At 45.4% G+C, this 70,275-nt stretch overlaps 2 protein-coding genes across 7 annotated transcripts; one reads left to right on the top strand and one right to left on the bottom strand.

The window, feature by feature from the left end:
- Nucleotides 1–1,126: 1,126 nt before the first annotated feature.
- Rab19 (RAB19, member RAS oncogene family) lies at nucleotides 1,127–12,246 on the bottom strand. Of its 2 annotated transcripts, none has more exons than XM_085839731.1 (4): nucleotides 11,938–12,246; nucleotides 9,090–9,302; nucleotides 4,892–5,069; nucleotides 1,127–2,903 (listed from the first exon to the last, which is right to left on the bottom strand). In XM_085839731.1, exons 2-4 carry the CDS (start codon nucleotides 9,288–9,290, stop codon nucleotides 2,635–2,637), a joined length of 648 nt encoding a protein of 215 aa, XP_085695857.1. In that variant the 5' UTR covers nucleotides 9,291–9,302; nucleotides 11,938–12,246; the 3' UTR covers nucleotides 1,127–2,634. The 2 variants fall into 2 exon arrangements, with proteins under 2 accessions (XP_085695857.1, XP_021021380.1); XM_021165721.3 differs by having other exon boundaries at nucleotides 4,892–5,075.
- A 3,827-nt stretch (nucleotides 12,247–16,073) lies between these two features.
- Slc37a3 (solute carrier family 37 member 3) lies at nucleotides 16,074–56,299 on the top strand. Of its 5 annotated transcripts, XM_085840684.1 has the most exons (18): nucleotides 16,074–16,150; nucleotides 18,661–18,856; nucleotides 20,908–20,990; nucleotides 21,682–21,740; nucleotides 27,415–27,571; nucleotides 29,636–29,744; nucleotides 32,602–32,694; nucleotides 34,900–34,983; nucleotides 37,281–37,426; nucleotides 39,647–39,743; nucleotides 42,344–42,428; nucleotides 42,965–43,143; nucleotides 44,954–45,095; nucleotides 46,438–46,539; nucleotides 47,082–47,129; nucleotides 48,011–48,162; nucleotides 53,517–53,582; nucleotides 55,003–56,299. In XM_085840684.1, exons 5-18 carry the CDS (start codon nucleotides 27,483–27,485, stop codon nucleotides 55,093–55,095), a joined length of 1,485 nt encoding a protein of 494 aa, XP_085696810.1. In that variant the 5' UTR covers nucleotides 16,074–16,150; nucleotides 18,661–18,856; nucleotides 20,908–20,990; nucleotides 21,682–21,740; nucleotides 27,415–27,482; the 3' UTR covers nucleotides 55,096–56,299. The 5 variants fall into 5 exon arrangements, with proteins under 5 accessions (XP_085696810.1, XP_085696808.1, XP_085696811.1 ...); XM_085840682.1 differs by lacking the exon at nucleotides 21,682–21,740; XM_085840685.1 differs by lacking the exons at nucleotides 20,908–20,990; nucleotides 21,682–21,740.
- Nucleotides 56,300–70,275: the final 13,976 nt, after the last annotated feature.

Here is a 70,275-nt window from a genome sequence, read left to right on the forward strand (position 1 = left end):
GGGTTTCTCTGTATAGCCCTGGCTGTCCTGGAACTCACTCTGTAGACCAGGCTGGCCGCGAACTCAGAGATCTGTCTGCCTCTGCCTCCCAAGTGCTGGGATTAAAAAGGCATGCGCCACCATGCCCGGCACCACCTCCCAGATTTTAAATGTTTATTTTGTTTTTGTTTTGAGTTGTTTTTTTCAGGATGGGGTCTCACTATGTTGCTCTGACTGTCTTGGAACTTACTCTGTAGACCAGACTGGACTTGAGCTCACAGAGATCCACCCGCTTCTGCCTCCTGAGTGCTGAGATTAAAGGCATGCTATGACTAGATATGGCTAAATTGTTTAATGCTTCAGATGTGTCTTTTTATTTTATTTATTTTTTATTTTTTCTAGACAGGGTTTCTCTGTGTAGCCCTGGCTGTCCTGGAACTCACTCTGTAGACCAGGCTGGCCTCGAACTCAGAAATCTGCCTGCCTCTGCCTCCCGAGTGCTGGGATTAAAGGCGTGCACCACCACTGCCGGACTTCAGATGTCTTTAGTTTTATGTGTGTGTGTGTGCAGTGAGTATGTACATGTGTGGGTGGGTAGTTATGGCGACCAGGAGATGTCAGATCTGAAGCTAGACTGCTTGGGAGCCACCTAATTCCACAATGAGCTCAGGTTCTCTGGAGGAGCAACACACATTCTTAATCTCCAAGTCATTGACCCAGCCCAGAGAGCAGGTTTTTGAGTTAGTGATAGTGTAGCACTGTAATTCCAGCACTTGGTAGATAGAAGCTAGAGGGTTAGTACTAAAAGGCCCTTTTTGGCTACACAGTGACTTCAAGGCCAGCCTGGGTTACATGAGACTATCTTTACATTTTTAACTTTTTTTTGTTTGTTTGTTTTTTGTTTTTTTGTTTTTTTGAGACAGGGTTTCTCTGTATAGTCCTGGCTGTCCTAGAACTCACTTTGTAGACCAGGCTGGCATCGAACTTAGAAATCCGCCTGCCTCTGCCTCCCGAGTGCTGGGATTAAAGGCGTGGGCCACCACGCCTGGCCATTTTTAACTTTTTACCCTATTTAACTTTTCTTTCATTCATTTGGAACGTTGGCACTTAAATTCAGAGTCTAATGCATGTCAGGCGAGTGCTTTACCACCAAGCCATCCACCACCCATTCACTTCCCCTAGTTTGTTTGTTTCTTTGGTTTGGTTTGGTTTTGTAAATCTGGTGCTTTCAGACTTTTATCTTTAGAGTAAGAGGGTCTCAGATCTGCATAGTACTGCAGCCAAAGCCCAGGCTGGCCTTGAACTCAGAAATCCGCCTGCCTCTGCCCCCCAAGTGCTGGGTTTATAGGCGTGCGCCACCACACCCGGCATGAAAAGTTCCTTAACATTGTTTATAAACTGTGGAACAGCAGATCTGAAATCAGAAGCATAGTCCATCTCTGCAATGACAGTTCTGAAAATGAAGCATCTCCTACCCAGGAGACGCGCTACCTGGCCTCATGCCACAGCGAGTCCCTAGGACCCCCAAGTCATGGTCCTGACACCAATCATCCACTGTATACCCAACCTTCAGCAGACCGCATCAGTAGTCCACTCATATTGCTGTAATGAAATACTTGAGGCTAGGTAACTTACACAAGGAAAGTGGCTTACTTAGCTCAGGGGTCAAAAGTCATGGTGCCGGCCCTACTGAGAGATGCATTTACAATATAACATCATGGTGCATGGTATCACGATGCCATGCATTTGTGGGAGAGGGAGAGATCACATAGTGGGCCAGAAAGAGTGAGGGATTGAGACCAAACTGGCTCTTTTTGTTACAGTTCTCTGGAGAGAAGTAACTCACGGCTCCGTGTTAAAGGATCAAGCCTTTGTATGTGACACTATGGGCAGGACATGAATCCTTCAGGGAGTCTGCCCAGTAGAAGCAACTGGCTTGAAGGCATGGCTTGAAGAATATTATATATGCTCTAGCACTGAGCTACACCCTAGCCCTCTATTTATAGTTCTGAAAGTGTGGACTACTCCACTGCAAGAAGGCATCAGCTGCTCTGACCACATCTTATGGGAGGTGACACAACACTGGTTTGTTAATAATATAAGGACAGTTTAATTTCAACTTAGGTCTGACTTCTGTATAAGAGATAATTTGATGTTTTAAGAATTCATAGTAGGTATTTCTTCCACCCTGTGGACAGAGGGCAAGCCAGTTCCATCTGCCTCCTGGTTCCTGACCATTTGGCAAGAAAGCATTTCTGGCCCCTGGGTAACAGGCCTGGCTGTGACTGTTGGAAGGAGGCTGGCTTTTCATTTCAGGCCTTCCCCAATAGTGCCTGGGCTGACTCCAAGTCTAGAATGTTCCAAATACCCTCTTTGCATCTTCCTGCTCCCCACTTTACTACCGTCTTTGTACGACAGAGACGCAAACTCCACTATAAAACAGCTGGATGTTGGGGAGACAGAGACCAGTATGAGGAAAATCCATCCTAGCCCTCTTCCTCCAGGGCCTGAAGTCCTCACTTCAATGGAGTCCTTGAGGGCAGTGGTGTCCCCTTTCCTTAAGAGTCTGTACTGCTCATCAGGTTCAGCTGGCAACGCTACTGGAGACACTGGTGTCTGAATACCCTGGCTTTTGTGCTGGCCTCCCACACATGTTCAACAAGTACAGCGGGTGCTCTCATTGGGGACCTGGGCCACAAGAACTGGGCGGGAATCCTGGGAAAGACCTTGCTGGGCACTCTCCCCGTACAGGTGCAGGCTGTTGCGGGCAATTAACTCCTTCGCCATGAGCACAAAGACTTCATCTATGTTCCTGGACTCCTTGGCAGATGTCTCCAAGACAGCCAGGAGGCCATGCTTCTCAGCCAGTGTGCAGGCATCCTCAAACAGGACATGCCGCTTCTCCCACAGGTCTGATTTGTTCCCTGCGGGTGAAAGATGTATAAATGTGACACTAATGAGTAACAGAACCTGTCTTTATCCAAAGTGAACCTTCTTCCCCCTACACTTCCCTTTTCTGTCTTTGTACTTTTTTTTTTTTTTTTTTTTTTTGGTTTTTTTGAGACAGGGTTTCTCTGTGTAGCCCTGGCTGTCCTGGCACTCACTTTGTAGACCAGGCTGGCCTCGAACTCAGAAATCCGCCTGCCTCTGCCTCCCGAGTGCTGGGATTAAAGGCGTGCGCCACCACGCCTGGCCTGTCTTTGTACTTTTAAAGAAAAGTGTTTTTGTTTGTTTTTTTAAATTGCAATTCTAGCTGGGCGAGGTTATGCACACTTTTAATCCCAGCACTCGGGAGGCAGAGGCAGAGGCAGGTAGATTTCTGCATTCTAGGCCAGCCTGGTCTACAAAATGAGTTCCAGGACAGCCAGGGCTATACAGAGAAACCCTGTCTCAAAAATAAATAAACAAACAAACAAATAAATTGCATTTATTTCCTGTGTTGAACTATGGTACACTCACAAGCCACAGTTCCTACGGACATAGGACAACTTTCAAGAGTTATTTTTCTTGGGGGGTTGAACGCAAAAGTCTTTTTTTGTTTGTTTTTTGTTTTTGTTTTTTCGAGACAGGGTTTCTCTGTATAGCCCTGGCTGTCCTGGAACTCACTCTGTAGACCAGGCTGGCCTAGAACTCAGAAATCCGCCTACCTCTGCCTCCCAAGTGCTGGGATTAAAGGCGTGCGCCACCATACCCGCCTGAACTCAAAAGTCTTAAGCCTTAGTGGCAGGTGCCCTTATCACTTAGCCATCTTGCCCACCCACTCTGCATTCTTTGAGACAGGTTCTCATGTTGCCCAGGCTAGTCTGAACCTTGTTATACAGTCACAGGCCCAGAGCCCTACTATGCTCTACAGAACACCAAATGTACCAGACTTGAATCTGGCAAATCCTGAACTCTGAAATATCTAACTCTAACCACCATGCCCAACCCTTTGACATTTTAAGAAGAGGACTTCCTATGCCAAAGACCTTTCTTTATAAGGCAGACATCAGTATAACCTACCACAAGAACGTTGCCTCCGAAACTCTTTTTTTTTTCTTTCTTTTTTTTTTTTTTAAAAGATTTATTTATCTATTATATGTAAGTACACTGTAGCTGTCTTCAGACACTCCAGAAGAGGGCGCCAGATCTCGTTACGGATGGTTGTGAGCCACCATGTGGTTGCTGGGATTTGAACTCTGGACCTTTGGAAGAGCAGTCGGGTGCTCTTACCCACTGAGCCATCTCACCAGCCCCTTATAATTCTCTTTTTTTATTTTTTTATTTTTTTATTTTTTAGTAAGCTCACTTCTTTTTTTTTTTTTAAAGATTTATTTATTTATTATATGTAAGTACACTGTAGCTGTCTTCAGACACTCCAGAAAAGGGCGCCAGATCTTGTTACGGATGGTTGTGAGCCACCATGTGGTTGCTGGGATTTGAACTCTGGACCTTCGGAAGAGCAGTCGGGTGCTCTTACCCACTGAGCCATCTCACCAGCCCCCTGAAACTCTTTACTCTTCGTTTTGGAGACAAAGTCTCAATGAATGTGGACCTCACTGAGATAGAATGGCTGGCCAATGAACTCTGTGAATCCTCCTGTTTCTCTTCCCCAGCGCTCGGTTACAGATGTGTGCCCCAGCACCAGCCTTGGACCTTGGTTCTGATGATCTGAGCTGATGTCCTCAGGCTTTTACAACAAGTACTTTGTTGACTGAACTATCTCCACCCCCTTTAAAAAAAAAAAAAAGTTTCACTATCTCTTCCTCATGCCACCCTTGAACTCTCTCTTTCCCTGCCTCACCATCCAGAGACCTGGGGTTACAGGACCACGCTCTCAGACACTCAGAATCTCATAATCCACTACTGAGGAATGCAAGCTGAGCCCCGGCAGAGCCGGGTCCGGAAGCTAACTGCTTGGGAAGCGTCCTACCGATCAGCATGATGACCAAGTTGGCAGCTCCATATTTTTCTATCTCGTGGATCCAGTGAGGGACAGATTCGAATGTGGACCGCCGTGTGAGATCATAAGCGATGATAGCTGCGTGGGCACTCCGGTAGTAGCTTTGGGTGATGGTACGGAAGCGCTCCTGGCCTGCCGTGTCCCACACCTGCATCTGCAGAAGGACAGAGGCCATGACAGGAGCTCTAGCAACATGGACATTCCTTCATTTAAGTCATCGTACACACAGTTTCCTGTGGGCTGCTGAGATGGCTCAGTGGCTAAAGGTGCTACTGCCAAGTCTGATGACCCGAGTTCAATCGCTATTGAAGGGAAAGCGCCAACTCTGGCAGGTTGTCCTTCCATCTTTTAGGAAAACACAGTGGCAGGCGTGCTGGGCACAGCCAGAGGCACGTACAGCAAATAAACAACTTAAGTTTTTGAAAAGAACAAATGGATTCTCCGGTCTTATTTCAACCCATTCAGATTCAGTAGGGACCGGCAAGGCCAAAATGGGCTCTCCAGTTTAGCAGATGCCCAGAAGGTCTTCTCCACTGATGGAGGAGCTACCTATTCCTGAATCTTTTCTTGACTGTTGACCTCAAACATCCCTTGGCATAGATTTTTGGATTCATATTTTAAGTTTACCCATTGGGAAGAACTCTGGCAAAGGGGATGGCATAGGCTGAACGGCTGGCTTTAAAGGATCACTCAGAATGTTCACACTCAGCGGCATCCGTACACAATACTTTCCAGGTGACTGAGACATCAGTCACATCACCACCAACTCACACACCTTCCAATAAAGAAAAAAATAATTTAGAACCTTTTTATGTGCATTTTGCAAGCGTGTGTGTGTGTGTGTGTATGCACGTGCACCTAACCACATGTGTGCCTGGGGTTCACAGAGAATAGAAGAGGGTACCAGATACCCTGGAACTGGGGGTCAGATAGCCTGAAACTAGAGGTTGTGAGCTAGAATAGAGGGGTGTGAACATGCGGGTGTTGGGAATCAAACCTGGGCCTTTATAAGAGAAGCAAGTGCTGTTAACTACTGAGCTGTCTCTCTATCCCTGTGTATAATTTTTGTCTTTAAGATAAGGTCTCATATGGTCCAGACTGGCCTTGAACTCAGTGTGCAGCTGAGGTTGGCCTGAAACTCATGATCTTCCTGCTTCTACCGTCAAAACGCTGTTATCATAGGCATGTGTCTATGCCTGGCAGTGCTCACCTCATCTGTCATACAGTTTATGTAAAAACTGGTCTTCAGCCTGGCTCGGTATCTGTAACCCTAGCTACTCATAAGGCCAGGGCAAGAGGATCACAAGGTCAAAGCCTGCCTGTGCTACAAAGCAAGTTCAGTACCAGCCTGATTTAGTCAAAAGTAAAATATTAAAAAAGGGCCAAGATGTAACTCAGTAGTATAGTGTTTGCTTAACATGTACATCAGAAAAAAAAAAAATGGTGTGCCTAGGAGTTGGGGGTCATGTGCATGTGTGGAGGTCAGAAGATGTAGAATCTCTTGTGAACTGTATGGAATCACCACCTGTCAATAAAAAACCCCTATGGCCAATGAGCTGAAGCAGGAAATAGGAGGTGGGAGTTCCGGAAGAGATGAGAACAAAATCTGGGAGAGTCAGGTTCAAGGGAGATCTACCTCGGACTCTGAGGAAGACTGTATCATGAAACTGCAGACCAGGCAACCAACAATGTTAGTTGACATAGAATGATTTAAACTTTAAATGGGTTATATAAGTAATTAGCTAGTCAGGGGGCCAAGCCCATTGGCCTAGGCATTTATTAATAAATAATTAGTCTCAGAGTTGTTATTTCTGAGAACAAAGTGGCTGGGTGGAAAGCCTACAAGTACAAGAATACAACTTGTGTCTAGGTCCTCAGGATTGGTGGCAAGTACCTTTATCTGCTGGGCCATCTTGCCAATTCCTCTCCCCTTTTATCTGTTAACGAAAAATTACTAACAGGCCAACAAACAGGAGAGAATAGAAAAAGTGAGTCTTCCTACACTGAGATTCAATAACTATTAAGATTTTCCTTTTTTTTTTTGGATCCCCTTGTGCTGTTCTTTGATAGCCAATCCCTTCAGCTGAACTTACATTAATACACAGTAGCTGGTCTCATTAGGTAACCCTGGATGGGTTGGGACTCACTAAGCAAACCAGCTGCTACCTGTCTGTCACATTTGCTGTCATCCTCCTGCCTCTGCCTTTTGAATTCTGGACTTACTGCTTCTCCAAGCTAGAAACAGACGTTCATTTACATAATCACAATGCCAGCATCACTGCCAACAATTTTCTGGTGTCTTCTAATATTGATACCATATTAAAATTTTTCCAATGATCCTAAAAGTTGTCTTCATAAATGTTATTTATCTGTCTGTTTGTTTAACTATTTATTTAAAGTCAAGGTTTCTCTCTGTGTAGCCCGGGCTGGCTCATACTTGTGATCCTCCTGCTTCGGCCTCTTTAGTACCAGAATTACAGGGATGTGACAGCTTGCCCCACTATCTTTTAGTTCTCTGACAGTAACAATGGGCGTTTATCCTTATTATTTATTGCATTTTATTTATGGTTTGTGTGTATGTGTATATGGTACACATGTGCTTATGCTTCTCTGTAAGCAGCACAGTCAGCAAAGAAACGATTCAGGTGAGGTAAGAATGAAGCTTGGTCCAGCTGGACTCAGTTGGCTGGTGCTGAGCCAAACTTCTGGAGTCTGATAGATGCCAGGTTGCTTATTTTAGCCAATATTTAAGCACAGTACAATTTTGGATAAGTTTTCTGATGACAATTAACTCAGTCCTGTGTGTGCAACAGAGCTTAAGGCTCTGTTTACTTTGAGAGTTTTTACAAAGTACAAATGGACTTCCTCCATAAAGGTGGGCTTTGTTGACTTGCAAGCATCATTCAAGGTTTATGTTAGGGGTTGGTTTAGGGAGAATGACAAAGGTAGACATAATGCCTGTGTAAGTCAGGGTTGGTCTGGTCTAAGACATCACAGAGGTTGCCAGGCAGGTGTACACCTTTAATCTCAGCTCTCAAGAGGCAGAGGCAGAGGAGACAGAGATGGAGGCAGAGGCAGAGAGGCAGAGGCAGAGGCAGAGATGCAGATGCAGAGGCAGAGGCAGAGGCAGAGGCAGAGGCAGAGGCAGAGGCAGAGGCAGAGGCAGAGGCAGAGGCAGAGGCAGAGGCAGAGGCAGAGGCAGAGGCAGGCAGATGTTTGAGTTTGAGTCCAGCTTGGTCTACAGTGAAACCTTGCCATGAAAATTAAATTAATTTAAAAAGTCGAGTAGGCCACTGTAAAGTACAGATGACATCTCTCGGAAGGATGGGTTTCATGGCCTTAGAAGCAATGCTGAGGATTTAGGGGGAAAGAGTCTGGGATAAGCAAATATAAATACTGGGGTGTATTCCACAGATAGCAAAGGGTCACCAAGTTGCCAGCTCTATCTCTTCTTAGCATCCCAGGAGGAAGACAGGTAAACATCTCCTTCTTTTGAAGAGATGAGCCTGTGTGTATAATTTTCCAGGATTCTCCAGTGCTTATCTGTGTGCACAAGGACCTCCTGCCCTCTACACGTGTATAGGTGAGAGCAGACGTTCTTCTGAGGAAGGCTCAGAGAAGGAGCTCAGGTCACCAGACTAGGTAGCAAGCTGTCATGCTGGGACTGACTTTGTTCTTATAAAATTGGTGAAGCAGGTTTTTGGTTTTTTTTCTGGTCTGTGGCCACATTTTATGTTTGCTCATTGTTTTTTTGTTTGTTTGTTCTGTTTATTTTTTATTTTATGTTTTTGTTTTTGTTTTTGTTTTTTTGAAACAGGGTTTCTCTGTAGTCCTGGCTGTCCTGGAACTCACTTTGTAGACCAGGCTGGCCTCGAACTCAGAAATCCACCTGCCTCTGCCTCCCAAGTGCTGGGATTAAAGGTGTGGGCCACTACTCCCGGTGCTGGTCTTTTTCTTACACATTTATCTACATTTTTTTTTTCATATTAAGGAATCTAGTCCTTTCTCATATTGCAAATATTTCTAGTTCCTCAATCTTCTTTTGACTGTTTATCCTATTTTTAGACTGCAGAAATTATGACCTTTAGGTAGACTTAACAATATACTCTTTAATGCTTCTGACTCTGGCCTACTAAAGCAATGACACTACCCCCGTGTCTCCTCTCACCTTCACTTTCTTGCCATCTATCTCGAGGGAGCGCACGGTGAAGTCCACCCCAATGGTGTTCTGCTGGGACTCACTGTAGACTCCAGATTTGAAATGTTGAACCACACATGTCTTCCCCACGTTGGAGTCCCCAATGAGGATGACCTTGAACAAATAGTCCACATTCTCATCCGATGTCCTGGATGAGCTGGAGAACTGCATAGCTCTGGCTTCCTGGAACAGACCCAGGGAAGAAAGACAGCATTTTGCTTTTTGTTTTCTAAGAAGCACCTACCAGGATCCAGGACTGAGATCACCTTCATTTTCTTGCTATAGAAGAAGAAAAGCTATGGTAGTTGTGGCTTTCACAGGGCAAATATTCTAATGGTTGCCAGCAACTGGTCAGCAGTAGGGAGTTGCCCCATAAATCCACACCCCAGGTATAGGTGGACACCAAAAGCCATTCTTTGATGAGAATAGCATTTAGTCAACTCTACCCAATTATAGAACCGAGGACATCCCTGTCTTAGAGATGAGGTGCCCAAAGACTGGGATAGAGGAGGTAATGCCTCCAGGAATCACTTTCTAGCCATCAATCAGGAGGAAGATGTGCTCCAGCCACTAAAAGACTGCTTACTCAGTCAACGCACCACAACTGGCACGATCTGGCTGAGAGGCCAGTCTAAGGAGGACTCCCATGTCTGTGAGTATACATGAGTACAATGGCTGAAGGGGCTACTAGAGGGATTGGGTGCCCTGGAAGCAGAGCGACAGGCCGTTGTGAGCTTGATGTGCATGCTGGGGATTGAACTGAGGTGCTTTTAGCCTCAGAACCATCACTCCATCACCTACGTGGTCTTTTTATTCTGGGCAGTACTCCATTTTTCTAAACCAGGAAATTAGAATTTTGAGGATATTCAAAATTAAAAATGTAATTAGAATGATAAGGCAAGGCCAAGTGCGGTGACATACAACTTTAATCCCAGCACTCAGGAAGCAGAGGTAGGCGGATCTTTATGAGTTCAAGGCTAGCCTGGTATACATAGCAAGCTCCATGATAGCTAAGGCTACATAATGAAACTCATGGTGGTTGTGTGTGTGTGTGTGAAAGAATGCTATGGGAAATTTGTTTTTTGTTTTTGTTTTTTTGTTTTTTGTTTTTTCAAGACAGGGTTTCTCTGTGTAGCCCTGGCTGTCCTGGAACTCACTCTGTAGACCAGGCTGGCCTCGAACTCAGAAATCTGCCTGCCTCTGCTGGGATTAAAGGTGTGTGCCACCACTGCCTGGCTCGCTATGGGAAATTTGAGTGTGGGAAAGAAAATAACTCATTAAAGATTTCTAGTGATGGTATTTGCCAAACTTTATGAGAATTACCTATTGCAGACCTGTGTGTATGTGTGTGTGTGTATATACATATATATTCAATGCTGTCTTCCAGCCTCTGTGGGCACTACATGCATGCAGAACACAGACATATATATTCAGACCAAACACCCAGACACATAAGATAAAAAAAAAAATTAGAAAACATTATATATATATGTATATATATATATATCATGTGTTCAAGGTGAATGGCAGCTGAGGATGACACATGAGGTTGGCCTCTGGCTGCCAGGTGATGTATACACATATGAACACACACAATTAAAAATTAAAACAACAGATACACATGTGCATGTTTCCCAGGAGAATATGATGAGGTTTGAGACCCAACAGTCAATACATCAATCACTGGAAACAACTGCATCCCGACTTTCAGCATCTTTCGATAGTCCCCTGTGCTTACATAGCTTCAATCAAGGAACTCCATTTCTCTTCAATACAGTTGTGCACAGGGACAGCTCTACATTCCATGATCTGAAACCCATCTCCCCATGGGATTCCTTTTTTTTTTTTTTTATAAATTCTTTTTTTTTAAAAAGCTTTATTTATTTATTATATGTAAGTACACTGTAGCTGTCTTCAGACACTCCAGAAGAGGGCGGCAGATCTCGTTACGGATGGTTGTGAGCCACCATGTGGTTGCTGGGATTTGAACTCTGGACCTTCGGAAGAGCAGTCGGGTGCTCTTACCCACTGAGCCATCTCACCAGCCCCCCATGGGATTCCTATCTGTCAATCTCAGAGCACCCCCCCACCTCCCAAGCCCCCACTCCCTCCTCTCCGGCTTTGCAGCACGTCGGAATTCCTAGTCCATATAACAACTCAGCAGACAGTTGAAGCAGAAAGCATATTCCTGTAAGGGCAGGTACTTAGGCATTTAAACCGTCCTTCACATATTTAGTTAGGTCTCTCCACCAACTATCTCATGAGACCAAAACACCCCCTTTGATGATTGGATTTAAGGTTGAGTAAATTGCTCCTACCTTGTGACACCTTCATTTCTCCCTGATTTATTCTTTGGGTTTTTTTCTAATGACATAAAAAAAGGCCATGTCTATATTGACAGACAAATAAAAAATGCACACAAATATCCAGTCTATATGTAGAAACCAAAGGCTTTAAGGAGGTAAGGGATGGTCTAGTATTTCTGTTTTTGGATGCCCCTGGAATCGCACAAAAAACTGATCCAGCAGACAAGAGACACAATCAAACCAGTTTTTTTTTTTTTTTCCCCCTTCCGCATGCATCTTTTCAACTGAAGAAAGCCATTCTACTTCCGGCAGGCATGTTATCACCGTAACTTGAGCCGAAACCTTGTTTCCAAGTCCCCTTTCTCTTCCTCCCTGCAAAGTGCCCGGGACTCTATAAAAGCCCCCTTTAAGCAAGCATATAAGCCCTGCAAGGAGAAGCCAGCAGAGTTCTCCCAGACAAAACCATCCCACAACCCCGCACCCTTCACCTCCTGGGTCCACCTGTTGCTTACCTGGGCACTCTTTCACCTCGCTGGTGAGCAGGTAGTTTTTGCTTTTTCTTCTGCTTTCCTCTGCAGCCCTCTGTTGTCTCCTTCGTCCTCTTGTCTTACCGCGCAGTGGGAACTCAAGTTCCGGCCCCTGGAGTCAAGTTCGGTGGACAGAGAAAGCGAAAGGGAAACAAGGGCAATCCCTCCCACTTGCAAGGAGCCTGAAGCCCCAGGTGAAGTGCTGGCCAGGTACAGGGCCCAGCGCAGACAGCTAGCTTTCCTGCCAGTGTTTATCAGATCAGGAGAAAGCACAGAGAATTGCCTTTCACTCAACTGACACCCGCTAAGCTACCCTATTCCTTCTTTTGCTCTGCATCCTTCATGAACATCCTTCCTGATCCGCTTGTTTGGCTGGGCTGAGCGGCTGTTAACTGAGATGACCGCGACTTAAAGGAGGATACTGATTAGGGTCTTGAGTGACTTGTTTTGAGTAGTCCCTGGAAGAAAGGAGGCGCTCAAGCAACTTAAAGTAAAGCGAGGGTCCACAAGATATCTCCATAGGTAAAGGCTGCCAAGCTAGAAGACCTAAGCTCTAGCTCCAGGACCCAGCTAGTGGCAAGTTGTTCTCTGACCACACATACATGCACGAAGACAGGTACACATGCCAAATAGATACAAGCAAAAGAAAAAAAAAAAAAAATCCCAAACCAACCAAACAAAAAGGCCCCAAATTAAAAGAATGTAGTGCAGTTGGGGATTTAGATTAATGGTAGAATATTTGCCTAGGAAGTGCAAGGCCCTGGGTTCTGTTTCTAGCACTAAAATAAAATAATAAATAAAATAAAGGTGCTTTACTGCATGTGGGGGTGTTGGGAGAGAGTGTTACGTAGAACTTTTACCACACAGCAGAGGCTAATTTTTTTTTTTTTTTGGTTTTTCGAGACAGGGTTTCTCTTTGTAGCCCTGGCTGTCCTGGCACTCACTTTGTAGACCAGGCTGGCCTGGAACTCAGAAATCCGACTGCCTCTGCCTCCCGAGTGCTGGGATTAAAGGCGTGTGCCACCACACCCGGCACAGAGGCTAATTTTTTTTTTTTTTTTTTTTTTTTTTGGTTTTTTCGAGACAGGGTTTCTCTGTGTAGCCCTGGCTGTCCTGGCACTCACTTTGTAGACCAGGCTGGCCTCGAACTCAGAAATCCGCCTGCCTCTGCCTCCCAAGTGCTGGGATTAAAGGCGTGGAGGCTAATTTTTAAGTGTGAGAAAATTTAGAGCCAATTAGTCCTTGATGCTGGCAGTAAGAGCAAAGATCTGAGGTAAATTTCCTATTTCTACCCAAAGACTCTATCAATTCTAGACTTTGATAATTAACTACCTTCAGAGCCTATCATAAGAACTAGATTTTCAAGCTGGAAAGCTGGTTCCATGGATAAGAAGGCTTCCAGAGGACTTGAGTTCAGTTCCCAGCGCTCATGTCATGCAGGCCTGAAATGGGAGATGATTGTTCCTCATTCAAGAACATCACATCAAGCCGGGCGTGGTGGCTCACACCTTTAATCCCAGCACTTGGGAGGCAGAGGCAGGTCGATTTCTGAGTTCAAGGTCAGCCTGGTCTATAGAGTGAATTCCAGGACAGCCAGGGCTACACAGAGAAACCCTGTTTTGAAAAAAAAAAAAAAAATCTTGTCTCTGATGCCTTCAAATAACCTTTAAGTTGTGACTCATCTTAACCCATCCACACGATGTTTTCAAGACTCTCTCTTTTAAGCAAGGTAACCCAACATTATGTTAGTTTCTCACCCTGTCCAGAGAAAAGGACACTGTCACATGCTGCTGCTGGCTGTGGCTTTCAGAGCCGCTGTCACATGTATAACTTGGAAACTGGTTGTAGGTCAAGATCCACCGCAAATGTGTGGGCTGGGGCAGGAAACGAAGACCTGCAATGTCAGTGTCAGAGAGGGGAGCTGCAAACGGTTTCTTGTTTTGCTTTTGATTGCTGTTTAAGGTAACTGTCTCAGACCCAGCCCGCACCACACACTGGGAGAGCACCTAGAGGTGGAAATCAAAGGCCCGTTCGAGGCCTTTCTACTTCATTTTTATTTTTTTCAATCAATTAATTAATTCTTACTTATGTGAATGAGTGTATTAATCTGTGTGTGCCTGCTATACGTTCGGGTGCCCAAGGAGACCAGGAAGAGGCATAGGATCCCTTGGAACTAGAGTTATGGCAGGTTGTGAGCTGCCTGGTATGGGTGCTGGGGACTGAGCTCAGGTTCTTTAGAAGAACAGCAGCTGCTCTTAATCACTGAATCATCCCCAGCACCTTCATCTCCGCTTCAACTTCCCTTTAAATCTACAAGAGGAAGGCTGAACCGCATACAATCTGGAAATCTACTTACTAGGTTTTGCTTTTTGCCCACATCCTCTTCTACCCCAGGCACTTCCTTGGCAACCTAGGTGGGTGTGTCCCTCCCTTACCTGACTCTCCCTACTTTCTTCTTCTTCTTCTTCTTCTTCTTCTTCTTCTTCTTCTTCTTCTTCTTCTTCTTCTTCTTCTTCTTCTTCTTCTTCTTCTTCTTCTTCTTCTTTCTTCTTCTTCTTCTTCTCCTCCTCCTCCTCCTCCTCCTCCTCCTCCTCCTTCTTCTTCTTCTTCTTCTTCTTCTTTTTGCAGTGTAAGGTATTTGGCTTGCACATATGTCTGTGCACCACCATGTGCGTGTCCTGTGCTGGAGGAGGTCAGACCAGGGCATCAGATCCCCTGGAGTTACAGACAGATGTGAGGTACCATGTAGGTGCTGGTGATTTAACTCAGGTTCTCTGGAAGAGCAACCAGCTCTCCAGCCCACCCCACCCCCTTACGGTGTGCACCTAAGCTGTAAAACAAACAAATAATAAACTGTGTTGGGGTTTGGGACTACTGAGTTACTTTTAGGTGACCCTAAGACTTTCTGCATTAGCTCATTACTCCAGCGTCTCCTCTGCTGGGGGATCTTGGGTCTATTGTTGTGGCTTCAGTTTTCCTAACCAGAACCCTTCAGGGTTTTAGTAAAGTTTAGCTAAAAGCTGGTCTGTAAGTCAAGAAAAGTTTGGTGGATGTCACCGAAGACATAAGAGTAACTATGAAATGAACCCAGGTCCAGGAGTGCCCCCAGAAATCGACATTTATCATGTTTGACCGCATGGAGGTGTGTTCTGGAGTGCACTTCTGTGCATGTTTTGTGTTCATCGTGGCCTTTGGAATCTTGCTCTGAGTGTTGGAGGTATAAGGAAGCATTCTTATTACCTGGTCTTGGATGCCCTGAAAGAGGAAACTGGGTGCTAGCATGGGAATCTTCCTTCTCTCCTCTTCTTTCTCCTCCTCCACGTCTTCCTCTCCCTCTTTCTATTTGTATTTATGTGTTTTTGTATGTCTCTGTGTGTGTCATGTTCATGGAGGCCATAAGAGGGTGTCAGGTCCTCTGGAACTAGAGTGTGAGTCACCATGGAACCAAATCTAAGTCTCCTAGATGAGCAGTCACTGCTCTTAACTGCTGAGCTGTCTCTCCAGTTCCATTTTTTAAAAAAAAGATTTATTTATTTTTATTATATGTAATTACACTGTAGCTGTCTTCAGACACTCCAAAAGAGGGAGTCAGATCTCATTACGGATGGTTGCGAGCCACCATGTGGTTGCTGGGATTTGAACTTCGGACCTTCAGAACAGCAGTTCTTACCCACTGAGCCCTCTTCAGTTCCATTTTAAAAAATGCACATATGTATGTATGTACGTACATATGTATGTATTTAATCATCTCTCCAGCTACGCTGCTGGGGATCTTAATACGCACTATTTATTTTGGTGCAATGGCAATGGGGTGCAGAGCTGTGAATACAAACAGGTGAATGACTATTCCTACCTACATGGACTTCATTTAATTAAACAAGAGTCTAAAACAGAATAAAGCCTCCTCTTGAAAAAATGGTCAGCCTATCAGTTCTTCTCAAATGATATCTCTCACTCGTTGCTTTTCTCCGCTAACATTTCTGTACCTAGTCCCCTCCTGCAGGAGCTCAGTTAAACCCAACCAGTGGACTTCACAGCTCGAAGGTAAAGCGGCACTGGCGGACTACAGCTCCCGGCATGCACCTGTCCGCGAGGTCACGTGAGCGTCCGGAAGCTCTGGCCACATCCCGCTGGGTGAGGTGGCGGCGGGGGCGGCGAGAGCGGAGTCTAGCGGCGCGGGTTCTTCGGCGGGTCTCAGGTGCGAGCCTGCGTGCGCTCGGGTGCTTGCGGTGGGCTTCGGACGTGGGAGGCGCAGGGCAGCTGGTGGGTGTGGCGGCTCGGGCGCCGCTGGCAGCTGGCCCCCACCAGACCCCAACCGGGACCCCACCGGAGCTCCTGGTGCTGCAGCTGTGCAGTCCCGAGGCTGTGTGCACCGCAGAGGGAGGAGGACACCAGACACCAGAAAGGGAAGGTGGCCCAGCCCAGCCCACGCAGACCTCCCGGGTAGGGGGTACTTGTTCCCCTCGGCCCACCGATCTTGGCTCATGGGACGTTTGAACGGAAGAAAATGACACCCAAGGAAAGGGTTCATGGTTTAGCAAGAGGAGGGCCACGTTTCAGGTAGGGTGGGAGGCGTTTGGATAGGATGCACCGAGGTCAAAGGGAGAATGGACTTCGTGGAAAAACTAGGGGTTTGTTTTCAAGTAACTACCACGATCTCAGTTAGGGAATTCGGCTCTGCTTCTTATTCGAATGTCAGACTTTGATTGTTCTTATTTGCAGAGTGTGGCCTGTTCTTAATTTTGATAAGACAATGGGGGATGTGTCCACTTTTAACATTTTCTGCAATATAGTAAGCGATGCCATGATAATTTACTGAAATGTTTAGAGGATGCCAGGGCGAGCCTCTTTAGCCATTGCTTGATGTCTTCACACACATTTCTGTTTACAAAAACAATCACTGAGGAAGAGAACGCCTTGACTACTGTGATAGTTGAATTATCCTTTTGCCACTTGCCAGCTGTTTCCTGTAAGTAAAACAGAGTCTGCCCTAAACACCCAGTAAATCCTTTCATGTAATCCTTAAGTGAGGAAAGAAGTGAAGTAAATAAATGGTCTTGACCTTTAGTGTCAGAGTTCTCTGTTTTTCAGGAGCAGTTCAGTGCTCATGGTTTAAGGTTTTAGATGAGTGCCTGGTCCCCAAGTGAGGATGACCTGCTGTTGTTGCAGTGATAACTGGCACGATTAGGGCTTTGTCTGAAGGGCGGAGGAGAAAGGAGTTGTCTTTGAAAGAAAACAGGGAGAAGTTGCCTTAGGAACCCTGGTATAAATGGATGTGGTTTTAGGAACCCTGAAACAGCTAGCTAAGTCCTTAACATCTGTGGTAATGAGGCAGTTTTAAGAAAAAGTGTGTGTGTGTGAGAGAGAGAGAGAGAGAGAGACAGAGAGAGAGAGAGAGAGAGAGAGAGAGACAGAGACAGACAGAGAGAGAGAGAGAGAGCGCGAGTGAGCGCACGGACAAGTGTCGAATAGTCCAGGTAACCACTATCTCCCTGTGTAACTGAAGATGTCCTTGACCTTCTAATCTTCCTGTCTCTGGAGTGCTAGGGTTGGTAGTCAGGTGCCATGGGTGCTGGTCAAGCACTAGTTCCACCACTGAACTAGATCATGCTTTTTTTGTTGTTTTGTTTTTGTTTTGTTTTGCTTTGTTTTTGAGACAGGGTTTCTCTATATAGCCCTGGCTGTTCTGAAACTCACTCTGTAGACCAGGCTGGTCTTGAACTCAGAAATCCACCTGCCTCTGCTTCCCAAGTGCTGGGCTTAAAGGCATGCACCACCACTGCCCGGCTAGACCATGCTTTTAAGGCAGGCTCTCAAATGAATGTGTGCTTTGCAGCTCTGTAATCCAGGCTGGCCTCATATTCTCTCACACTTGGAATCTCCCTGCTGGAATTATAGGAGTATCCACCTGGGAAGACTCGAGTCTTGGAAAGAGAAAAAGATGTATCTGGTACCAGTGAATAGCTTCTAGTTAGATGATGAGAGATCAGAAAGATACTGTGTATGTGTGAGCATTGGTTGGCACACAAGTGATAGCCAGCGTATGCAGAACTGTGAAAGGGCGAGACTCACCCAGCCGTTGAGTGCTTGCCTACAGACCAGCACTCTGAGTACACGTAATCTTTTTACTTCGTACATGTAAAAATCAGACCCTTGGGAGCCAGATGATTGCCAGCTCTGTACATTTGAGGATGTTAGGGAGCCACATTTGTTTATAAGTTGGACTTTTCCCATCCCAAACTACATACCAGAGAGATTAAGCTGTAATTCAAGAGGTAATTGTAATTATCAGGTTTTACGAAGCCTGAGGTGTTTTCTCTTTTCCATTTACACATCTGAAAAATATGCAGAGAGCTGACTATGATTATATTTGCAAAGAACCTATCAGTTTCCTGGTGCCTTATAGGCATTCAACTAAATAAATCATTGACAAAGGTGTTTTTTTTTTTTTTTTTTTTTTCCTCTGTCTAAGTGCTCTGGGGACACTGTGAACTTAGAACAGAGAAAGCCACTGTTTTTGAAAATGGGGTTTATAGATGAACAATAAACATGCAAATCGTTAAAGAAACAGAAATGGGGAATGGAATTTATTTATTTATTTATTTGTACTGGGACTTGAAACCAGGGCTTTTGCATGTGTATGCTAGGCAAATGCTCTCTCTCTATCTGGGTGCTCAAAGTGTCTTCTTCTTCTTCTTTTTTTTTAAGATTTATTTATTTATTATATGTAAGTACACTGTAGCTGTCTTCAGACACACCAGAAGAAGGCGTCAGATCTCATTACGAGTGGTTGTGAGTCACCATGTGGTTGCTGGGATTTGAACTCAGGACCTTCTGAAGAGCAGTCGGTGCTCTTACCGGCTGAGCCATCTCGCCAGCCCTCAAACAGTCTTCTTACTTCCAGGTGGGTCAGTGTGACACAGTATCCTGTTAATGGAACATTCTGTCTGTCTGTCTGTCTGTCTGTCTATCTAAGAAAGGGTCTCACTGTGAAGCCTTGACAGGCCTATAACTTGCTTTGTAGAACAGGCTGACCTTGTCAAATACACTCAGTTCTGCTCACTCTTGTGGGATTAAAATGTTCATCACCACACACCTGGCCCCAAGGGGAACTATTTTTGATGAGTTGTCTGGGTAGCTACTTAGGGAGGTGACATCTGAGGGGAGGAGCAAGCTATTGCAAAGAACCAAGAGGAGATGCACACAGGCCTAGAGGAGAAGGCTTGGCAGGCTCAGGGATTGGAGATGGGGGTAGGTAGAGGGAGGGGGTGGAGGGAAGGGGACAAAGAGTAGATTATGGCCTGACAGAGGACTGGGAACTCAGCTGCCCAGGATGGGACTGGTGGCATAATGTTCACATAATGGGAACTGCACATGCCTAGAAGCAGCAGGTGGGCAGGTGCCGAGAAAGTGCCTCTGAAGAAGCAGAGGTGGGTGAATCAGCACACTGCCGCAGTGAAGAAGAAAAAGTACCACATTGTGTGTTCTGTGCTCGGAAGTATGTTTGTGTGAAGGGGCTCTGCCTGTGGTGGATGAGGAGATGCAGAAGAATCCCCAAGACAGGAAAGGAACTGCTCAGACAAGGTATCTGGAGACAGAGGGAGGCTTTGTCCTCACTGCTGTTCTATACCTTCTGATCTTCTGCTGTGTAGTTTGGATGTGGGCGTCATCCTGCAAAGTTCATTTTGCTGTTGTGTGTGATTGGATCACTAGAATGCTAACTTCATCAGTGGGCGAAGCTACTGATGAGTTCATACTACACAGGCTGTTAGGAGGTGACGGGCCTGCCTTTGCCTGCACTTTGTTGCTCTCTTTGTGAGCATCTTTCCCCACCATGCCCTTTCATCCAGAACATGTGCCGGTCATAGGCCCAGAGTCCATAGAACCAAGTATGGACTGATGTCTCTGAAGCTGTGAGCCAATATATATTCTTCTCTTAGTTCATTTGCATCAGGCATTTGTCACATGATGGGACAGCTAACACAGCTGCCTGGCTTGTTTATTACCAACCCTCAACCTTTCCAGCTCAGTCATCCACTCAGGCAGACCCCTACCATTCCCAGCTGTTTCCTATCCCTGAATCAGACTCATTGCCTTCAAGGGACAAAGACAGAGAAGGCTCTGCAAAGAGTTTGGGTCTTAATGTCTCTTGGAAGCCATCACAGGTTTTAAACAGAGGTTGATTTATCACCCATCTTTTTTAGGGAGGAGTGGGTGCTAAAGATAAATGGGGGTGCGTGTCACTGGGTCAGCACACTACCATTATGTTGGATTCTAGCCCTTGATTTATGTGTTTTGGGGATAAGAGTCCTTTTGTGTATTTCAGGCTGATCTTAAAATCAATAATCTTGCCTCAGGCTCCTAAGTGCTGTGTTTACATGTGTTCCGCCCTGCCTGATTATGATCGGTGTTGTAAGATGTATTTTTGCTAATGTGTGAGGAATTATTTGTGAGTGGGGTCATATAGGGAGAAGAATCCTGTTACAGCAGACAGGTGGTAGATCAGGGCAGGTCTTCTTAGGGTGGAGACAGGGAGATTAAGTTCAGAGGTAAAAAGGAGTTTAGTAATGGGCTGGATGTGGAAGCTCAGAGAAAGGGGGAAATAAAGAAAATGAAGAATCCTATTCACTTTGTCCACAGGAAGGATGGAGGTGCTGTTTCCGAGGTGGGGAGTCCCAGGGGAGATAGATGTGGAGGAAATGGATCTGTGGAGGGCTAATCATGCAGTCAGTTGGTTAGTGGCATAAACCTGGAAGGCTTTGGTGCAAAGCCACAGGCCTGGGTGACAGCACGGAAAGATACTGGAGTTTAGAAGGGAAGAGAGAAAGCTCTGCTTCCCAGGCTGAGAAGGCAGAGCCGTAAGGGAAGTGTGGGAGGCTTGCCGGGCAGTGGTGCCCTTTGAGGTTTGTGGTTTGAATCTGAAGTCAGCCCGCGTGTGTGATTTTTCTCTGACAGAATTCAGCTGTGAGGATACAGGGAAGGAAGCGGGCCAGGCCTGGGAGAAGAAAAGACTCATTGGGGAGATGGCATGTAATCTGGTAAGGAAGTGTGGGTAAGGGAGGAGCCGGCTGGGGGAAATGAGTGTCGGAGCGGGAAGTATCTAACGCAAGCACTCTGGAAGGCAAGGGTGTTTAGAATGCTGGTGGTGGAAGGCAAGGGTGTTTAGAATGCTGGTGGGAGCCATTCCAGGCCTGAGTTTCACCCATGGAGTGAGTGAGGCTTCTTGGGGACACAGGGAAAAGTCAAGTGAGGAAGACAGGACTGAAGAAGGGTCTTAAGAGGGGACTCTTGCTGGGCGGTGGTGGCGCATGCCTTTAATCCCAGCACTTGGGAGGTAGAGGCAGGCAGATTTCTGAGTTCAAGGCCAGCCTGGTCTACAAAGTGAGTTCCAGGACAGCCAGGGCTACACAGAGAAACCCTGTCTCAACTCAACCCCCCCCCCCAAAAAAAAGAGGGGACTCTTTCCTCTTCTGGTTGGTTGCTCAAAAGTTCTGAAAGCAAAGGGGAAGGGCCTGTGGAACAGCAGCTCTCCAGTGTGGAGGGCCCGTTCTGGTAGTGGGTAGCAAGAGTTTCAGAGGGAAATGGGTGAGAGCTGCCCTGGGTACAAGGTGGGCAGGACCCATTGATTTTTGAAGCAGGTAGGCTGTGATAGGAGTGGTGGCTTCTTGAGAGGCAGGGGGACAGCCAAGTGTCTGTAAGGCTGTGGGTTAGTTAGCTCTCTCTCTCCAGGTTCCCAGAAAGCCTGGTGGGAGAGTGGACTGGATAGTGGTGCGGACCATGCAGGAGTGGTGGGTACTATTTTATGTTTTCTCTCCTTCCAGCCTCTTTTTTTTTTTGTCTGTGGACTTTGATTCAAGCGTTACTAGTACAGAACATTTTCATTTAAAACATATTTATCTACTTATTCACTCACTTATGTGTGTGTATGTGTGTGTGTATGTATTCAGGTAGGCATCTGCCCTATTCTCCCAAGTAAGGCACTGCCTCACCATCTCCAGCACAGGAAACTTTTAAAGGCTTGCTATATTTGGGTTGGAACAAGTTGTAAATCTCTCTCTAGAAATGAAATAGTGGATCACCCATATAACCCCAGCACTCAGGGGAATGCCGCTGAGGCAGAGTTCTTTCAAGTTCCAGACCAGCCTGGGCAACAGAGTGAGACAGTGTTTAAAGTTAAAGTAGAAGTTTAGGAGTAACAATGTAACAATTTAGGGCTCTCCCTCTCCAGATAAGTGGCAGGGTAAAGCCATCTTGTATCAGCATTCATAGTGCACTTCTGTTCTTTTTTGCAGAGTACACACACACACACACACACACACACATGAACGGGTGTGCGTGTGTATAAACACACACATTACAAAAATCACATTACTTAGTGATTATGAACTTGCTTAAAAATGCAGAAAGGTGGGTTTAGTGTTTCTGGATCTGATTGATAGCAGAGGTCTGTGTTTTGTTTTGTTTTTATGCAGTGCTTGGGATTGAACTTAGAAACTGTGAATGCCAGGCATGCCCTCTTCCACTGTGCTATATTCCCCAGTCCTGAGATCTTTTCTTTTTTATTACTTAATGTAGCCTAGGCTGGCCTAGAACTCACTCTATATACCAGAGTGGCCTTGAACTCTCAGAGATCTGCCTGCCTTTGCTTCCTGAGTTTTGAGATCAAAAGTGTAGCCTACCAGCAGGAGCTACTAGCTCCTGCCCAAGACCTTTTTATTTGTGGGTATTTGTTGTTGTTGGGTTTTTGTTTTGTTTTTTTGCGATAGGATCTGTCTGTGCAGCATTGGCTATCCTGAAACTCACTCTCTAGGCCAGTGCTGACCTCCATCTCACAAAAGTCCATCTGCCTCTGCTTCCCAAGTACTGGGATTAAGAGTGAGTGTGCCATCATCTGGCCCAAGACCTCATTCATTCATTCATTCCCCCTCCCTCCCTCCCCTCCCTTGCCCCTCCCTTTCCCTCCCCTCTCCCCCCCCCCCCCTTTCTTTCTTTGAGATAAGATTTCTTTGTGTAGCCCTGGCTGTCCCAGTACTGGCTCTGTAGACCAGGCTGGCCTGGAACTCAGAGATCCACTTGCCTCTGCCTCCCAAGTACTAGGAATAAAGGCCCGTGTGCCTCCACTTGGCCCAAAACCTTATTTTTAACATTTTATTTTATTAGTATTCTTTTTACTTTTAAGGTAACAGTGTGAAAGTTGAGGGTCATTGCTCAAAGGATACAAAATTTACTTCAGAAAGGCCTAAGTTCTAGATCCTATTGTATAGTATGGAAACTGGAGTGATAACAATGTGTTCTTCTAGGTTATAAGTGAGTAATAACAATGTGTCTTCTAGATTCTAAGTGTGTCCCTTCACAGAAAATGATACCTGGTGAAGCAATGCATTTGTTAATTCTCTTTGGAGCCATTCCACAAGTATACTATACATACTCCAAAACATACTGGATATGGGAAGTGCATACTGCATTTTGTGATTTAAAAAATAAGAAAGCCGGGCGTGGTGGCGCACGCCTTTAGTCCCAGCACTCGGGAGGCAGAGGCAGTGGATTTCTGAGTTCGAGGCCAGCCTGGTCTACAAAGTGAGTGCCAGGACAGCCAGGGCTACACAGAGAAACCCTGTCTCGAAAAAAACCAAAAAAAAAAAAAAAAAAAAAAAAAAAAAAGAAAAGAAAAGCCAGACTGGCTACTGGGTAGTAGTGATTGCTTTGTAAGTCTGATGTCCTGGGTTAGAACCCATAATCAGTAGTGAGAGGACATTGGTGGGACAACTTCCAAAAGTGACCTCTATGATGTATCTTAGCATACATACTCAGATTCTCACACTCACACACAATAAGTAAATATATACACAAATAATAAGAAAAGCCAATTCTTAGCACTGTCAACTATTACATGATAGTTATATGTTCAGTATTCACACTGAGAAAGTACTAAAGTTACTGTGACTTCAGAAACATAGAAATTTGACTTTAATAAGTGGGGTGTGATGGTACCTACTTATAATCCTAGTATTTAAGAGGCTAAGGCAGGAGGATTGCTGCAGGTTGGAGAATAGCTTGAACTACATAGTGAATTGGAGGCTAGCCTGGACTACATAGTGAGGCATGTCCTTATAAATATTTTTTTCAGTTTTTGTTTCATGTGTATGAATGTTTTGCCTGCATGTACAGCTACCTAGTAGGTGAGAAGAGGGCATCAGTTTCCCTGGAAATAGAGTACAGAGGGCTGCGAGCTAACCTGTGGACGCCCGTGCTCTTAGCTGCTGAACCATCTCTCAAGCCCTGAGGATGTATCTTTAGGGGAAAATCAGCAAGCTGGACATGGTGGTGGACAGTTTTAATTACAACACTTGAGAGACAGAGGCAAAATGTATCTCTTAGGAGTTCAAGAGCAGCCTGGTCCACATACTGAGTTCAGGTCAGCCAAGGTTATATAGCAAGACTCCATTTTTGTTTTCCTTTTTTTTTTTTTTTTTTTAAAACATAGCTCATTTGGTAGAGTGTTTGCCTAGCGTGTTGGAAGCCCTGGGTTTGATTTCCAACTGGTTATGGTGGTACACACCTGTAATCCTAGCACTCTCGGGTGATGGGCGATGGGTGATGGAAGGAAGCAAGATCAGTTCATCCTTAACTACACCAGATCCTGCTTGATTAGGAAAAGAAGGAAGGAAATGCATAAGTAAAATAAAGAAATAAATTGGGTTTTATTAATTTGTAACAGAGCTGGCTGAATTTGAAAAGCACTAGACAAGAACAGTGTGTGTTCAGAGTGTTGGATGTGGTGAAAGCAGAATATACTGACATCCAGCCTTGGCAGACACTCCTGTGCTCAAGGGCCCCTCGCTCACATCTGGTTGGAAGCTGTCTCTGGGCTGTGCACAGTGTACGTTTTAATTATTCTAATTACATAGGACCAAATGCTATAATAGTATTCATTTCAAATGGCAGTCTGCCAACAGCAGGTGACTATTTAAAACTGTTTTCTCCATGTGTGTTTATTAAAACTTTTATCTTTCATCTCTATGGCTTAGGATAAGGTGGTTTATTTAGAAACTAAATCCACATGGTCTCATACATACATACATACATGCATTCATGTGGCTCTGATTATACAACTATTACTGTTAAAGCAATAGTCATCTCAGTTCCTTGAATTTTAATATAGTTATTCATTATTTTATTACATGTCTTCCTGTGTGGGGGATGGTGCACATTTGGAGGTAAGAGGACAACTTGAGGGAGGGAGTTGGTTCTCTACACCCTGTGTGGGTCCTAGGGATCCAACTTAGGTCATCAGGCTTGGTGGCCTATGTCCTAATGGACTGAGCCATCTTGTTGGCCCTAGCTCTTTTTCTTCTTTTTTAAAGATTTATTTATTTATTTTATGTATATGAGTACACTGTAGCTGTACAGATGGTTGTGAACCATCATGTGATTGCTGGGAATTGAATTCAGGACCTCTGTTTGCTCCGGCCCTGCTCGCTCTGTGTCCCAAAGATTTATTATTATATGTAAGTACACTGTAGCTGGTGGGTACTTATATGTAAGTACCCACCAGAAGAGGGTGTCAGATCTCATTATGGATGGTTGTGAGCCACCATGTGGTTGCTGGGATTTGAACTCAGGACCTTCGGAAGAACAGTCAGTGCTTTTAACTGCTGAGCCATCTCTCCAGCCCTGCCTTAGCTCTTCTTATATTACATTTTGAATTTTATATCTTATGTTCTCTCAGTGATTTGAGGTCGAATGCATTCAGGTAAAAGAACTGATTTCTTGTTTGCTTTTTCTTTGGTTTCGTTTCATGCACAGCCAGCTGGCCTAGGACTCACTGTATACCAAGGATAGCCTTGAATTTCTGATCCTCCTGCCTCCCCCTCTCCAGTGATGGTATTACAGGCGTGCATGATCTTGCCTTGTTTATATGGTGCTGGGGATCAAACTCAGGACTTCCCGTATGCCAGGCAAGCAATCTGCCAAGACCAAGAACTGTAATTTTAGTAGCAACACATGATAGCTCTTGTTTTTGTAACTTCTGGAATGATAAACAGTTTTTATTTTTATTTTGTCAGAATTTTTAGAGTCTTACTGTGCTCATAGATTTGTTAGCATTTTTCAGAAGGAATGCTTTAAAAGTGGAATTAGCTACATTCTATTGATTTGGCGCTAAAACAGTTACTTTTGGGGTATGAGTAGTGACTTTCCCTGTATCTTGAGCTAGTCTTGAATTTTTCATTCTGCCTCCATCTCTTGAATATCAAGATTACAGATGTGTGCTACAATGACCAGTTAAACTAAAATATATACCTTAATACATTAAAACATTTAAAATGTTATTTTATATGTATTTTTTTAGCATGTATGTCTGCACCATATGTGTGCCCAAGAAGCCAAAAGGAGGTTTCGTATTCCCTAGAACTAGCGTGAACGAGCCTCCATGTGGGTGCTGGGAATCACATCTGTCCTCTGAGCTCCTGAGTACAGGTTCCCACGGACGCCAGATGCAGCAGATCCCCTATGCTCTTAGCACTGAGCCACCTCCTCAGCTCTGTGCAGATACCTCCTTATTTTAATCAGTATTTCTAGTATTACCTGGAACTTTTGGTTTAGATTTATTTATTTATTTATTTTTTTTTTTTTGGCTTTTGAGACAGGGTTTCTCTTTATAGCTCTGGCTGTCCTGGAGCTTACTTTGTAGACCAGGCTGGCCTCGAACTCAGAAATCCGCCTGCCTCTGCCTCCCGAGTGCTGGGATTAAAGGCGTGCGCCACCACGCCCGGCCAGTTTGGTTTAGATTTAATAGTTCAGTTCTTCTGCGTTGTTCCTTCCCTTCCTGTGAGCGCCTTTCTTCTCAGTTTGCACCACTCTTCCTTCCGTTGGGGTTACTCATTTGTTGAGGTTCCTTCTCCCACCACAGGACAAGCCAATGACTACAAAACATGATTGTCAATTCAGTTTCCTGTAGCCTAAGAGATGAGGAGTCAATTATTTGTTGCCTGGTCATAAACTACTAATTCAGACTTCACAAAATTTATTTCAGGTACTTTGGATTATCATTCTCTCATCTCTTTTTCTGCCTTCCTGTCTGTCTGTCTGTCTGTCTGTCTCTGTGTGTGTATGTGTTTGAGACAGGTCTTCTGTAGCCCAGGTTAGCCTCAAACTTCCTTTGTAGCTGAGGATGCCTTTGAGCTAACTCTTTTTTTTTTTTTGGTTTTTCAAGACAGGGTTTCTCTGTGTAGCCCTGGCTGTCCTGAAACTTACTTTGTAGACCAAGCTGACCTCGAACTCAGAAATCCGCCTGCCTCTGCCTCCCAAGTGCTGGAATTAAAGGCGTGGGCCACCACCGCCCCCACTCTTGAGCTAACTCTTGATCCTTCTGCCTCAGCTTCCCAAGTGCTGGAATTACAAGTGTCAATAGGTCTGCTTTATGTTTGAGAAAATGTCAATAATGTGTCTTTGTCTTTGTAGAAAGAAGAAACAATGTAACTCAGTCATTGGAGGACTGGGGTCAAGGTGAAGAGGGAGGTGGGAAGAGCATGGCCTGGCCACGGTGTTTGCAGAGAGGAGCTCTCCTCACCAGCTTCAGCCATCACCACGTTGCTGTGTTCCTGCTCACGTTCTTCAGGTAATGGCTGGCTGACACTCTTGTCTTCTGCCTGTGGGGACGATACTGTATCAGTATGTGGGTTGACACAGGCTTCCAGTGAAATAGATGGCTTCGGTTTGTTGTTGTTTTGAGACAAGGTTTCTGTGTGATAGCTTTCTTTTGTATTTTGTTTTGTTTTGGTGCTTGGCATAGAACTCAGGGTTGCAAGCATGTGGAACGTATGCTCTGTCTCTGAGCTACATATCATTCCCCTAAATATTTAATGACACCCTTGTAAGTCAACTTTTTTGAGATAGCATCTTAGTGTGTAACCCTGACTGGTCTGTAACTTGCTATGTAGACCACTCTGGTCTTGTATTCACAGAGATCCACCTACCTCTGCCTCTGGAGTCACGGTGGGCTTAAAGGTGTGCACCACCACCCCAGCCACAGTCCAACCTTTTTTTTTTTTTTTTTTTTAAATATGTGCATAAGTGTTTTTTTTTTTTAAGATTTATTTATTTATTATATGTAAGTACACTGTAGCTGTCTTTAGACACCCCAGAAGAGGGCATCATATCTCATTATAGATGGTTGTAAGCCACCATGTGGTTGCTAGGATTTGAACTCAGAACCTTCAGAAGAGCAGTTGGTGGTGCTCTTACCACTGAGCCATCTTTCCAGCCCGTGTATGAGTGTTTTGAATGCACTGTGTGCGCGAGCATTCACACATTAATTCAGGCTAGCCTTGAAATCATAATCCTGTATCAGCCCTTATATTATAACTATGCATCCAGGTATCCCCATTATACTTAATTTATTGATGACTTTAGGATGATTGTTCTCTAGGTCATTTTGCATTTTGCTTTCTAGGGGTCATTTGACAATTTGCTGCATTTCGATTGTCTTGATGGAGAGTTACTAGTTTCATTTACTGTCAGAGACTTGGGGGTACTGCTAAATGTCTCACCTTGAATCAAGAACTTGTTAACATAAAATGTTGCAGAGGTTAAGAGGCTGAGTCTGATATTAGGTGTTCTTTATGGAAACCGGGGGCTTGTAACAAAAGATGTGTGCATTCAGGAGACGTGCAGAGAATGCCCAGAGCCTCCTAGAGCAGCAAAGATGAGAGAGATGTGTAAGGAATTTTGGTAACTTCTGAGGGTTAGTAGCCCCTGACTAGACAGCATGACTGGAGGAATTGTCTGTGTTTCTGATTCTATAGCCCTAAGTGACTTTCATAGGAACATAATCTGAACTAGTACATTTAGGGGTAGGGACATATACGTAGGCCTCATACTCAACTGGTCTGATATATTATATTATATGGATTTTATTATTAATTTTGTTTGTTTCCTCATTTGCTGTGGGTGTGCTCTCTGCTGTGGTCTGAGTGGAGGTCAGAAGACAGGTTCTTGGAGCTTGTTCTGTCCTTTTACTATGTATGCCCTGGGGATTGAACTCAGGGCAATAGGCGTGGAGTTAGATTCCCTTAGCCACCACCGAGCCATCACCAGCCCCATTAATCTTTATCAAAGGCACTCAAAGTGTTGACTTCCTCCTCTAGTAATAAATTAGGAAAGTGCTTCTGTAGTCTTTCCCGAAGAGGCACCATGCCTTAAATTAGGTGCAGCCCATCATGTTTAGTTTCAGGGTAAACTATGCACAAACAGCAGACAGTGGGTTCACAAAACAGTGCCCCCTACCTGAGTGCTGGGATTAAAGGCAAGTGCTATCATCATCTGGCTAGCAGAGTCCGTCTTTTTAAAGATTTATTTATTTATTATATATAAGTACACTGTAGCTGTCTTCAGACACTCCAGAAGAGGGCGCCAGATCTCGTTGTGGATGGTTGTGAGCCACCATGTGGTTGCTGGGATTTGAACTCTGGACCTTCGGAAGAGCAGTCAGGTGCTCTTACCCACTGAGCCATCTCACCAGCCCCGCAGAGTCCGTCTTAATTAGTAGTTTTTACAAAGCAGCAAATAGTTTTCTTTTTTGTAAAGCTTCCAAACTCAAAGCAAATGCGCACGGGTTTGAATTTTCTTGAGTGCTGTTTTCTTGGCTTCTCATTCAGTTGTCTTTTCTCTCTGTGTTTTGCAGCTATTCATTGCTCCATGCGTCAAGAAAAACGTTTAGCAATGTGAAAGTCAGTATCTCTAAGCAGTGGACCCCAAATGCTTTTAACACATCACTTGACCTGCCTGCAGAGGTACGCAGAATGCTAGGGCGGAGCTAAGGAGGGCTCTCCTGTGCCTGCCCATAAGCTCTTCTTAAGTTCTTTTTCCTGTCATCTGCTCAGACTTTTTTAAAAATTTTAAAAAAATTATTTATTTATTTATTTATTTATTTATTTATTTATTTATTTATTATATGTAAATACACTGTAGCTGTCTTCAGACACTCCAGAAGGGCATCAGATCCCATCACAGATGGTTATAAGCCACCATGTGGTTGCTGGGAATTGAACTCAGGACCTCTGGAAGAACAAAGCCAGTGCTCTTAACCCCTGCCACCTCTCCAGCCCCCTTGGTGGTTTATTTTTGATTTTTAGTTATTACTTAATCTTGTACCCTTTCCTTTTCCTCCCTCCATCTCTCTCTCTTCTCTCTCTCTCTCTCTCTCTCTCTGAGACAAGGTCTTACTATGAAGCCTGGAGCTTGCTTGTAGACAAGGCTGGCTTGACTCCACAGAGCTCTGACGGCTCCTGCATGCTTGGTTAAAGGTGTGAGTCATTACCCAGACACTTACTTCTTTCTTTTTTTTGTTTTCCTTTTCCCCTTCTTTCTTTCCTCCCCTCGCTCTCTCCCTCCTTCCCTCACTCCCCCCTTTCCTTTCTTGACAGGATCTTTCTATGTAGCCCTGGCTGCTCTGGAACTTGTCACCAGCCTGGTCCTGAACTCACAGAGATCTTCCTCTGCCTCCTGAATTTTGGAATTAATGGTGCATGCCACCCAGCATGGCTCGCTCGCTCGCTCTTTCTTTCTTTCTTTCTCTCTCTCTCTTTCTTTCTCTTTCTTTCTTTCTTTCTTTCTTTCTTTCTTTCTTTCTTTCTTTCTTTCTTTCTTTCTTTCTTTCTTTCTTTCTTTCTTTCTTCCTTCCTTCCTTCCTTCCTTCCTTCCTTCCTTCCTTCCTTTCTTTCTTTCTTTCTTTCTTTCTTTCTTTCTTTCTTTCTTTCTTTCTTTCTTCTTTTAATTAATTAATTTATTTTATGTATATGAGTACACACTGTAGCTGTACAGATAGTTGTGAGCCTTCATCTGGTTGTTGGGAATTGAATTTAGGACCTTTGCTCACTCCAGTCAACTCTGCTTGCTTTGGTCAACCCCACTCGCTTAGTCAGCCCCACTCGCTCAGTCCCTGCTTGCTCTGGCCCAAAGATTTATTATTTTATATATATAAGTACACTGTAGTGTACAGACACATCAAAAGAGGATGTCAGATCTCATTACCAGTGGTTGTGAGCCACCATGTGGTTGTGAGCTACAATGTGGTTGCTGGGATTTGAACTCAGGACCTTCAGAAGAGCAGTCAATGCTTTTACTCGCTGAGCCATCTCTCTAGCCCCTGAGTTCAGTTCTTATCGCCCACATCAGGAGCTCACAGTTTCAGTCTCAGGGAATCCAGTGTCTCTGGCCTCTATGGTATCCACACTTCCATGCACACATGTGCAAGACCCCCAAGGGAGGGTAGACATAAAAATAAATCTTAAAATGTTTACATTGCGGGCTGGAGGGATGGCTTAGAGGTTAAGAGCATTGACTGCTCTTCCAGGGGTCCTGAGTTTAATTCCCAGCAACCACATGGTGGCTCACAATCATCTGTAATGGGGTTTGGTGCCCTCTTCTAGTGTGTAGGCATACATGTAAGCAGAACACAGTATACATAATAAATAAATCTTAAAGTTTTTTTTTTAATTTTTCATTTGTTTATTTTGTGTGTATTATTGAGGGCATGTGCATGCCACGGCACTTATGTAGATACGTCAGAGGACAACTTCTGGGGTCTATTTTCTCCTTCCACCATTGGGTCTTGGGGATTGAACTCAGGTGGTCTAGATTATATCTGCTGAGCTACCTTGCAGAATCTAAAAATAAATCTTAGAAAAATAATACTGCGGTAGTAAAATTTCTCTTTAATATTCTGAAGTAGGTGATCTAACCCATGCTGTAAGCCACAAGCAGATAATGTGTGTATCCCCAAACTCTGCTGTGTTCATCTGTAGTCAAGTCTTCCTGCAACTCCAGCTCCAGGCAGTGTCTGCTCTGAGAGGCTGGTTTTATCATATAAATATAAATATATATGAATTTTATTAATTTTAAAAATATTCATGTATGTATGTACCATATGCATGCCTGCTTTCAGTGGAGGCCAGAAGAGGCATCAGGTCTTCTGATCGTGAGTCACATTATGGATGCTGGGAACTGAACCTGGGTCCTCTGAAAGAGCAGCTATGTTTTTAATCACTGACCTATCTCTCCAGCTCAGGGAGGGTTGGTTTGTTTGTTTTTGAGACAGGGCTTCTCTGTGTAGCCCTGGCTGTCCTAGAACTCACTCTGTAGAACAGGCTGGCCTTGAACTCAGAAATCCGCCTGCTTCTGCCTCCCAAGTGCTGGGATTAAAGGCGAGTGCCACCACCGCCCGTCTTCAGAGAGCTATTTTTAAAGTACATAAAACATGGCTTTCCTAGATGGAAGTAGACAGTTTCTCATTCATAGGGTATTTAATTCAGTCAGAAGTTATTTCTTCCAAATGCCTGCATGTGCACACACTGCCGAGTGTCCTTACTGAAGACTAGGTCACCAGCAGCTCAGCATTTTGACTTAAGAGATAGATAGGGTACACTATAAGGTAGCAGCAGGCCCTTGTCAGAGCTGGCGTTTCACACAGGAACCCTGGTCTGGGATCATCCCTTTCCTTGTGTGCCTGTTTTCTTACCAGAGCTCACTGCCTTGCCCTTCACCACCGGGGTCAGGCAATCGTGGTGGTAGGTGCAGGGCATTGGGAGGTGGTTGACTGGTGTGAAGGACTAAGGCCACAGCAGAGTGACTTGTCCTGTCATTCTGCAGATCTGGAGCAGCAACCATCTATTTCCCAGCACAGAGGAAGCCACTCTTTTTCTTGGAACACTAGATACTGTTTTTCTGTTCTCCTATGCTGTGGTAAGTGTTAATATGATGAACTTTGTTTTTGTTTTTTTAAATAACTGCTTAATTTTTTTATATGTTAAAATTATATTAGTTTATATATGATTTTAATGTATAATCTATAAATTTATGTATAAATTATTTTGTTTTTAAAATAACTATTATATAAAATATGTTTAATTAAAATTTTAAATAAAATATTTTATTATATCAATTTAATATGTATTAAAATTATTATTTTACATATAGTTTATATGTAATTATATAAAATTTTAAATACCTACTAAAATTTATAGTTTTTATATATATATATATAATTATATTGTTTTAATTTTTAAGTAACTAATTTATTTTTAAGATTTATTTATTTATTTTATGTATGTGAGTACACTGTAGCTGTCTTCAGACACACCAGAAGAGGGCATTGGATCCCATTACAGAGCCATCGGAGCCACTGTGTGGTTGCTGGGAATTGAACTCAGGGCCTCTGAAAGAATAGTCAGGGCTCTTAACCACTGAGCCATCTCTCCAGACCCCAACTTTCTTTTCTTTCTTTCTTTTTTTTTTTTTATATTGTGGTGGTGAGAATCAAACTCAGGGCTTGTACCTGGACACATGTTCTTCCATGACTGACCTCCCCTACTCCTCATCAGATCTTTTTTAAAAAAAGATTTATTTATTTATTTAATGCATATGAGTACACACTGTAGCTGTACAGGTGGTTGTGAGCCTTCATGTGGTTGTTGGGAATTGAATTTTTAGGACTTCTGCTCACTCCAGTTGGCCCTGCTCTCTCAGTTCCTGCTCACTCTGGCCCAAAGATTTATTGTTATGAATAAGTACACAGTAGCTGTCTTCAGACGCACCAAAAGAGGGAGTCAGATCTCATTACAGGTGGTTGTGAGCCACCATGTGGTTGCTGGGATTTGAACTCAGTACCTTCAGAAGAGCAGTCAGTGCTCTTACCTGTTGAGCCATCTCTCCAGCCCCTCATCAGATCTTTTTTAAAAAATTAATTTTTTTCTTTTTCTTTTTCAATAAGGTCTGTGTTGCCCTGGCTGTCTTAGAGCTTGCTATATAAGTAAACCAGGCTTGTCTCAAACTCACAGAAAATTTCCTGCTTCTGCCTCCCAAGTCCTGGGATTAAAGGCGTGCTCCACCATGTCTGGTAGATTTTTATTTTGTGTATATAGGCGTTTTGCCCACATTTATGTCTGTACACCACTTATGTGCCTGGTATCTGTATCAGATCCCTGGAATCTGACTTGCAGATAGTTTTGAGCCACCATGAGAGTTCTGAGAGTCAGACCCTGAAAGAGCAGCCATTGCTGCTAACTGCTGAGCCATCTTTTTAGCCCCAAATTGTTTCTGTGGATCTGCCTTTCTTCATGTGGCTTCCAGGCATTCTGCTTTCTGGAGCAACACATAACCAGTTGATTTCATCATCTGAGAGAGCTTTTCATTGCCCCCTTATTCACAAGTGGCACAAGGCCTCTCATGGCATTAATAGACCACTGAGCCTACTTTAATGCTTGTGTGCTTGCAGTGTGGAGGAACAAACACTTGTGATATTTGTCATCTAAGGGTTCTGTGTCATTAAGACAGTCAGTGTATTAGAAATAGTTGGTCCTATGTCAACCGAAGTTTGAAGTCAAGACAGTTACTCATTTTATACATTTGTGGCAGATGTGTAAGGTGTATTGCTCTTAAGGTCTGGACTGATCTCAGTGTTCAGTCCCTGCTCTGCACTGGGAAGACAGAGAAGATAGGCCACTTATGCCTCTCATGGGTTATTCCCTCCCAGCCTTCCTATTCTCTGCTTTGTGATGCCCTGAAACCCAAGGGGCACAGACCCGGAGTGCTGGCCTGTGCTTTACAAGTCGCCACAGACTGCGCACATGTGCAGCACTTCTTAACTCTAAATACAGATGCTTCAGAGAGTCCTGCAGAAACGCTGAGGACCACTGCTTAATCCAGCTCACCTAGAAAATGAAACATACTTGGGGGCTTGGTGTTTGTTTTTTATTTTTTCCTGCAGAATGTTTGTAGTGTAATGTTATTTGCTGAAGCACTGACATTCATAGACAGTTAATGTGCACATGTGATTAAGGGCTGACTTTTTTTTTCAGTCACCTCTCTAGTTTGCCTCATGTGTCATGTGCGCTCCCAGCATAGACAGTAACTGTTTTTAGAGCCACCAACTGAAATGCTTTATTTTAGGGCCTCTTCATCAGCGGCATCATAGGGGATCGGCTGAATTTGCGATGGGTTCTGTCTTTTGGCATGTGCTCTTCTGCATTCGTGGTAAGTTGGAAGATTTTATAGTTACTGTAGTTATTACTGGGCTGGCCAGATGGCTTAGTTAAAGGAGCTGATCTCAGCTGATGACCTGAGTTCAATCCTCTGATCATACTGTGGATAGAGACACAGTAGGCCTGAAAGTTGCCCCTTCACCTCCACGAGTGCACCCTGCATGTGTCTACACCCACTCACACTTGTATATCACAAACATAACAATATACGCTAACAATAAATAAAATTAAAAAATAAACAGTTAATGCTCTTTTGACCAGATGTTCTAGAATTTTAGGTAACCCTTCTCTGCCTCCATCTGGAGTGGAGGAGAGAGGCTAATCTTCACGTCACCGTCCTGTGTGTCTTCGGCTTAGGCAGATCTTTTTCTTATTTTTATTTTTGTTTTTATTTTTTGAGACAGGGTCTCTTTGTAAAGCCCTGGCTGTCTTGGAACTCACTCTATAGAACAGGTTGGCTTTGAACTCAAAGATCCTCCTGCCTCTGCCTCCTGAGCACTGGGATTAAAGGCGTACGCCACCACTGCCCGGCTTCAGGTGGCTCTTGTCCTTCCTTGATTCACATAGTCTCCGTAAACAGCAGAATGCTGGGGTCTCAGCGGCCTGCCTTCAGGCTGCATGCCAGTCACACTTGCTTGCCTACCTTTGCTGTAGACTGACTAACTACTTTCTGGTACCCTAACCTGGCCACTCTTTTCTACCCAGTGCTTTTATTTTCCTTACCTCCTATGGCCCTCATGCCATGGCCAGATGACACCCCTAGCTCTGCACTTCTCGGAGTCAATGAGAGAGTCCTGACTTCCTCCCCTGCTCTGGCAGGAACTCTCCGTGGCCTCTTCGGTACCCTCGCTGTCTTCTCCCTCAGCCTGTGCTTATGCATCAGTCTGGCTTTCCAAAGTAGCACCACAGACCCTAGCCTGGGACAGCCGGGAACAGCCTGGGACAGCCTGGGCTTGCCTCTTGCTCCTGTTTTCTGACCCAGATTTTGCAGTGTTTCTCCTTCCTCGTTTACAAAGGGATGTGCAGATCCCTCGTCCCGCTGTTGTAGTGAAGATCGAGTGTGTGTGTGTGTGTGTGTGTGTGTGTGTGTGTGTGTGTCTGAGGGTCATTTGGAACGGCGCCTGACATGTTAGGTGATGTGCAAGGCAGGATCCATATCAGAGTCATCATTATTGCTTACTGCCTGTTAGTAAGGGGTTCTTATTGGTTGATTCAACTTCTAGACTTTAGTTAGATTCTGATTTATTATAGTTTTTCAGTGTCTGACATTTACATTACAGGGGGAAAAAAACCTTTTTCCTTTAAGTTTTAGAAATTAAAGCAGTTTATTCATAAGCTGATAACCTGTACTTATTTATATACATGCTTTTTTAATATTTACACATAAACCCTTATGTAGTGATGTTTCCGCAAACGAGCATGACTGACTGACTGCCTCTCCCTCTTCTCCCAGCTGCTGGCAACCACTGACCATTTTTCTGTTCTTGCAGTTTTGCTTATTTAAGAATTTACAACTGAGATCTGACAGTATTTTACTCACCTACACCAAGACCTCTCAAACAAAGTAGGCTTCACCTGTGAATCAGAAGTCCCTTTGAGCAAAATGCCTGGAAAAAAGCAGCCCCATGGTAGAAACTGCTGACTAATTCAGCAGATGACAGACAGGACTCACTTATGCGAGTGAACTTAGTAGCTGCTGTAGCACCAGCTGGGCTCACCTGGGACTGCCCTGATGCCCAGTTCCTGGATCTGTCCTGAGCAGACATGTGGATTCATGTGGTGCTTCAGAGGGAATGAGGGAACAGATGGAAGAAGATGGAAAATGGGAACTCCGCTTCTAGATTGGAAGACGCAAGTTGAAGGGTGGGAAGCAGAATGTGTGTGTGCGTGTGTGTGTGTGCACGCGTGCGTGCGTTGTGCACATGTGCATGCACTGCTTATGTGCCTGCAGGTGTGCACATACAGAAGCCAATGGAGGATATTGTGGGTTCTGATCTATCTTTCTCCAGCCTTTTCTCTTGAGGCAGGATCTCTCCCTGAACTGGCATCTCTCAAGCCTCAGCAGTCTTTCTGTTTGCATCCCACACAGCTCTGGGGTTACAACGGTTCACATGACCACATTCAGGTTTTTACATGGCTGCAGGGATTTGCACTCGGGTCTTCATACTTACCTACTGAGCCTTCTCCCTAGTCCATGAATGCACTTTTGTGTATCCTGGAAAGCAGTTGGGTGTATTGAAACGTCTGTGTGGATGTCACATGTCCCTTTTCTCTTTCCTTCTCTCGAAGGTGTTTGTCTTTGGTACTCTTACGGAATGGCTGCACTTCTACAACAAGTGGTTCTACTGCGGTCTGTGGATTGTGAACGGCCTGCTGCAGTCCACTGGCTGGCCCTGTGTGGTTGCTGTGATGGGCAACTGGTTTGGGAAAGCTGGGTATGCTGTTTCCTTCCTCTGACTGCATTAATGTCGGGTCACTGGGTCTGGTCACATTCTGCTAACTTGGTGCTTCAGAGTGTGTCTCATCATCTCTCCGAGCAGTTCCAGGATAGAAGGCCCATGGCAGTGTCTTGTGGACTTCAGTGATGGTCTGTAAACATCCAGAGAGGCACATTCTTAAGGCTGTATGTCCCAGTTCCTCCTTCTTCATCTCTTCTTTAGGAACTGTAATAGTCCCACCCCTGTGCCTGCCATCCAGTGTGGGTGTTCTTTTGAGTGTAGTCTTCTTTGTAGTTTGAGACTCCGTGGTTATCTTATCTTTACATTAACAATAAGGAAGCTTAATCCAAAAGTTTTTCATGAAAGTTAGGGGCATAGCCCAGTGGTTGAGCGCTTGTGTAGAAGATACTGTTAGTACACAGGAAGTAAGTTACCTGTGTTCCTAAGGACATGCCTAAGGTCACAAGCAAGGATTCTAATTCAGGTGTTGCCACCTTTGGGGCTTAGACAGAGCATTGCCCTACCTCTCACCCTCCGGGTTAGACTGTGTTGGCCTTGCCATGTGTGGTGTGGGCTGCAGGATAAAGGAAGGTGCCTGCTGATGGATTTTCCCAGCCAGCCTGGAAGAAGGATGCTGAGCCCGAGTCCTAGGAAGTCGAGCGAACTAGAGTTGCTCTGTGGATGATGGCTGTTGGTGATGCTTCTGTTTCAGAAGCAGTGTTGACGTGGCGTTTAGTCATCTCACCTGGGTCAGTGTGTATATGTCTTTAGGGGCTTGCTCACCTCCCATCTGGCTTCTTTGCATGTTTGCTCTTATACATGGCAGCAGTCGTTCCCCTTCCACTGTGGTGTTCAGCGTGTACTTGGCAGGTACTTCACAGCCTCCATCTTCCCCAGTTTCATAACTGGAGCTCCCTCGGTCATGAACAGTCAGTAATGCTGTGACCGTTCACCTGTAAACTGTCTTGTGGAAGGATAAGTAACATTCAAGAGCACTCTGATTATATTGCAGCAGGCCTTATGCTCCGTTCTGCCAGTATATTATTACAATTGCATTGTAAAGGCATTTCCTTTTTTGTTTTGTTTTTTTTAAATGGTGGAATTGGAGCTTGCACAGGTCTTCATTCATACTAGGCAAGTGCTGCACCACGGGATTTTTATCCCCCAGACCGCTTTTTCTTTTTCTCTTTTTCTTTTCCTTTTCCTTTTTCTGACAGCATCTCACTATGTTGCCCTGACTAGTGTAGACCAAGCAGGCTTCACACTCAAAGAGATCCACCTGTTCTGCCTCCCAAGTGTGTGCTCCCAACCCAGCTTAAAATTTCTGGTCTCTCTATGTACCCCTGGCTGTCCTAGAACATGTAGAACAGGTGGTCTCACAGAGATCCACTTGTCTCTGCCCCCTGAGTGCTAGGATTTCAGGGATGTACCACCATCCACCATGCCTGGCATGAAAGCTTTGTGCTTTGGGAGCCACAGTGTGCCATGTTACTGATAGAAGGAAGCTAGCTTGGTGTGCAGGGGCCTTGGGCTGTGGGATGAACATTAACGCTCAAGTTGTAAGCCATGTTGGAGGTCTTTAAAGAATGTCAGGCTAGAGGAAATGATGATAAAACTGCAAGTGAGAGGGGTTGTGTGCCTTGGCATTGTGGGTGTGCCCATTGTGGGCGTGGAAGAGCCTCTGTGGGACCTTCCTTCTCCAGGGTACACTATCTGCATTCTTCTCAGTGGACAGATAAGCCCTGGCTTGCTGACCCACCTCCTCCATGAGTCCTTGGTGGGTTTTAGTATTTTTATACTATTGGAGCTTTTCTTCTTTCGATTTTGTTTTTGTTGAGGTGGGGTCTTGCAGTGTAGTGTTGGGTACCTTGAACTTGCAGTAATCCTGCCCTAGCCTTTTAAGTGTGAGGATTAGCAGAGTAAGCCACCATACCTGGCTTCTTTTCTTCAGTTTTTTTTTCTTTGGTCTGCCCTACAAGGAACCCAGGCCTTCACTACTGTAGTGTCCAACCTCTAAATGAAAATTTAATATCACCACATCTCAGAAGAATCTGGTTTTACCATTGTGGTATATTTTTCAAAATTTTAAATAGAATGTTGATTTTTTTTTTTTTTTTTGTAATGCACATCTTTCCTGTTACAGCCATTTTTTTCATTTTGACCTGCATATAGAATCCCTCTGACACATTGTCTTTGGTTTTCCATTGTTCTCCTTAGCCGAGGAGTTGTCTTTGGTCTCTGGAGTGCCTGTGCTTCAGTGGGCAATATTTTGGGAGCGTTCCTGGCTTCATCGGTTCTCCAGTATGGTTATGAGGTGGGTATTTCTTTCACAGCTTATGTGCACACTCGTTCTTGCTAGTACTCTAACCAATAACTTCTCATCCTCCCCTCTCCTCCTCTCAAGTGCTAGGATTACAGGAATGAACCACCAGGCCTGGCACAAAGGCTTTATGTTTTGGGGACACAGTGTTACTGATAGAAGGAAGCTATCTTGGTGTGCAGGGGCTTGGGTTATGTGATGAACAGCAGTACTCAAGGACTTGATTCATAGCCCAGCATGCAAGAAGGAAAAGAGCAAAAGAGCATAGAGCCATGGGTTCTGAGCAAGAGTGGGTGTGTGGGCAGGCAGCTGCCAGTGTCTGTTGTGGATGTGGAAGAGCCTCCGAAGGGACCTTCCATCTCTAGGTACACTGGCAACTAAAGTCCGTGCCTTTGGGATGGGGCTTGATCATTCTGATGTGCATTTGGCAGAGGCTGAATGGGATGGGGTAGCAGATTCCCGGCTGGCTCAAGTTTACGTAAGCCCATGCTTGTACAAAGAGGGATAAAGACAGGTTATTCTCTTTCTGACCTTTGAGTCTTTGGGGAATATCGCCATGAGATGTTGCCAGTTGTTTGGATTGTTTTAACTGCTTTGAATTCCTGCGGCATCAAATGGCTAAGAAAGCCCAGGCATCCATCCCAAGGATCCCTAGGAGTTGGACTGGTGCTGGAAGTGAAACTCTCCCAGGAAATGGTCCCTAGAGCTGCTGACAGAATGAGAAGCTGGGTGTACCTGCTGTATGTAGTGCTGAGTGTCTGGAGAGCTGGGCAGTCCTTGTTCCGCCTTCCAGTGTTTCTGTGTATGAATGAAGCAAAGGAAGTCTGCCAATTATCTGAAATTCATGGAAAGTACATTTTGAATCTAGTTTTTTTTTTTTAACTGGTAAATTTTTTTTTTTATAGAAAAGTAAATAACTAAGGGAGCCACAGAGAGCCTCTACTGAGTATTTACTAGCTTGGTAAGATTCAGGTTGGTAACCTGACGTGTCCTTGAGGTTCTGAGGCAATGACATGCAGTTATCGGCAATGTCTCAAGTTATAATTGCCCTGACTAAGCTGTTCACCTCCAGGAAGCATTGGTGCCCGTGGATGTGCTTACACAGGCACAAACAAATGTTATCTACAGTTACTTCAGCATAGTTTATAATAGCCAAAGATTGATGCTAAGTGTCAGCTGATGGGGGAGTATTTAAGCTCTGCTGCACCTGTTGGAAGGTGCCATGGAGCTGTGACGTAGAATCAGAAGGCTGGAACTGAAAGAGACCAAGACACGGGGGAAAGTCTCACAGACGGCAAGCAGGCCAAGCACTGTGCCTTGAGACACCATTAGTTTGTAAGGTTCCTAACCACGGTCCGTGGAGAACAATAAAATACAGCAGAATTTACATGTGGGCAGTTGAGAGCTGGGTGGGTTGGGGGGAAGGACTTACTCCACCTCTTAATGCTTATTTTCTTAAGTAGGATGCTCATTCAGAAGCCTAAATAATTAGGTCAGTTGCTCTTTCAGAGAGTAGGTATTATGGTCTAGGTAGAGGCCTGTCACCTTTCACAGTCACTTTTTCTGTCCCAGGCCTTCTCACATCTGTCACAGCTGGATTGTACTAATTGGTGCACGTGTGAAGTTCACGCACCCCAGTGCTGCTCCTCAGGCTGGCTTCTGGAGCAGTGCTTGAATGTTGTCATTCACTTGGTTAAAAATGCTGCCTCGCTGTCCATATCAATCAGCTGGCTGTCCAGCCTGGCCATCGAGTCCTTCCTCCTGACATCTGTCATCCTCCGTGGCAGTTTGCTTCCCTGTAGTCCTGGGCAGAAGCCTCACCTGAGGCTTGTAGAGAGTGCTCCATCTCATCCCCAGCCTGCAGCACCCGTGCTGCTGCTGTGCCTTGAAAGATGATTTTTCTCACTGTTCCCTTAACACCATCTTGCTGTGTCAGTCTCTTTTAGCTGGTGCTTCCTTCTGGATCCTGTGTGCTTCTTTCTTTTCTTTTTAATGTTTATTTATTTATTTTGTGTATGTGGATATACTGTTGCTGTCTTCATGCACACCAGAAGAGGGCATCAGATCCCATCACAGATGGTTGCGAGCCACCATGTGGTTGCTGGGAATTGACCTCAGGACCTCTGGAAGGGCAGTCAGTGCTCTTAACCACTGAGTCATCTCTCCAGCCCCGATCCTGCATGTTTCTTACTAGGTTCTTGTTTATTTAGCTGCATGCCACCTTTTCACACTGTTTTGGGTATTGTTTGATCCCCTTGACTGGTTTTAATGTCTTCAAAGGCAGATACTTTTTGTAGGAGTGTGGATAATGAAAAGAATGAGATTTGGGGGGCTATCCTGATTTTCTAATCCTAACAGTGCCGCTTAGTATCCAGGTGACTCTCGTGGTCATCTGTGAGTCTCACCATGTCCTTAGGAAAATGCAATGAGAAGTCACATGCAGGACACTGGCATAGTGCCCAGCCTGGAAGCCCAAAGTACTGGGGTTCTTCCTGGCTCCCTGTCTCTTCTGTCCCCACCCCTCCCCTTGTGTGTCTATAACAATCATAGCTGTGATGACCACCTCTGTAAAAGCCACTTCTCCTCTCCTCCAGTATGCCTTTCTGGTGACCGCATCTGTGCAGTTTGCTGGTGGGATCGTCATCTTCTTTGGACTTCTAGTGTCACCAGAAGAAATTGGTGAGGAGAAGCCATCTCTTCTATTCTATTCTTCTATGTTACTGGTAGGAGCTGGGAAGTCCAAGGACAGGAAATGAAATTACACTCCTCTTTGGAAGTTAAAGGAGCATTTTGGCCCTGTCCATACTGACCGTTACAGCCCCATCTTATACCACTACAGGGAGTTGAGAGGCGTGCAGCTCACCTTCTCTTGCGTGCAGGAAGAACCAGACATTTGCAGATGGTTTTTATGTCTGAGACACTGGCTAAGAGAGTAACATCTTGAGACTGGATTCTTTTCCTTTATGAAAACGATTCTTATCTCTTTTCTTATGGCTAACTGTGGGGTGTACAAGTGAAGCCTCAGGAGCAGAGAAGTGTGCAGCTCGTCCTGAGTGAACGGGCTTGGTAGCCTCAGTCGGCTATAGTTGGCCTTGGTCTCCTACAAAATGAAAATAAGGACAGTATCAGCCTTGTGAGTGGTGATGTGTGCAGAGCCTCGGAAGGCCAGGCACGCAGGCTGTGTCTGTACACGGTTGCTGTTAATACTCTCCTAGGTCTCCCAAGTATCGAGGCAGAGGAAAGCTCGGAAGAAGATTCACAGAGGCCACTCATCGATGGTGCTGAAAATGAAGATGACTATGAGCCTAACTATTCGATCCAGGAGGACAGGGCTGTCATCCAAGTGAAGGCCATAAGCTTTCACCAGGCTTGCTGCCTTCCTGGGGTCATCCCGGTAAGGACTCCCTTGTCTCCTTCCACAGCTGGCCAGGTGTGGTACCTTCAGTAGTGCTCTGCTGGGTGGGGAGCACGCTGCCTTCTGTTTACTGATGCAGTCAAGATGGTTGTGTAGCATCTGTCCGCTTCCCTGGTAGCCATGGAAACCCTGTCACATATAGAAGCTTCAGACAACAGGGGTTGGGTGGGCATGTCCAGACGTGACTCGTGAACATGCTGATACTGTTCCATCATGCAACTACTAAGGCACAGTTAACAAGTTTTTAAATATTTTGATCTCTCAGATTTACCTGGACCAAGAGGGGTTTTGAATGGTTCATCATCTGCCTATTTGTGAATTCTGATCATTCTGGGGAGTAGGGAGTTGCCCAGTCCTAGGACAAAGTACACAAGGATTTCTTGGTAATTTACCCCAGCATTTCCACAACCTTTGCAGTCCGGGTCAACTCTGTCTGAGCGGAGCCCCTCCTGCTGCTGCAGTCTGTCTGTCTTCATGTTTTGGGGGCCCTATCACTGGAGTGGAAGTTAAGAGGCCTAGGTTGTGTTTGCAGCCCAGTAACTTTCTGTGAGACCTGGATAAGTTTCCCAACCCATCCTTGTGTCTCACTGCCAGGGGATGGAGATGGCACCCATCTTGCCTGGCTCATTGTGTAGTTCACAAAGCATCTGATTTCTTGATGCAAGTCTGCAGCCATCCTACTCTGTCCCGCCCAGCTCTCTTCTGCCCTCTGCCTCTCTGCTCAAAACTAACCCTATGAACAGGTAGTCAGTTAAGTGTAACACTCTCTAATTCTTAGAGATATGGAATAGGGAGATAGAGATAGAGATAGGAAACTCTGGTTCTTTTAGGCCCTTTTAGACCTGTTCTTATGAACATAATGCCTTTCGGTTATTAAAATATTATACCAGCAGTTGTTTTGGTAGAGACAGAACTTGGTTTGTTGTGGCTAAACAAGAAACTTACTTGCTGGCTCCTTTGTACTCCTAAGCCATTGTTCTCTGGCACAGGCAGGGTGGAGAGGAAGTCTAGCTAAGCCTTTGTCTTTGTAGCAGGCTTCTGGGCTGAGAGCTGTGGTGGTCAGGATTTGGCTCTCTGCGGGGTGTCTGCTACCCTGCCTGCCAGGGAAGCGCTTTTAAAACAAGTGGCACCTGGGAAATCACTGGCACTGGGGTGGGGGTGGGGATGTGGGGGTGCAGGAGTTCTAGCCAGACACCCTTTGAAGTCCGCCCTCTTCCTCTGCCTTCCCTTTGATGCTAATAGTCAGGGTTTCCTGGTAATAATGTGTGTGTTGAGTACAGGAGTCTCAGTCATCACCCACTTAAGGCAGCTCTCTTTCAGAAGAGAGCCAGAGGCCAATGGAAACCATAGCTCTTTCTTTTTGGCCCACCAGAAAGGCTCTTTTCTGTGGGATGTGGTCCACAGGTAGATGTCTTTCTGTCTGTGACTGAGTCACTTACTCTCCATAGTTTGCAGGATTAAATTTGCGGGGAGAGAACCAAGAAAGCCTGGCTGCTGACAAGATGAGCTGAGGTTTGCTAGGCCAATTTGCCTGTGGCTGATGGTGGTTGGTAGCATGAACACCAGGGACCTTTTGTCTAAATAAAGAAACTCGGGTACAGTGTGTACTGCTTTCTGGGTTTCAAACACTGCCTTGCTTTTACCAGAGAAATGATAGAAGAAGAAACTGGGGGTAGTTAAGAAAAAGCTGTGCATAATTCCTTCCTTCCTTCCTTCCTTTGGGTGCGGTCAGGGAGGACCCCACACTGTGCTGTATGCTGCTTGTTGACAGTTGTGGTTTCTTCTGCAGTACTCACTGGCCTACGCCTGCCTGAAGCTAGTGAACTACTCCTTCTTCTTCTGGCTGCCCTTTTATCTGAGTAACAACTTCGGGTGGAAGGAAGCCGAAGCTGACAAGCTGTCCATTTGGTACGACGTCGGAGGTATCATAGGTACGCACGTGTGCCTCTCCTTCCGCGTGGTTAGTCGCCTGCCATCTTTCAGAGTTAGGAAATCTCATTTGAAGTTTTATTGCTCGCTCCACAGCCGTCTTTCCCAACCCGTCCTACCAGTAAACACGCAGCTTCTGTGAGAACAAAAAGTCCAAAGGAAGAAGGCCAGCTTGAGACTGACAGGCTGTGGTTTATAGGGGCTGTCTTCTCTTAGTCTGCGGGTGATGGATCAGCTCTTTTGTCCTGGGAACACTTGGAAATCTCTTTAAATGCAGCGCCTTTGTGTGCTTTCAGGGATGGCTTGGCTTTGAAGCTGATTTTGCGAGAGATTGAAGATGGAGTAGGAATGTGTTCATTTTGGCTTCTTCCCACTGTCCCGCTATCTCCAGCCAAGGAAGCAAGCCTAGCGCCGTCGTGTGTCGATTGTCAGGCACCAGAGGAAGGGCAGACAGAGGATTTCCCTTCCCTCTCGTGTCTGTGTCTGCTGGATACAGCAGATTTATTTTATTTTCCAGGCTAGGGATTGAACCCTGGGTTAGGAAATGTACTATAACCCTAGTTCTATAACAGATTTTAACAGTGGCTTTGTGTTGTAGCCAGAAATACAAATGAGGAAATAATAAACAGGCAGGACCAACAGATTATACACTATGGCCTCACCTTAACATCTTTGTCTGTGGTGTTTACACATAGAGTAAAGCCTAAGTTTACACATAGAGTAAAGCTACCCTGAACACACGAATAGCACAGAAGGCTCTTAGGTGTCACACCGCTATTATATTTGAACTTGGCTATTGGTAGTCTTAGGTCTAGAGCCAAAGGTAATGTAGACGCCCTGGGACCTGATCATACTTGTGTATCTTTCACAGTTAAAGGCATCTTGATCTTGGTGCAGAGCGAAAGAAGTGGGTTTGGAGTGGCAGCTCAGGGGCTCTGTTGGTAGCTCACGAGGCCTCTTCCTTAAACTAGCTGTCGAGGTTGAGCCTTACTAGACCACACTAGGCATCCGGGCTGCTTTCAAGCTTGTGATCTTTCTGTTCCAGCCTTCAGGGGGACTGCAAGTGCAGGCTCACTTGATTCAGTTCATCATGCTTTAAGTTCAAATGAGGAAATCCAGGGGAATGAATTTGTTTTTCATTTGATAGGGAAAGTGGTAAATATGACTATTGATGGTTTTGGTAGTTTTCTGTTTTCTTACTTTGTGGGGTCCTGTCCATAGGCAGCCACTGTGGTGGGGACACTTGGGAGAACCAGCTGTATCTTTGGCCCCCGAGGGCCTTGTCTCAGACGGCTGAGCTCAGCCACAGCTGCTTTCCACTGACCGTCTTCTTTGTGCTTGAAGGTGGGACTCTGCAAGGCTTCATCTCTGACGTACTGCAGAAGAGAGCACCTGTGCTGGCCCTCAGCCTCTTCCTGGCCGTTGGGTCCCTTGTTGGGTATAGTCGTGAGTATCCCTTTGTAATTGCCTTGATTCCTGATCTCTTGAAGGTAGGCACTTGCCCAGAGTCGGTGGCCAGCCCTGGAGAGATCTGTGATTAGCTCTGAGTGCCTGGGAACTGTCATCACATGGTTTTATTTGTGTGGGGAGGAAACCGTCATCTCCCTTGCTTTGTGGACCTGTTTAAAAGCTTGCTTGGGAGTGTATTGCTTTGTTTGAGGGGCGGCTCCAGAGGGACAGCATTAGAGCCAATAAAACCATAAAAGGAGGCAAGGTTTCTAAAGCGGGAGGATGGTAATTAGTAGGTCCTGGGGTATGTGTGTGTGTTCTAAAGCTGTAGAGTTGTTCTCTGGCTTTTAGACATCTCATTAGCTTGAGCAGTAGCCAGAGACAGGACAAAAGCTGGAAGGGCGTCTGTCTTTGTTGTCTCTGGAGGGATTGTACTGTGGCTGGGCTGGGGATGGGGATGCAGCCGCTTGCTGTGCACTGTTGATGGAGACACATGCAACTGCTTTTCAAGTCACAGTGGTGTGTCTCTTCTCTCACAGGCTCTCCAAACAATAAGTCCATCAATGCGCTTCTGATGACCATTACAGGTATGGTCGACCCTTCTGTCCACTGCGCTGTCCCTCTGGGATCAGAGAAAGCTGTTTCCCACAGGTGGACTGACACTAAACCTTCGTTATGTAGACCTCAAGTGATAGGAAGATAAATGCCTTCTTTGCCAACTTCTCCTCTCTGACCATGGGTAACTTCCTCAACTCTCTGGGACAGAAGCTGTCCCTGTGGACAAACCTAAAAATTTGGTTTGTTGTTCCAGGTCTGGCTTTGACTTCAGAAGGTGACTTAGTAAGGCCTCACATTGGAATCCCATCCACTAGCTTGTGGAAGTGCAGAATAGCTAGATTTTTTTCTCTCATGCCAAAACTGGGAAATATGTTTACATATACATATATATATATATAAAATTTTAATTCAGCAAGATGTGTGGCTCTGATTCCAGTAACATGACTGAGTTTACCAGAGCCAAGCCACATCCACCAGAGGGCTATGCCTTACAAGAACAAGAGCTGTGGCTTCAAAGGGGACAGCCCTGTTTGTCCCCTTTGAAACAGCACTGTCTCATCCCTCTCTTTCCAGCGTGTTGGTCGACTCGGGTGGATTGGTGTTTGGGGGACATAATTGTGCTGTAATGGACCCTGACAAGCTGCTACTGTTTGTTGATGAGTTCCTGCCTTCTGCATTGAAATGGCTGACTGTTCCACTGGGACGTAGACACTAGAGTGTCATATCACTGGAGAATGGATTTCAGAAGAGCAGATACAATTAGTCTGAAAGTACTATCTAGAAGCACTTCCTTTAGTTTCTGTTTCTCACCAACACGTTGGTTAAGATATTGGGATATTTCATCTATCTGGTCAATGGCTAGAAATGTGGATCATATTTTAACATGAACCTGTTCTCTTTATGGCTTCAGGGTTTTTTATCGGCGGACCATCCAATATGGTTAGCTCTGCTATTTCTGCAGACTTGGGTCGCCAAGAGCTGATCCAAGGGAGCAGCGAGGCTCTGGCGACTGTCACGGGGATCGTCGATGGAACAGGGAGTATTGGTGCTGCTGTAGGCCAGGTGAGAAGAGCATGTGCTTGCTGACTCCCACGGCAGGTGGCGCTCTTGTGCTGTGGACAGGACGCCCTAGGTTTTCAGGCCTCTGAGAGGTGGGACCTGAGATGGAAGGCATCCCGCATGGCCAAGGATTGTGTAGCTAACTCTGAGTACAGTCTGTTTTCTCCATGTCCAGACATTTATGACTGGTCCCAGAGGTTGTCTGTAGGTGTCCTGTAGCAAACTCATCCGGGATACAGGACCCTGGAGGTCTACAGACATGCTGACTTGGAACCTGTGGACCTGTATATTCCCACTCATATGCTGGAGAGCCTCTAGGTTAGACCTGCCCTACTGAAGTAGTCAGGATGACTTAAGTTTACTGGTTTGCTTGATTACTGGGGTGAATCAGTGCTGTGCCTGTGCTTAGTGAGGGAGCAAGCAGTGAGGGGAGCAGCTCACCCAGATGTTCTCCAGCCATGTAGTGGGTGTTTATCAGTGTCTGCTCATTGCAGAAATGCAGGCTCTATGAGGGCAGCATTGTGGCCCCTGTGCCACCTCCCCACATTGCCCCCCATCCCCACCTCGTAGCCCTCCCTCATCACTCTTGGCACATGGGAGACATTCTGGTTCCAAAGCGCTGTACAATAAATGGTTGACATGCTTAGGATATTTGACTGTATAATTAAAGAACAAATATGTGTGTGTGTGTGTGTGTGTGTAGGTATAGGTATATAAAATTTAACAAGGGTAGGAGGATTTCCTCTGCATGCTCTGGGGTGGAAATCAAGCAGGGCTACTGTCACCCATTCAGAAGGCTTCATGTCTGAGGGGAGGTGAACAGTCGTCTTGCTTTATGCATTTATGTGTCTATGTGTGTGTGCATGCCACGTGGCAAATGTGTGGAAGTCAGGACAAGCTGTCGGAATCTGTTTTCTTTCCACTGTGTGGGTCCCGGGGCTTGAACTTAGGACATCAGGCTTGATGACAAGGGTCTTTACCCTCGGCCATCTTTCCAGACCCATCACACTGAGTAGTTTAAATACATTTAACTAGTACACTTGAGAACAGTTTCTCATGTAGTCCAGGATGCCCTTGAGTTCCTGATCCACCTTTCACATGCTGGGATTATAGGCCTGTGTTACCACGCTGTCAGTGTTCAGACCCCAACTGTAAGCCTGGTGGCAAGTGTCCTTGTCCCCTGGGCCAGCTAGGCAGGACTCTTAGTGCGTTTGGACACATATTCCTGGATGAGATTGCATTATCTACTAAGGAGAAACGAGTCCAAGCGTCTAATGTCTACACTGAAACTTAAAACATTTACCCACTTACTGTAGAAATAGCACAAGTGTCCAGCAGCTGCTGAATGCATAAGCAGGATGTGGCAGATCCATACAGTGGAGGATTATTTATCAGTTAGAAGGTGACAAAGGCTTGGAAGATGCCACAGCATAGAGGAACCTCAGAAATATGCCATTGAAAGAAGCCAGTCATGGGAGACACAGTGTGCCTTCATTCATAGGAAATGTCTAAAATTGGTTAAATTTATAAGAAAAAAAAAAAAAAAAGACTGGATCTGGGGTGCCTCAGGAGTGACTGCCAGTGGGCTGGCTGCTTATAGAGTTGGCCATAACATTGCTAAATGGCATTAATGATGGGCTGCATCAATTCAGATCCACTAAAAACTATTGTGCTCTGCCCTTGTAGTGGATGTGTCTTTATGCTATCCAAACTGTACGTTGACAGGATGTTTTTAAAGGACTGGTAAGATAGCTCAGTGGGAAAAGGTATTTGCCACCATATTGTAGAATGAGAGAACTGAATTCTGCAGGTTGTCCTTTGACCTCCACATGTACAGTGTGTGTGTGTGTGTGTGTGTGTGTGCGCGTGTGTGTGCGCGCGCGTGCGAACACACAGGTATACACATAGTGAGTAAGAAAACAGTGTTAGGTGGTGGTGGCTTAGGCCTTTAATCCCACCACTGGGGCTGATCCCTTGAGTTCCAGGACAGCTAGGCTACACAGAGGAACCCTGTCTTGAAAAACAAACAAAAAATATCCATGTGGTTGTTTGAATGATAAATATTTTTTATTTTTTATTTTTTTTTAAAGATTTATTTATTTATTATATGTAAGTACACTGTAGCTGTCTTCAGACACTCCAGAAGAGGGCGCCAGGTCTCGTTGCGGATGGTTGTGAGCCACCATGTGGTTGCTGGGATTTGAACTCTGGACCTTTGGAGGAGCAGTCGCGTGCTCTTACCCACTGAGCCATCTCACCAGCCCCGATAAATTTTTTTTTTTTTTTTTTTTTTTTTTTTTTTTTTTTTTAGGTTTTTTGAGACAGGGTTTCTCTGTATAGCCCTGGCTGTCCTGGCACTCACTTTGTAGACCAGGCTGACCTCGAACTCAGAAATCCGCCTGCCTCTGCCTCCCGAGTGCTGGGATTAAAGGCGTGCGCCACCACGCCCGGCCGATAAATATTTTTTAAAGGTAGAGTTACAGTTACTGTTTAGAAGGCTGCTATGTTCCCGAAGCTGTGATGGGTGGTGAGAGTTTTGTGGCTAGGGAGCATTCTCTGCTGTTCATCTAGGCTGACCTTGATCTTCCTGCCTGTTCTCACCGGTGCCGCCATCCCAGGCGCACTGCTGCACCCAGTTGGACTTGAACTCTGTTTATCTGATAGGACCTAGGCCAGGTCACTAAGTGTTTTTGCTTTCATTTTCCTCAGCACACATTTCAGTAATGGTGTGGTCAAAGGATGTAGCTTATCTCATCTGTGGTCAGGTGATTTTCAGGACCAATGTCAAGACTGTTTAGCAGGGGAAAGTCATCTCTTCAGCAGTGGAATGGAGGGACTAGATATCCCCATGAAAAAGAGTGTAATGAAATCCTTATTTCATACATCAGTGACCTTCAAGTGGATTAAAGATCTAACTTGAAGAGCTAAAATTATGAAATTCTTAGAAGAAAACACAGGTCAAATTTTGATTAGAAAATAGATATAAATGGCTAATATAAATGCATGTAAAGATTCTCAGTGGCCTTAGTAGAGAATAGCCACACTGATATCTGACTTCATTCCTAGTGAGGATCAACTGTAATAAAAAGCAGAACAGAGGGCCTGGAGAGATACTCAATGGGAAAGAGAACTGGGGCTGCTCTTCCAGAGGACACAGGTTCATTCCCAGCACCCACATGATGGCTCACAACTGGCTGTAACTCTAGTTCCAGAGGATCCATTGCCCCTTTTCTGACCTCCATGGGACCAGGCACTCATGTGACTCACATCTGTGTGTTTAGGCAAAGTCAGAGCCGTGCATGGTGATGTGAACATAAACAAAATGGTGCAGAAAATATGGGTTATCCCCCCCCCCCCCGCAATTAAATGTGCAATTATTATGTGACCTGGGTTTACTTTCCCTTCTCCCGACTGAAAACAAGGACTAGCATTTGTATGCTGGTGCTTATTACAGCATTACTCATAGTAGATAAAAGGGAGAAACAGGTTCTCAGCAGATGAATGGATTAAAAATACCGTGCTATATGTGTTCAGTGGAATCCTATTCAGCCATGAAAAGGAGTGAGATGCTAATGCATGCTCACTGTGTGGTTGAATCTTGAAGATTTTTCTTTTTCTTTTTTTTTTTGAAAGATTTATTTATTTTTATTATATATAAGTACACTGTAGCTGTCTTCAGACACTCCAGAAGAGGGAGTCAGATCTCATTACGGATGGTTGTGAGCCACCATGTGGTTGCTGGGATTTGAACTTTGGACCTTCGGAAGAGCAGTCGGGTGCTCTTACCCACTGAGCCATCTCACCAGCCCCTTGAAGATTTTTCTACATGAAAGGTTAGTAAGCCAGCCAGAAAAAAAAAACAAAAAACAAAAAATATTTACATGAAGTATCTACAATAGGCACATTTACAGCTTCAGAAAGTAAATTAGAAGTTGCTAAGTCAGGTGTAATCTCAGCACTTAGAAGACTAGAGCAAGAGGATTGCTACAAATTCAAGGCTGTCCTAGACTACATAATGAGTTCAAGACCAGCCTAGGCTACAGAGTGAGACCCTGACTTTGGGGAAAAGAAAACAAGATAGAACATGCCAGTGGGTAGGGTTGTGGGTACTGTGATTTACAGGGCTTGTGTTATGGGTAAAAAGGTTTGGGAAATAAACAGCTGTTGTGGATATATATCACTGTGAATGTAATTGGGATTGCTGGCCTGTGAGGTTAAAAATGGTTAAAATGGAGGCAGAGCACTCGCTGGGCAATCAAGAGGACTGAATTAGGATCCTCGAGTCTCAGACTTACTGTAACCCCAGCTCTGAGGCAGGCATAGGCAAGAGGATTGCTGGGACCTGGTGGGTTCCAGCCTAGCTGAGAAAACATGGGTCCTATGTCCTCAAAGGGGACCTTAGGAATAGGCAACAAGGTGGAGGAGGACTCCTAATGCCCTCTTCCAGCTTTAGCACTAAAAAAGGGGAGATAAGGCTGGGCCAAGTGCTCTTAGCTTCTTTTCTGTAATTGGAAGTGAAGGGAAAGAGTTAGGTTGTGGAATGTTGGTAACACAGTAACCCGTGAACAGACAGTGTGGTTGAGAGTGAGCATTTGAGGCCACCATCGTTTATATATCAACTTTCAGGCTGATCAGGCCTACATAGTAAGCCTGCACCTCAGAAACACTTGAAAAGGGAGGAAAAGTGAGCATCAGGACGACACAGCATGCTCTGAAAGCGTCAGCTCCAGGATGGAGAGTGAGCAGGAGGGCAGGAGACACTGAAAGCAGACCTCGGAGCACACAGCTTGTGTGCTCACTCACTGATTGTGAGTTCAAGGCCAGCCTGGCCATGCTGCCTCCCTGTGTAGAACTCTACATGACAAGCTGTTATTCGAACCCCAACTCCTGATTTTCCAAAGTAGTCCTGTCTAATCTCCTTTCAGACTACCTTATCTGGTTTATTTATATTTTATGTGCCTGAGTGCTTTGCCTTCATGAATGTGTGTGCACCGAGTGATGTCTGGTGCCCTCAGAGGTCAGAAGAGGGTGTGGGTTCCCCTGACCTGGACTGACAAGTGGTTATGAGTAAGAACAGCTAGTGCTTTAACTACAAGCCCTGTTCGTTTGCTTGCTTGCTTATTTTTGTTTGTTTTGTTGTTTTGACTCAGAGTCTCATTTAGCCTAGGCTGGCCTCAAAGTGCCTGTGCAGTAGGGAATAACCTTGAATCCAAGTGCTAGGTCACAGGCATGCACCGCCATGCTCAGTCTATGTAGTGTTGGGGATGTTAACAAAGCACTCTGTCGGCAGCCATGTCCCCAGCCCTCGTCTGGTTAATGTATAAAGAATGTATTATGATTTCTCTTTCTCCTTTTAGTATCTGGTGTCTTTGATCCAGGACAACTTAGGATGGATGTGGGTTTTCTACTTTTTTATTCTCATGGTAAGTGCATTTTTTTACCTTTAACCATTTTTCTTATTTAATTTAGAACATTTGATTTCATCACTACTTGAAACCAACACAATTGCTGATTGCTTTAAAAGACTAGTGTGAAAAGTAACATTTGATTATGCTGACGAGACTCATTAATCAGTGTGCTGCTCTGCGCTACTGACTGGCTGCTAAACAGGACTTGAGCATTCTGAAGCAAAGAAGAGAGGTTCTAATCACCAGGGTCCCGTGCGTGTCCAAAACGAGCACGCTCTGCAGGGCAAGCCGCTCGGCTAGAGATTCTTGGATGAGATCTTGTGCTTTGTAAGAAAGAGTGAGTTAGGCCCTGTCTTTAAAATGCTGCTTCCTGTCGAGACATGTGACAAACTCTTTTATATTGTTGGTGGGACAATGTTCAAGATAGGTCAACCAAGCTCTCCTGGGGATGGCCTTGCTCTTGAAACTAGGCATCCTAATTGGCCACCATCTAAGTCTGGGCAGTTGTCCTCTAGCCTCTTCCATAGGCCAACAGGAACAAGTTTGGGGGATTCTCTTCTCCAGCTTCTAATGACTCAGATTTGGTGACACACACCTGTGATGCCAGCACTTAAGAGGCAGAGGCAGGAGGATTATGAGTTCAGGGCCAGCCTAAAAGACCTTGTCTTTAACAAAAAGTCCAGTCATTTCCAGGGTCCATTTGTGGGCTAGGAATGCAGCATATTTGAGGACCAGAGTTCAGTCCCCAGCTCTGCAGAACAAAGAGGAGACAGCTCAGTAAAAGTCCGAGCTGCACACACCTGATAACCCGAGCTTGCTATCCAGAACCTCTATAAAGAGCAAGATGTGATGATGCCACACATCTGTGATCCCAGGGCTACTGCAAGAAGGCAAAAACAGGAAAGTCACCCAGAAGCCTACAGATCAGCTAAGCTGTAGGAACAGCAGCAGAAATGAGAGATCCTGCCTCAGCATGGCGGAAGGCAAGCTCTACCTGCCTCATGTGTACCTGTACATGTGTGCACACTCACGCTCTCCCTCCTCCCTCCTCACACATACACATATGCTCGCATGCACATGCACACACAGAGAGTAAATAATAAGAATAAATATAAAAGCTCGTAAAGGCATGCTAAGTAGAACAAAGGGACTATTGCAGCAAAAACCAGATCTGGTGTAAGAACCTTGACCTTCATCTCTAGTGACTTGCTTTGCCTGTGGAAGTGGCACACGAGTTATATTTTCACAGCTGTGTGACATTATGTTTGTTGTTCCAACTATAATTTTCAGAAGTCATTTTCTAATTCCCTGAAGACAGAAAGTTTTAGTTCTGTGAAGTCAAGATGTCTTTGCTCAAATCCACTTGCTAATGCTCAAATCATGACGCTCTAAGAGAAGTAAGTTGTTCATTCTAAAACCTTTTTTCTCTTCACAGACAAGTTGTACAATTCTGTTTATCTCGCCGTTAATAGTGAGGGAAGTATTCTCTCTTGTGCAAAGGAGACAAGCTCACTCACTTAATGAATGAGGGGTTCCCGCAGGAGAGGACGGACTGGGAAGCTTATGAGGGCCCCTAGGCCTTCAGTTCACTCGTGTGGAGTTCTCTAAACACTAATGGAGCCTCGGCTTGTCAGGCATCCTACAACACTGCCAGCTACCCCAGACACAGGCAAGGAAGGGGCGAATTATTTTTGTACACTACAGCAGTTCCTGGAGACTTTTCTTACATTTGTGAATGTACTGAAAGGAAAATGAACCTGCCAGCATCTTTGTTGGGCTTGTCAGCTTATCCCTCTAACATTAAATACCGGTTTTGGTCCTGGACCCTTGTTCATCAGCTAAGTGATCAGGAGGCAGAATCATGTTGTATTGATGAGAAGACGATGGGACGGAGCTCTGATACCACATTTGCAGAGAGTGGATCACCATTAAGGCATCAGAGCCGCGCTGAGTCCAGATGATGCTACAGGCCTGCCGTGGACGAAATGCACCTTTACCAAGGTGGAAAGATCACACTGTGCGATGGCTGGGTCACTCTGTGGCTTCTGGAAGTTCTCGCCCTCTCTAGAATGGCTGTTGGCTTGTTCTCCTCCGACTTCACTCACATTTGACTGACTCCTAGGAGCAGTCTTCTGTTTGTGGACTATTAAGTTATTTCAGACATTCCAGTATGGAGCTTTCAAACCCACGTTCACAGTCTGGGAACGACAAGACCCTCTGAGAAGCTGTTCTATGTAGCCTTATTGTTGGAAGATTGGTCTCTGTCTCAGCTGCAGCCAGGTTCCTGGAGTTCCCTCAGCAGAAGATGGACCACGCTTAGAGAAAAGACAAAGGCTCTTTGTCCTGGGGGTGTGAAGTGTATGTATTGAATCATGTTAGTGGATTCTTAGGGCCTGCCCTTTAGAAGATTGTAGTGTGTATGTCTTCAAGACTATGAATTCTATAAGAATCAATACTTTAAGGTCATCCTGTGCATACATTTTAAATTATGTAAACTAGGAGGAAAATGTACAATTTTGAGGGATACCTAATTCACGTTGGGTTAGGAAATATTCTTCCACCTCTTGCTTTATGCTCCAAAGTATGTATTGATGAACTTGCAGGAATACTACAGATTTCTGACCATTTTCCTGTTCAGTCACTGACATAAAGGGAAAACACAAAACATAGGGAGGTAGGGGAAACAAACCCCCGATTTTGTAATAAACGTCCAGCGGTTGTTTGGTTACTTAGTCCCTGCTTAAGCTTGACATTGCCTCTCACTTTCCCTTTCTGTGGTGCTGGGGTAGACTCTGGGTCCTGCACATGCCCAGTGTGTCTCCCAATGCCCTGCACTCCCAGCCCGGCCCCACAGTTAAGTACAGCGGTGCCTTGAGTTCCCCAGCACTTGTCACTGGAAGCAGACAGCCCACAGCCTTGCCAGGTGGAGTTGCTCCCCTGCCCTAGGTCCTGGGGGGCCTCATTTCCATTAGAGGAAGCACCCTCTCTCTCCCTCTGAGGCAGACTGCTCAGCGGTGCCTGCAGATGGAGCCTCTGTAGGCATGTGGCTCAGAGGCTCATCCTCATCAGTGGATTGCGTCTTCATGTTCTGATAGCAGCCCGTGCCTTCTTTTCCAGTTTCGTCTTGAGCACCTACCCCCTTCTCCGTGGCTCTCCAAGCTCTGCCTGAAATGGAGCTGTAAACACTCAGAACAGGATGAAATGATGTTTTTCTCTCTGAATCTGAATATGTTCTCCATCTACTTCTGCCCACCTGTGAAGGAAGTGACTTTCACAAACGCCTAGGCATTTGCCTCATTTTATTATTAAATGTTTACCTGGAAGAAAGGGTCAGAGCTGGGGAGCTGGCTGAGTGGGTGAAGGGCTTGCTTTGAAAGCATGAATACCTGAGTTTGGATTCTCAGTCGCCGTGTACACATCTGGGTGCAGCAGCACACAATTCCAGTGCTCAGGAGACATTGGAAACAGGTCTAGCTGAACTAGAGTGCTTAGGTTCAGGAGGAGAGCCTGTCTCAGAAGAGAGTGAGGGGCTGGAGAGGTGGCTCGGTGGCTTTAGAGTACTAGCTGCTCTCCCAGAGGACCCAAATTCAGTTCCCAGAACCCACATGACAGTCACAACCATCTGCATACCTCCAGAGTCAAGAGATACAGCACCCCCTTCTGACCTTCACAGGTACTACATGCACACGGTACACTTTAATACTTAGGCAAAACACATGGATAATACTTAAAAGGGGGAGGGGGTGTGATAGAGGAAGATAGCCAGTGTTGACCCCTGGTCTCCATGTGATCATGTACCCACACACCTATGCACACGTGCTAACATATATCAAAAATAGCAGAAAAGGCCACAGTAAAGGCTAGTTTGAAAATGGATTAAAAATTTGGGGAAAAAAATCATAGGAGGCTTTCACACACTGAAATAAAGAATGACTGGATGGGAAACATTTTGCCCTTAAGTGTGTCTGTTCTGGAATTCAACAGTAGTAGTTACATATTCCTTAAATCAGAGCTTAGGAAAAGAAAGAAAACCCCTTCTTGACAGCTAGGTTGAAGGACCAGAGTGTGGCGAGTCATCTTCCTGGTGCTGCAGCTGGTACCCAGGGCCTCTGTGCTTGCTAAACGGGTGCTCTCCTGGTAACCCTGGGTGGTGTGGAATTAACGATGACCCTTCTGCTTTTGCCTCTGAGTGTGGGGTGACTCACACGAGCCACCACGCCTAGCTGCAAAAGCCTTCACTTGTACTGATTAGTTTTTCTGACTAACATCCTGTTTTTCTTTCCTGTTGCCTTCCTGGCTCTACCTGCAACTTTCCCCTCAGCGGCTGAACTAGGTAACCATGCTTGCCAGGACTGGCTTGCTCTGCGCCTGCCACTCTGCCTCAGTCATCAGTGACATCAGCAGCAGCAGCATGCACCTCCTTTTACCAAAGAGGACATCATATCCTCTTACCACCCACAGGAACAGCTTGTGTAGCTTGAGTTTGGGAGCCCCACCCCTTATTTCTTTTTGTTTTTCCACTTGAGGCAGGGTTTCTCTGTGTAGCTCTGGCTGTCTTGGAACACACTCTGTAGTCCAGGCTAGGCTTGAACTCAGAGATCTGGCTACCTCTGCCTCCTGAGTGCTGGGATTAAAGGCATGTACCACCATGGCCTTACTGTTTGGTTTTTAAAATCTTTTTCTTGTATTTGACACTGGTGACTACCTTTTCCCAGGACTTTTTTTTTTTTTTTTTTTTTTTTTTTTGGTTTTTTTCGAGACAGGGTTTTTCTGTATAGTCCTGGCTGTCCTGGAACTCACTTTGTAGACCAGGCTGGCCTCAAACTCAGAAATCCGCCTGCCTCTGCCTCCCAAGTGCTGGGATTAAAGGCATGCGCCACCACGCCCAGCTTTTTTTTTTTTTTTTAAAGATGTATTTATTATATATAAGTACACTGTAGTTGTCTTCAGACACACAAGAAGAGAGCATCAGGTCTCATTACAGGTGGTTGTGAGCCACCATGTGGTTGCTGGGAATTGAACTCAGAACCTCTGGAAGAGCAGGCAGTGCTCTTAACTACTGAGCCATCTCTCTAGCGCAGGTCTTTTTTTAAAAAGCCTTCTTAACATTGTTATAGAGTATTTACGTTTCTTTTTTTTTTTTTTTCTTTTTTTTTCTTTTTTTTTTTTTTTGGTACGTCTGTTCTTGTTTATTGATTTAGTTCTTGTTTTTTTTTCCTCTGCTTAAAGACCAATCTAGATATTATTTTTAACTAGGTATTTTCTTCATTTACATTTCAAATACTATCCCAAACATCCCCTGTACCCTCCCCCCACCCACTCCCCTACCCACCCACTCCCACTTCTTGGCCCTGGCGTTCCCCTGTACTGAGGCATATAAAGTTTGCAAGACCAAGGGGCCTCTCTTCCCAATGATGGCCAACTAGGCCATCTTCTGCTACATATGCAGCTAGAGACATGAGCTCTGGGGGTACTGGTTAGTTCATCATGTTGTTCCACCTATAGGGTTGCAGACCCCTTCAGCTCCTTGGGTACTTTCTCTACCTCCTCCATTGGGAGCCCTGTGATCCATCCAATAGCTGACTGTGAGCATCCCCTTCTGTGTTTTCCAGGCCCCGGCATAGCCTCACAAGAGACTGCTATATCAGGGTCCTTTCAGCAAAATCTTGCTGGTGTATGCAATGGTGTCAGCGTTTGGAAGCTGATTATGGGATGGATCCCTGGGTGTGGCAGTCTCTAGATGGTCCATTACGTTTCTTTTTAATCTTTGGGTTTGTGTGGGTATATTATGCTCATTTGTACATTTAGTGACCGCAGCTCCTAGGTTCATGTGTATATGCACGTGTGTGTGTATGTGTGTGTGTATGTTTATATGCATGTGTGTATGTGTCTGAATGCGTGTGTGTGCACACGTGTTTGTGTGTGTTTATATGCACGTGTGTGTATTTATGTGCATGTGTGTATGTATGTATGCGTGTATATGTGAGAGTGTGTATGTGTTTATGTGTGTGTTTATGTGAGTGTGTGTGTGTGTGCGCGCGCACGCATGTGTGTACGTGCATGGCTGTGTGCAGACCACAGGCTGACATTGCTTTCCTTGCTCATACAGAATTGGACTGTTAGCTCACATCTTGCTGTGATGGCTGTACGCATTCCTTCCTTCTTGTCCTAATTCATTCTTCCCTCTAACAACTCGTTTTGCTCCCAGCTCTTTCCATTTTCAGTTTCCTTCTGAGTTCGGCCAGCAGCATGTATTGAAGAACCCCTGTGGAACCAGTGCTGTAAGCCTCCCACCACCTTTACTTACACTGAGAGTCAAATCCATCTTACTTGTATACTTGGTATCGACGGCCCCTGGGATAGTACGGCCCTCTTCTTCCAGGGCCAAGGCCAGGTGGAGCAGGCCATGCATGGTTCCTGAACCTTGCAGATGGTCCCTGCACTGCTCACAATAGTTCTCCTGCAGTGGCTGCCTACATTGTCAGGCTGCATGGCTTCACACTAGTGTCCGGTCCTCAGCTCTGATTACCTAGCAGCAGGAAGCCTTGGCCACAACAGTGCTCAGGCAGCCTCTTTGGAGCCTGTTATTTTCTGGGCTGTCTCTTCTCCCCAGCCCTTCACAGTCTTCCTCTTGAACACCCCTACCCTGTTTTCTCTGCCTCAGGTGATGGGCCTACCCTGTTGGGGCCTTTCAGGGCCCTTATCTTAGACACTGTCTGCCAGGCCCACTGGCTTTACTGCCTGATGGTATCTTCTGGTACAATAATTCTGGAAATGTTTCTTGCATTTCCTCAGTTAGGTGAGTGTGGGCACCATGGCCAAGGACAAGCAGCTGTTTAGCTGGTACACTGACTGCCAGGTTGGATCCGCCTTCCCACATTGCCCCTTTGAACTTTCGGATACTATCTTACTTACCTCCCACCCAATCTTTTTTTTCTTTCCTTACTGTAGTTCCTGAAGCATTTCTGGCAAGGTAGATAACTCGTTTCAGCACGTATCTTAAGTAAATCAGATTAAATGTGAAGAACTAGTGTTAGTGTAGACATAGATGGTCCAAAGACCTTACCTGGGTATGCATGTGCTAATGTTAAACCTAGCATTTATCTTTAGTTACATGTTACTAATGGCATTTTAGAAGCAAAAATCCACACAGAGGTAGTTTCAGGGAATCCAGTGCCCTCTTCTGGCCTCATTGGGCTAATAATTTTTGGGCAACTTGACACAAACCTAGACATATTTGGGAAGATGGAATCTTAATTGAGAGAATGCCGCCGTCAGAATGTCCATATATGTATACATGGGTCCTGAATTGTAAAAGAGAGGAAGCTGAGCAAGTCATGGGGACCAAGCCAGTAAGCTGCACTCCTCTATGGTCTCTGCTCCAGTTCCTGCCTCCAGGTACCTGCTTTATGATGGACTCTGATCGGGTCGGGTAAGCTAAATTAGCCTTTTCCTCACCAGTTTGTTTGTGGTCATGGTGTTTTATCATAGCAACAGAAACCTTAAGACACAGACAAAAGTCTTCTACTCCTAGAATAAGTTTTTAGAAAACCACTGTCCCGTTTACCGTTCCGTCTGCACCGCAGGCTTTGTGGTTCTGAGGCTTGCAGCTGAGAGCCCAGAGAAGATGACTGTGTTGGCTAGGGTTGCAAAGAGATAGGAGAGAAGCACGCACTCAGTGTTTTTCCATCCCAGCACGTGGCCTGGCCTTCCCTCCAGCCGACTCTGGTTCTAGGCTCCCATCCAAGGTGTGGTGGTACAGTGCATGAGGCTTGTGAGGTGGTGTGTGAAAACTCCCCGTGGCCCCTGCACCTGCCACTGGGCTCAGGACTTTGTAGAGGTAGCCACGTCGCCGTGCAGGTATATGGCATTGCACGATCCTAGCCCCTCTCTGTCGTAGTTTTCTACTTTTAGTGTGGGGTGGGTGTGGTCTCTATGTGCATGTGTGTGCAGGTGCGCTGAACTAGTACGTGAATGTGGAGTCCAGAGTTGTATGCTGAGCGTCTTCTCTTGTCCTCTACCTTAGTACTTAAAACTTTTTTGTGTATGGGTGTTTTGCCTGCATGTAAATCAGTGTACCTTGTGTGTGTGTGTGTGTGTGTGTGTATGTGTGTGTGCTGTATGCTAGGAGGCCAGGACAGGGTGTTGGGTCCTCTGGAGTCGGAGTCACTGGCAGTTGTGAGCCACCACGGTGGTGCTGGGAACTGGTTCTGTGTATGGGAAGGCAGTACTTTTAACTGCGGAGCCACCTCTCCAGCCCCATTACCTTGCTTTTTGAGGTAAGATCTCTGACTGAGCTTACATTTTGGCCAGACCAGCTCACCAGCAAGCCCCTGAGACCCGTCCGTCTCTGATCCTTTCCCCAGTGCTGGGCTCACAGACACATGCTTGTGGCACTAGTTATTTCTTCTTGTTTTGTTTTTGTTTGTTTTAATGAATTCTAGGGTCTGAACTCAGGTAGCTGAGCCATCTCCTCAGTGCTGTTGCTGCTTCGTCTTTTCCTGGTCTCAGCGATCTGCCTGAGTTCTGGGATTCCAGGCGTAAGCGACCACCGCCTGGCTTCCCCTTTGTGTCTGTAAGAAGCACCTCTTCCCTCTCCTTCCAGATCTTTCTCTTTGAGTCTGAGGATGATACTGGTACCCAGGAAACTCTTACACTGAAGTTGTCCCCATCCTCTGTGCTGCTGGGCAGGGTGGTCAGGGAAGGTGGGATTGCTTCCTGAGCATGGCTTACCCAAGTTTGAGTCTCCTCTGCCTTGCCGCTCAGTTACCATTCTCCCTATGAACGTTTCATTGACTTGGGATGAAGCTCCTGCTTCTCTGGTATCGTTAGTCAGCCCTTAACTGCCTGTCTTTGCCCTTGGTTAAAAGGAATGACCTGGAGGCCAGTGAGATGGCTTGCCACCAAGCCTGGAGAGCAGAGGTTGATTCCCCAGGACTTCCTGGTGGAAGGAGAGAATTGGCCTCCGAAAGTTGTCTTCTGACTATAGAGGCACACACATCTACAAACAAAGAAATGTTTTAAATCTTTTAAAATGAAAGAACCTTCCCCCACCTCTGTGCCCTTTCCAACAAAGAGTAGCAAGACCATTTGAAGCTTCAATCATCCCTTTTGTCTATGGGGCCCCAGAAAGTTTTCATCTCAGAATATCAGCATTAGAGAGCTGCCACTGAAGGGCCTCCCTGTTTTCCAGGAGTGCTGTGGATTTCGTGGGATAATTGTACTCGGGTACAATTTCACCAAAGACTTCAAAGGCTTTTGTTTTGGGTAGCAGCTATTTGTCCTGAGCCCCAGAGAGGGACATCAGAAGGCCATATTCCTGGGTGCATTTTGGAGTGTGTTCGTTTGTTTATTTAGCATTTGTTTGTTTATCTGAGCTCATGTACAGTCTCAAACCTAAAACAGCCTTGCAGTTGATAATACCAGAGAACAGCCACACTTCTGACTCTGGGACGAGGAGCACAGGGCTGGGAGGGGAAACTACAGTGTGAGGTTCATGTGGCCTGGAGCCCTTCCCAGCAGTCCTCCGAGTTAAGGGCTCTTACCTTAGTGGGACAGTTTGGGCTCAGACAGGAGGTGATTTTGTAAGCAACCCTTGGAGAGTAGGCTGCCCTGTCCCTAGGTTTGTATTTAATAGAACTTTGAGAAGCAAGCTTGTGGCTTGACTGGGAGAGAAGATCCTTAATTTAGGTGAAGCAGGAGGAGAGCCCAGTCTCTATAGTCGATTAGAGGCCACTGAAGGAGCCTCTGGATGGAGGGTCAGGCTGAGAACAGATTGGCAGTGGTCACCCTAGGAATGCCAGGCTTGCTCCTCCTCGTGCGTCTGCCTCCTGGCCTTGTAGAGACTCGGAACTCACCAGTGGTTGTCCTGATTGTAAAGAGGCTTCATATCGCAGTTTAATGTCTTCATTTCACTTCCTCCCAAGCCAACAGCTCCTTCCCCGATGCAGCCTTGCTGTGCCTCTGGACTCCGCAGGGGAAGACCCAGAGCTCACACCAGAACCTGTTCTGTATTTCATTATTACTCTAGGTCAGTTCAGAGCATCCTGCCTCTTTCTGTTCCCTTCTCACTGCGTGAGTTCTCATTTCCCTCCAATCCTCCTGTTCTGCCGGGGAAGGAGCCTCTCAGGGGATCGCCTCCTCGGATGCTTCCTAGTCAGGGATGGAAGCCCACTCTGACATCAGGTGTATCCCTCTCCTTTCAACCACCATGGAGCCGGAGTTGAGATGAGCAGGAAAGGAGCGTTCCTGGTCTACCCTCTCTCCTCCACCATCCAGGCTCGCTGCTATGCACAGTGAGCGTGTTTTTAAGTGAAGGGTTCCCTCCTCCGGCTTCGCTATTTCTCACCAACTATTCCTTCTGTCCACACAATGTAGAAGGACTTCAGGGCTAAAGTCTAAAGTTCTCCTTGGTGAAACATCAGTTTTAAACTTTTGTTTTATTTCATTGAGGCATACTTTCACTGTGTAGCTTTGGCTGGCCTGGAACTCACTTTGTAAACAGACTGGCTTTGAACTCACAAGGGCCCCACTCCCTCTGCCTCACAAGTGCTGGGATTGAGAGCATGTAACACCACTGCTGCGTCCTTTGTCTTAAAAAAAGCAACAAGCATTTAATTAATTAATTTTGTGTGTAGATGTGCTTGTGTGCATGTACACGGTGTGCGTGCTCTGTGGTGTGTGTGTGAAAGTCAGAACAATTTTTTGGGAGTTCGTTCTTTTCATCTTGTTGGAGCAGGCTTGCTTGCTTGCTTTCTCTCTCTCTTTCTTTCTTTCTTTTTCTTTTCTTTTCTTTTTTTTTTCCCTGATGCATTGGGTAGTCCAGGCTAGTTAGCCCACAAGCTTCTGCCTCCCATATCACTTTAGGGTACTTGGATTGCAGATATACACATGCCCCCACCCCCACCCCACATGGTTGGTATAGGGATCAAACTCAGATTGTCAGGCTAACCCACAAAGCCATTTCCCCAGCTCCTTCTTATTTGGTGTGTGTGAGATTTTGGTACAGGTTCTCATGGTGTAGCCCAGCTGTCTTCAGACTCACAGTCCTCCTGCCTGAGCTTCCAGAGCACTGAGATGACAGGCATGAATCCATGTGCCTGTCATTTCCCCAGTTGGTCACTGAACTGTGCTTGGAACAGAGTGTGCTGTCTCCTGAGAACCCGCTCTCTTGTTGAATAGCTTTAACTATAAGAAAGCTCATTGTTCTGTTGAGTGAAATTGCCTTCTGATTTCTTCCTGTTCTCAATTCTTCTAAAGCGATACAGGTTACTTCCCCCTTCTCCTTCTCTGGGTGAGGTGCTGTATTTTGCTTGTTTCTGACAGTCTTTCTTACATAGCCCCAGCTGGCCTTGAACTCTGAATCTTCTCTCTTCAGAAGTACGGGACTTGAGACATATACTATGGAACCTGGCTGTGTTTAATTGGAAGGCTTGAAACTATTTTTCTTTTCTTTTCTTTTCTTTTCTTTTCTTTTCTTTTCTTTTCTTTTCTTTTCTTTTCTTTTCTTTTCTTTCCTTTCCTTTCCTTTCCTTTCCTTTCCTTTCCTTTCCTTTTCTTTTCTTTTATTTTCTTCCTTCCTTTCTTTTTCTTTTTGGTTTTTCGAGAGAGGGTTTCTCTGCGTAGTCCTGGCTGTCCTGGAACTCTGTAGACCAGGCTGACTTTGAACTCAGAAATTCGCTTGCCTCTGCCTTCCCAAGTGCTGGGATTAAAGGCGTGTGCCATCACGCCCGGCTTGAAACTGTTTCTATGGCTCGTGCTCTCTGAACAGGCCAGGCCCTGTTCTTTGGTTTGAGTTTCTATCTCCCTTCTTACTCTTTACCTGCCTTTACCTTTCTAGTTCAGTTTCTGCCTCTCCTGCTAATCCCAAGAGAATTTGAGATAAAAATCTCCCGTGCTGTGTTGGCACTCTGTTTTCAAACTTGTTTTTTTTTCCATTTGCATAATTAGAAAGTCAGGACCACATCTTGATTTATGTGTGTGCCTGTATACATCGAACCTATGACTTTCTATAGGGCAAGCATCTATAGCTCACCAGCTGCACCCTGGCTCTGTAAAGCATTTTAAAAATTCTTCCTACAGTCGCTGGATAATGGGAGGTAGTTCTTTAGCAAATTGTTTAATTTAGTTTCACATACCCACTTCTTCATTTTTTTTTTCTGTAAATTATTTTTATTATTTTTAATAGTGTGTGTGTGTGTGTGAAAGCTGCAAGAATATTCAGCTACTCTTAATTGCCTGCTACACCATCTCTCTAGCACTTGCCACCTGTTTTGAGACAAAGTCCTGCTGTGTAGCTCTAGCTGGCCTGGAATCTCAGATTCAGAGATCAGCCTGCCTCTGCCTCCCAAGACTAGAGGCATGACTCACCACGCCTTTCATCTTTGCTAAAACATCCACCATTTCACATTTGCTTAAACCTTCACACCAAGTGGCACTTTTTTGTTTGTCTGTTTGTTTTTCAAGACTTGGTTTCTCTGTATGGCCCTGGCTGTCTTGGAACTCACTATATAGACTAAGATGTCCTTGAACTCACAGAGATCCGCCTACCTCAGCTTCCCAAATGCTGGGAGTAGGGCCTGGGCCACAAGGAGCACGTTTTATGTCTAGCCTCAATTTGTTACAAAATTTCCAATTCTTAAGTTGCCTTCAGGGCTGGGTGCAGGGTTTGATGCCCTACACTGCCATTTGTGGGACTGAGGAGTAACCTACAAATCAGTAGGATGTCTGAATATGGGTTAGCAGATGTCCTCAGAACAATCTACACACCCACCTCCCCTACCCTGTCACTAGTGGTCCTCTTTGATTAACCGCTGAACATGTTTTGGCGTGTCCTTGAATGTCAAGGTCTATCTAGGTGTGCCCTGTCACTGGGGACCTCATGCTTACTAGGCAGCTGCTCTGCTACTGATTGCAGCCCTTGTCTAGTTATCAACAAGTGATTGTCATATACCTGTCCTTTACTGTGCCAGGAGGCTCACATGTGCCCAGTCTGCCCGTGCTCGGCTCTCAGAGTAACCAAGTGAGCAGCACTTTTACAGTGATACCCTTCTCAGACACAGAAAGGGACTCTCCTGGTGAGACACCAGTTGTGAACTTTTGCATAAATCTTGTTACCAGAAAACCTTGATACACCCAAGGGCTACATGCCTCTCCCACTGCTGGACCATGTGTAAGGGTACTGAAAACGTTACCTCCTTTTCTAAGAGAGTCACGTGGCAGGTGTAGTGGTATAGGTATATATCTGTGATCCCAATACTCAGGAGGTTGATGCAGGAGGATTCCCACTTGTTTGAAGCCATCCTGAGCTACGTGAAACCCTGTCTCTCTGTCTCAATGTAGGGCGGGCGGGGGGGGGGGGGCGCGAGTTATATAGAACATGATCCTCTGTAACGGACTTCTTCTCTTAGCATGTTTTCAAGATTTATTATGTTACAGTGAACATGGTAGTGCACACCTGTACCCTAACACTAGGAAGTGGGTGTAAGAGGCTGTGGAGATCAAGATTGTTCTTAATTACATTTAAGGTTGAGGCTAGCCAGAGCTACATGAGACCCTGCCTCAAAACAGCAGCAGTAACAAAAAGACTTACCGGTGCTGAACAGTAGTGGTACACATCTTTAATCCCAGCACATGGGAGGCAGAGGCAGGCAGATCTCTGAGTTAAAGGCCAGCCTGGTCTACAGAGCAAGTTCCAGACTATCTAGGGCTACACAGAGAAACCCTGTCTCCAAAGCAACTGAAACAAACTGACTTAACTATATTGAAGAATGTTCCAGCACTTCATTTCTATTGTGCAAGAATTATTTTGTAGCATATGCTATGTTTATTTAGCCATCGTTTGATGGACATTTGGCTTGTGTTTATGTTAATTCATATACTAAAAACTATCTTTATAATAGCAACGGGTTTTTTTTTTTTTTTGGCTTATTCAAAAAGTTATGTAACTATTTGTTTTATTACTTTGAGAGCCACACTGCATCCTCCCCACACCTCTGCTCCTAGTGAATACTGATTGCTGTTCTGTATGTATGGTTTGCGTGTCCTGATGTGTTGTCATATGAGTAGAATCCTCCATATGTGGTCCTTTGTGACTAACCTCTTCACTTGCATTATTTCAGAGCTACTATAGCCTGCATTTGGTGTCTGTTTATTACAGCCAGCTATAACTATAATTAACTATAGATTTTTTTGTTCTCTATATTTTTTTGTTGTTTAATTTTTAGATTTTTTTGTTTTTTGTTTGTTTTGTTTTGTTTTGTTTGTTTGTTTGAGACAGGGTTTCTCTGTGTAGCCCTGGCTGTCCTGGAACTCACTTTGTAGACCAGGCTGTCCTCGAACTCAGAAATCTGCCTGCCTCTGCCTCCCGAGTGCTGGGATTAAAGGCGTGCGCCACCACCGCCCGGCTGGATTTTAGATTCTTGATGTCTGGTTATTTGTGGTGCACTGACTGAGGAGAGGCCGACCTTCCCAGAGCTGGTCACTTAGAGAGCAGAGGGCTGGTCCAAGGACACTCAAGTATGTCCAGAGCTCACGTTTGTAGCTCACTCAGTGAAACCAGACAGCGTACACCAGTGATAATTCAAAGGCCATATTCATTTGAACTGAAAGAGTGTGTGTCAGTCATAGCCAAAGGCCATATTCTTAGCAGGGGGTAAAGTAGGAAATGCTTATTCTCAGACTCTAATCCTATGTAATCTTTAGCTACAAATACATATTTTATGTGTGTATTTACACACACCTGGAGTTGGCCTTCTGTATTGTGGGTTACATACATACCGAGGCACACACAGACATACACACACTCATAATTAAAAGTAAGATCATTTTAAACATTTGGATTTTTTTTTCTAATTTTACGTATGATGGGTGTTTTACCTTCTCTGTACCATGTCTGTGCCTGGTGCTTATGGAGGTCAGAAGAGAGCGTCATTACAGACTCCAGTTGTGAACTTCTGTGTGGGTGCTGGGGACTGAACCTGGGCCCTCTGAGAACAACTGTGCCCCTAAACCCTGAGCCATCTTTCTACCTCCCCAAAATAAAATATTTTGAAGGAAGCTTTAAAAATAATAAATGAAAAAAAAATAAAAATAATAAATGAATGCATGGGACCATATGTGTAGGGTTGTTTGTTTGTTTGTTTGTTTGTTGGCTTGCTTGTTTTTACCCTGAAGGTACCCTTGTATCCATGGAGGTCAGAAAAAGTAAATAAGATTCTTTGTGCTGGGGTGACCAGCCTGTGCCACCGGACCTAGCACCACTCTGCCATTTTGTTAAGGAGTCTGAGCGCCTGCAGATTTTAGTGTACAGGGTGTGAGTTCTTGAGGCTGTCCCTTGTGGATGGTAAAGGAAGACTATTTGTCTTTCTCAAAGTCAATACAGGGATGGGTACCTGCCTACAGGGCCAGCCCCCGTCCCCCAAGCCTACAAGTCATTCTAACCACTAATCCTTAGCTGTTTACCCCGCCCTGCCCTGCCTTTCCTACAGAAAACAAAGGCTCTTGGTGGGGCTTTCCCCTGGCACGCAGCCACCTGATCGGGCTTGGTGCTTCTCCCTGGACCTATGTGGCACAGCACAACCCCTCCTCTGAGAAATTCTCGTATGGGGCAGCAAGCTGACTCTGTGGGAAACTGTACTGCAGCCATAGTCTGATGAGCCCAGGTAAAGGCTGAAGGAGGGAAATGCCTCCCGAGAAGTTGTCCTCTGACCTGTACAGGGCTGCTGGGGCATGTGTGCCCACACACAGGGTACACACAGGATACGTTCTTCAAAGCATTTTTTAATAAAAATCTCCCAGTGGCATTCACAATGTCTGACTTGCAGTCAGACCTCTGTGAACTAAAAGCTTGTAGTCAACTGAAACAAAGCTTTGCAGTACGTTTTAAAATCAGGAAGCCCGAAGTCCCTCAACTTAGTCCTTTTTCACGGTTGGTTTGATGAGGTTTGGTCAGTTTCTGTCCTTGCTCTTGCAGGGACGATGCTGAGTCTGTATTGCGGTTTGGGAAACATATCATCCTAACAGATTTCCACCAGTGAGCATAGGGCATCTTCCATGAACTCTAGTCTTCCATTTCTTTTAACATCGTTTCCCCATTTCTGGTGTGGCCATCTTGTACATCCTCCTGTTAAATTTATTGCTAAGTGGGTTTTTGGTTTGTTTGTTTTTCTTTGAGTGGAGTTACTTGGAAACGTTTATTCCGGTTGTTCAAGGCTGTCTATGGAGATACAAGTTGGATTCTGCATTCCCAGCTTGTATTCTGCAGTGTTCACGGTGTGTCTCTTACCTCCGTGGTGGCTCTGGCTGCTGTGCATTTGTGCTTTGTGTAACGACTGGCTATGATGTTCAGCCGTGTCTGTGAAGTGGGAAGAGCACCACGGACTCTCACCTCTTCTCCCTCTTTCTTCTCTCACAGTCATTCTTCACCTTGTGGGTTCCATTTTGGTCACACTTTCTCTGCCGCTCCCACAGCTCTTCCTGTCACCCTGGGCAGTCACTCCAAGGTTGCCCTCTCCACTCCTGTTCGATCACTGTACGCCATGTAATGCATGACTTTCCTCTGGTTATCCTCATGGCCTCTCACCGTCTCAGGGAGGACCACTGCCGGTCACAGGGAGGACCACTACTGGACTCTCCCTTATTCTCATGTCCACATCCTTATTCTGGATTAAAGTTTTTTATTTTTTTTGTTTATTTGTTTGTTTGTTTT

This window comes from Mus caroli, unplaced genomic scaffold (assembly GCF_978045245.1).
Source record: "Mus caroli unplaced genomic scaffold, Mus_caroli_1 scaffold_7, whole genome shotgun sequence".
Classification (NCBI taxonomy): domain Eukaryota; kingdom Metazoa; phylum Chordata; class Mammalia; order Rodentia; family Muridae; genus Mus; species Mus caroli.

Coding starts and splice junctions, on each gene's coding strand:
- Rab19 (XM_021165721.3), bottom strand. CDS start 9,290: ATGCAGTTCTCCAGCTCATCCAGGACATCGGATGAGAATGTGGACTAT. Junction 5,076..9,089: donor TAGATGGCAAGAAAGTGAAG/GTGAGAGGAGAC, acceptor GTCCTTCTGCAG/ATGCAGGTGTGGGACACGGC. Junction 2,904..4,891: donor CTTGGTCATCATGCTGATCG/GTAGGACGCTTC, acceptor TTTCACCCGCAG/GGAACAAATCAGACCTGTGG.
- Slc37a3 (XM_085840684.1), top strand. CDS start 27,483: ATGGCCTGGCCACGGTGTTTGCAGAGAGGAGCTCTCCTCACCAGCTTC. Junction 32,695..34,899: donor TTCTGTTCTCCTATGCTGTG/GTAAGTGTTAAT, acceptor GCTTTATTTTAG/GGCCTCTTCATCAGCGGCAT. Junction 37,427..39,646: donor AACTGGTTTGGGAAAGCTGG/GTATGCTGTTTC, acceptor TGTTCTCCTTAG/CCGAGGAGTTGTCTTTGGTC.